This window comes from Ptychodera flava, chromosome 8 (assembly GCF_041260155.1).
Source record: "Ptychodera flava strain L36383 chromosome 8, AS_Pfla_20210202, whole genome shotgun sequence".
Classification (NCBI taxonomy): Eukaryota; Metazoa; Hemichordata; class Enteropneusta; family Ptychoderidae; genus Ptychodera; species Ptychodera flava.
Genome location: NC_091935.1, coordinates 11,147,890 through 11,213,862, shown reverse-complemented (window position 1 = coordinate 11,213,862; position 65,973 = coordinate 11,147,890). Strand labels below are relative to the sequence as shown.

The window sequence follows — 65,973 nt, the reverse complement described above, 5'->3', positions numbered from 1 at the left end:
TGTGGTATTTATTCTCAGTTATTTCAATTCTAAACATCTGTAATACGGCTTAGAATAAAAAACTCGAACACCTCACATGAAAAACATGTTGCATTTACAGTGTACTGCCAGGATAATATTATGCAGAAAGGCTTTGTATGACAATCCACCCGTGTTATACAATTATTGACGTTGATATAGTCAAGGTCGTTTTGTTTACTGACTTAGTATTGTCCCCTAAGAAGACACTGTAAAACATGGAAACTTACCTGTGTAACCGATGAAGACGTTCCCGTTTACTTTTTTGTAGGCGAAACATTTGTAACTCGTAGATTGACTGAAATGACATGAATAATGTATGATCGTGGATTAGCGAGAAGACCACTTATAAAGTACAAAGTTATCTACCCTGTTACACGTGAACTCAAATTTCCGAGCAGACGAAACCTGAGGGCGTCCTCATAACATGGAATTACCACCATGCTCATACTGGCCAAATGAATTTCGCATACACTGAAAAGCCTTGAAAATCTGAAACATTACGAGCCTTTCGAAAACAGTCGAACCGCTTCCGCTGTCCAATGACGCGACTTTTCCTTGTCAAAAATCTCGGATCGAAACCAACGTCAATCTGTTAGTGCTTCATGTAACTGTGCAGTTTGAGTTGCTATCAAAAGTAATGTTTGTACTCACTCATCATTCACCGTCTTAAGAATGTAGGTGGCGTTTTCGGGGGCCGACTTGAAGCAAACGTATGTCTTTCGATCTTCCCCAGATGTCTCGGTGTAGTTCTCAGAGTTCAAGTCAAGTTTCCCATCGTTGTCAGAATTGTCGATACTATACAGCCAACTGCCGGCGATATCGTCCGGGAAACTGCAATTTTGTGTATCTAAGACAAAACATAGAAACACACTTTATCATATCGATAGACTTTGCAATTCCACACATTCAAAACATTGGTTGAGGTTTCTGATAAGAAACTTTGAGTGATACATGGATTACTTTAAATTGAATGGCACCTTGGAAGATAAAAACAAATTTTGTATTGCATATACAACGATGGAATATTTTCACAGAAAACATCCATGGCCCAAGCTCAGTTAGTTCCTTGGTCATAGCAATATTCACACATACAATATTATGAAAAAAATCGTGTTCTCCGTAGCACAGTACATTTTACCTGGCCCCAAGAGATAATCAGTGATGTTACGCGGTATTTGGCTGCATTCTTTTAAGGCTTGAGTTTGTGAAATTTCATCCAAGGTCAGATCTTGGACAAAACCAATGATACACAAAAGAGAAGACGGCGACTTTGTATTCTGACGAAGCTTCCGATATACATTACAATTAAAAACTCAAAAATATAAAATACGATTACAATTACAAAGTAATTACGTTCATCTCTAAAATATTAAAATGCGGAAAATTGTTTTGCTTTTTTCTTTTGCGAACACTGTAAATCATAACAGTCAAATGTCCAGTGGGTTGTAAGCACTATGTGCTGGTTCGATAAATTGTGTGCAGTATAAAATTAATCAGAGACAATGAAGGGTATCGCCAGTCATACGGAAAGCGTTGTCATCATTAGCCGAACAAATTTCAGCAGAATAGGTGGGATACATGTGTTACACAGCCGGTATTTCTAGAATAAAAGTAGTCCTAGAATAAAAGAGTCTGTCCGTATTTCTCCTCACGGGTATAGCATGTGTGATTTTTGTTGGAACTTGGTGTCGTGATCTATCGCATGATGGTGTCATCCGCTCTCTCTCACCCAAGTAAAAAGTTTATATTATCACAGTGGAAGAGCCTATTAACTAAGTCAGCCTCTGGCCGAGCTGACTTTATTACCGGGATGGGCTGTCAGCGACGTTACTGGTCGCCGCACTACAACGTTGAACGTGAAAGTTATGCTTCGTCGGTACGTCTGTTCCGGGCATTATGAGATGCCATCCAAATGGACTTCAAAAAGACTATGAATCAAATGTTGTATTGTAATGAATTGATGAAAACCACACTGGTAACCAGACAATGGGGAAAGGCGACATTTGTAGTGCATCGCCATAACGAACTGAATTTTATGCGTCCATTATTCTCAAAGCTATCATTCACGATTGGAAAAGATTAGAGGCAGACAAAGACAGATTTAAGTTTCATTCAAGCAAAGAGAATGGAACGTTTAACTTGAACTTATTCTTGCCAAATTGAACAAGAAGGAATCAGATTAATTTGATACCATATTCTTCTCAGTCCTATTATAGATATTCATTATGCTACCCTGGAGAAGAACAATAGGGGGCGCTCGCCGTGGAATACACTTCGCTATACCATCAGTGTCAACCTCTCAAGGTACCGCAACTTTCATCCTTATCAATCATTTTGCTAACATTTAGCTGTGTTAATCAATGTCATACAAATGTCCGTCGATTCATGGCACTTGTAAAAGTTTAAGAAACTACAGTTTCAGACAAAAATTTGCATCGGAAAGTTCCGTCTGCATGAAGACGTGACATGGCGGTGAATGCCACCCATCAGCGGAGTGAAGACCGCGCTCCATTTGTTGCAGCGATGTTGATTAAAGTTAAAACGACGAATCTCTAGGGTCAACTCTGTCACTCGCAGTAACCTTTATGAACGAGTATGACTGTTATAATTCGATGTTAGCGACTTATGAAAACTGATAGGAAACACGTGTAGAGCTGTTTGTATTGACAGCTGACAGAATCGATGTTCTCCGACTTAGAAAAATACATCACATGGCGTAAGACATACGAGAGCTTGAACTGAATGCTAAGTATTTGGCAATTTGAAGATTTCTGGTGATGTAATTTTTTTTTGACAAAACTGCAAATCATCCCATCCCACAAAGCGACCACGTAATGACGATTCTCCTGCCTTCCGAATGCTGCGTTGCATTCATTCAACATGTTTGTAGAATTGTCGAAAAGGCCGAAATGATAGTTATCAAATAGTCTTAACAGCTATTTTGAATATTGGAATACCAGAAACGAAAATGCATTGATAATTGTAGGCAAGCATCAATGGTTGTCTACGTAAAGATAATGAACAGGCAGGCAGACAGACAGACAGACGGACAGATAGATAGATAGATAGATAGATAGATAGATAGATAGATAGATAGATAGATAGATAGATAGATAGATAGATAGATAGATAGATAGATAGTTAGGTAGGTAGATAGGTAGGTAGGTAGGTAGGTAGATAGATAGACAGACAGACAGACACACAGATAGACAGACAGACAGACAGACAGACAGACAGACAGACAGACAGACAGACAGACAGACAGACAGATAGATAGATAGATAGATAGATAGATAGATAGATAGATAGATAGATAGATAGATAGATAGATAGATAGATAGATAGATAGATAGATAGATAGATAAGTAAATTAATTAATTAATTAATTAATTTAAGGATAGCTGAATGTAGAAAAGAACTGTTTTTTGAAAGCAGACCTGTCAATATTTTTCCGTCTTCAAAATATTTACCTGTCGTTTAAATTTCTATCCCTATCGACTATACCAGTAGATAGGTAACGATTGGATTCATCTCGGCGTTCGTAACATAAAGGAAACGACGCACGATTTCTTTATGAATCAATCGATGTAAACCTTTGACAGAGGTTACATGGATGTTATGTTGATATGGGTGATTCATTGCAAATTTTGTTTTCCGGAGATTCACTGTGAATCTCGAAATGACAACCTTAATATTTCACCGAACATCAATCAAAATGAGGAGTTTTTGCCTGAGTGGCAAGAACACGCATTTCACATATACCGACTAAGCCATCGAGTTCTAACCTTTCCGGCGTACTTGTCCCGGGGATAAAACGAGATTAGCGCAGCAGAAACGAGATGCAGTCTCCCTCACGTTTGTAAAAAGTCCGTTCACAAATACCACCATTAACGATCAGAGGCCGATAACACGTCGCGAGGCAAAAGAAAATTAGCATTAAAAGGAAATTCAAAAACGAATTTCCGACTGTAGATTTATAACGTTCATTGAGACTAAAAAGCATTACGTATTATTACTTTAGACCCATGACTCTTCTGCTCTATGTACCTACTCTTGTTAGAGAATACTCCACTTCATATCAAAAGACTCCGTGTGCCTGTACCTAACAGCATACATTATTATAGAATTTCAAAGGTTGCCACTCCGTATAATTGAAGGATATTTAATATAGAGGCAGTGATATCAATGGTATTTCGAGTTTGACATGACAGCCAAAGAATATACTGAAATAAAGGGCTGGTATACGGTGGGCCAGAGTTCAAACGTCTCGTCTAATGTGTGCTGCTCGAATTTACGCGCTTTGATAAGAGTTCCTGTGAAACCACTGCGTCGTGCGCTATGCAAATATATTGTAGGTCAAGGAGGTATGCTTCACTGACAAAGAAATCAGCTCGTAGACATGTGTTGTGTGATATTGAAAGTGTCGAACACAACTTGAAAATATTATTCAGCATACACTGTGTTCCTTTATTTCAACAGTTGAATCGAGAAACTACTGCAAATCGGCAGTTCACTTCCTATTGACCGTAAATCCTGACAACTACCAAATCTTGCCGTATTTGCCCGGGCTATATACTATCAGGAAATTCCAACGAAATATAGGTTGTGGCTATGCCAGGGTGGTCATTGGTTCATTCGATTTAACACGGCGACAACATCTGTCTTAAAGGGATACCGTCGTCGGAACTACGCTCAAAGGTCGTATGGGACCCATACGACCGATGTAAACACTGTATCTAAAGTACAATGGTGATTGATGACAGTTAAAACATGTCTCTCTTAATCTACATCGTATAATTTAAATGTTGCAGCTATGTTGATGAGGGGCATCTAGATATCGTGCACGAAATACATTGTTTACTCGCACAGGCGCAACTCCGACGACAGTTTCTCTTTAAACGAACCCCAAACACGACACCTGATGGAATGTGAAATTGAGGACTTACAATCTGAGGTCTAATATGATACAAAAACACGTTTTTTCTTCTTTCGGGCTAATTTTGAATGCAATTTATTTTCTCATACGCCACTCACTTCTGTAAAATATGTACATTTCACGGGACTACATCATTAATTATTTAAGATACTACTAGAAATGTACAATAGCTTTTTACAGCAGGTCAACCAGGGGACAAATTATACGTTTGATCGTCGGTACGACGAAGGATAATACACTGCACATATTCCCAGTCGTTGCATTTTCAAAGCAATTTATTTTCTCATACGACACTCCTGTAAAATATTTAAATTTTACAGGACCACATTAATTATTTAAGAAACTACTATGTACATTAGCTTCTTACATCAGGTCAATCATGGGGACATGTTATACGTTTTAATTTGATCATCAGAGGATATATGCACTGCACATATTCCCAGTCGTTGAATTTTCAAGCCCAGACACTTTAGAGACATTCCATATATTGTATCGAGTTCACAATATCAAAGAAAAATCTAAGTGTATGAAGTAGCACTTCCTTCGACACGTTTTAATTGAGCGTTCTCTGAAGGAAAGTTTTTTGCAGGAAGTCACCACGGTCACTCAACATTGTTCTCAAGCACGTCAGTTTTTCTTTGTGGCCGTCACGCAATCTCTGTATTTGAAGTAAAGAACCGGCAGCGTTTTGAGAACGAAATCAATTTAGAGACGTGGCAATCTTGACAACTGTCGTTATCGAATATCCTTTAATAGGGGATCCGTGTTCTCAGGCTGGCCTATAGCTTGTTTGTTTGAATAGAAAATACTACACAAATATTTTAGACTAGTGACTTTATTTGTGCAATTTTGGCTTCTTTTTTAACCGGTAAAAATTGGCCGTTTGGTGTTAAGTTTCAAATGGCGGAATAATTAGACAGGCCTTTATCAAAATTATGACCATGTTACGCAGAAAGCATGACCAAAATATTAAGAGGTAAATTCGCTATCTTCAGTCACCACGTATCGGTCAGCATCTTGAAATATCCTGACAGATTGACCAACAATATATATCTATGCGTACAGACATAAACAGTCTAGGAAAACGATCACGAAACATCTGGTACATACCCAGAAGTGTATGCTTATGAGCCGACGGCTAACACAGCGACATAAGTAAAGACAGATCGGGGCGATTCACACTCATCACAAACTGATGTTATTTCAAACTTGATTGATTGAAGAAGCTGAAGAGTTCAATTTTCCTTGACAAGAATATGAAGAAACTGTCAGAAAGCAACCGACGTTGTTCCTTCGTAACATGAGATACAATCATCTGTTTCCATTGATCACGTGGTCAACGGATCATTCACTTGTATTATTTAATATTTATTTAAGCCAATCAAGTGCTTGTTCCATGGCAGAATTGTCACTGACGCATAAGTGTTAAATGTTCTTTCGAAATGATGTTTGATTTAATTGAAACACGATTGACTTTTGCCCCAGACGTGTATTTATGCAAGGCATCTCGTTAAAGTATAAATTATCACAGATGATGTATTAAGTATTTCTTCAAAGCTTATGAATGATGTAGATTGTTTAAATTTACCGATACATAATATCCCGATATAGCTTGATCTGCTCGTCTGTCCACGGGTAAAGACATATTTATTAGGGTTAAATTGTCACGATTGATCTCCTATAATTAATATTGATGATATGCAAAACGGTAATTAATAATGCAAAATATAGAAATGAATTTCGTATGCATTTAGAATTAAAGCTTTAAGTCTATGAATAGTATAACTGGGTTCGGGGGAGGAATCGAATTTCCATTCTGCTTCTCCGTCTTAGATAGGTGAATGCTGCATGACTGCAGATGTTAGTGCATTGCTCTCACTGTGTCCAGACGAATGTGACATACACTGCACTCGTATACTCTGAGACACAAGCTCATAAAAGGGGATCGTCGGCTCAGCTGCTATCATTTCATCACAACCATCGAATGGGGATTTGATCAGCCCTACCTGAAAACAGCGAATTCAACGCCCCATCAAAGCGAATTATCGCATTGAACGTTGATGTAATGGGCTGTTTCAGTCCCAACACTCGTCATAGAACCCCTTGAGCACTAACAGCGAGGTTCGAAGCAGTTTAGAATTGCTACCTGCCCACACTCCATATGCTCTCAAAATAGATATCTTTCAAAAGACGTCACATCAGAATCTCCATCGCGAAAATCCTTCGACGTTCGCATCGATTTGAAACCTGAGTGTCACTTGTTGTTCGATTATCATGTCTTTTGCTTTACACCCCTTGGACATACTGTCAGTTGTCGTTTGCCCATGGATTATAACCCTTGTATGACCTTTCTTGGTAAGTCTGATCATAATGCATATGATTGGATACGGGTTATCACAGTGTGTAGTTACTATCGAACACGCACAGCCATGGCGACCACAGCATAACATAATCAAAAACGCCATTACAATATTGGGTGATCATTATGCTTTTTATGTATGAAATTCCTAAGAAGTCTGGATGAAACGTAATAAACACGGTGTCCACCTTTGCATCGTTGTAATAATTGTAGATAATTCATAAATTTTTTGAGGTATGAGAAAAAAACAACAAGAAGAGCAAAAAGACAGTCATGTTCTTTTTTACTTCATGATCGGTTAGACAACCAAAAGCAGCACCGCGGCTGTTCTTATTCACTTTAGCAAAGCGGTGTAAAGCGATGTAATGTTACCCATTCCGGCATATTGACCAAAGCAGTGTCTAAGAAGAATTTTTGTTGCTATCTGCAGGATTTGACACTTCCATTAATTGATGCTGTCAAGAGGTAGAATAAAAAGTATACAAGGCCAAAATGCATCTTGATTTAATCGACGTAGGGAGCAAGATATTATGTTTTGGCTGTCGGATAAAACGAAATAATGAAGGTTTGTATTTCTGATCCGTCAGATCCGTTGCTTTCCTTTTGAAATCCATCCATATCACTAAAAATCATTGATTTCTCGGGTGCGGCTGGCATCTTTTGACTTTCATGCACATTTGCCGTCGACAGAGCTTTTCATGAACCGCAACAACCGCATAGTGGGAAATCGGTATCGATTATTGACACACCAATAAGAGACGAGCCTTCTTTCTGCAATGTTGTGGTCGCCCGTGTCCTACTTTTTCGATCGATATAGACGGTATTGCTGCCTTTTCATCAAAGTTGAATACTCATATACGAGAAAAAAAGGAATGAAAGACAATTCTGGGAAATAGCGCTGCTGAGCGTGTATCCTAAGACTGGTGAATTTGCAAATCAATTGAACTGAGAATGGTGATTCTGGTCATCTCGTTTTGTCTCCTCGTTTCATGGAAAATGTTCTGAGTGGATTTCGAAGTATACAGCGTTCGAACTTTCACGCTAAAGCGCCAGTTTCCTTGTAAACTGTATCAGTTTAATAATTGAAAATGCAATTGCAGCCGTTAATGGGTGACTTGCATACATTTTTAATGAAAGTTAGACTGAATCGAAATGGTCGTACTCACAGCTTACTTGAGTCCACGCCAATACGATGATGATGGTAGCTACAGCAGACTTCATAATGTTGACACAAGGCGTTCACCTGTTCACACCGATACAAGAGATAAAGGCAGGGAAAAAACTGAAGAGGCACGGAGCTCTCAGGGTTCTTCCTGGCTCTACTGTGACACCCTTTGCAGTGCGGTGACGTATTTCTATATTGCGATGAGAAACACGCTCTACTGCTCGTGCCTCCTTCAGCTGGTTTGGGTCGGTGCATTCTTGACATGGGTAGGATGGATGGAGTCGATGATGGGCCTAGAGCACACACGCAGAATTTGGAAAGCTGAATAACGTTTTCTGCCTTTGCGCAAAATTAATTCTTACAGCACTTTCTCTTCGTGAACATACATACAAGAAGAGTCAATTTATCGAAACTACGATAACCAGGAGGAAAAATTAGTTCTCATATGAACATATCGCCAGCTTCATTCGGAGAGAAAATGTATTGTCAAGTCCCTGAAACTACATTTTGAATTACTTCGAAAAGGCGGAGTTTATCCAAACTATGCAAACACTACAAATGTCTGCCATACTATACCTTCGCGTCGTTTTTTTGGAATACAAGATGCATCGGGTTTCCGAAGTGTCCTGTTCAAGAAAATACTTGCAGAAGCTAACACGACGAATGGCGGCCATTTTGAATTTCAACCTTTGAACAATCACCAACTGGGAACCAAATATAATATAACAAGTGTAACTATAGCAACTACATAGTCATCACTATGCGACCAGCTAAAAGCGGAGTCTGTTCCTGTACCACGTGGTGAAATAATATGATCAACCATGACTTATCATTGACTTTTTGTGATATATCTTCATTTTGAGAATGCGCGCTCCTTGCAATTAAACAATTAGCGTCCATTTATATGGCCGGTTACATTTGCATTAAAGGCGTGAACGAAAGTCCACAGATATACACCATAATATATAAGCACAACGGGGCGCGGTTTTAGATACGAGTAGAGTTAAACACGGAGTTAAAGTCGATAGAATCGATACCTCCACACAACAATAGGTTTTAATTCTTGGAACAACCAGGCAACCAAACTTAAGCTCGTTATTTTATCTGCTGACTCTGTTCATGAAATGCGAACGAAAATTCAAGCGAGAGTCCCAAAGGCTAAGGAACTGTGAAACTGTGCGAAATTTTATGCACGGGTCTCACGTTCTCGGCTAATGAAAAGTGAAACCTCTGAGCGTATCCACCTGCCAAAGGCAAACTGGAGTTTAATCAACACTTCTGGGAATAAACTGTACACACTTTGTGTCAAAATACATCAGCTCCTTGCTTTCAAACTGGCGTGCCAGCGTTTACAATGTCATGTCTGGCGTACGCACGAATGGATTGGAATTTTGATTTCATAGTCGATAGGCACTCCTTGCTCTGGTCAATGTCTAATGTCGGAAAGGCTGCAGTTCTTTTAATTTGCCGCCACAGAATTTCACGGTAATATGCCACACCTTGAAGATGTCACGAAATTGAGCGCCAAGGATGAAAGATTACAAAAACTCTGGCATTATTGTCACGTGATATATAGTTTTACATCGGTAACATTTTTAAATTTATGTCTATAAGGATAGACAATTTTGAGGCGGATGGGATGTCAAACAAATTATTTTCCGGAAAAAAAACATTCAAATACTACAAGGTTTATATATTTCATGTTTATGTGTTTGACACATGCAGAATGCTCTCCAAATTAATTATGTTTCTCGTATATGGCAAGCTACGTTTTTTGTTTCAGATTATGCTTTTTTCATGTAGAAATATCAGAGTCAGTTGAAGAGAAGCTAACTTCCCTGTCCATGCCTGTCAGTCTGTCTGTGTGTGCATTTTGTCTGCCTGTGTCTCTCTCCATATATGAATGCATAAACATTTATAAGAAATAGAACTATATAAATAAGATATATATATATATATATATATATATATATATATATATATATATATATATATATATATATATATATCATATATGTGCAGATATCTTGTATGTACAAGACAGTGCATATCTATATCTTAAAAAGGGCACACACACACAGATATATATATTCTTGTCACTTGTTATTTTATCTGCTGACACTGTTCATGTTATCATTTTCAATATTTTCCAAAAATCTTCTCAGGAAATATTTTGTATCATCCGTACTTCTAAGCGCTGGCTTGAAATAAGGCGGTGATTTCTGATCAACACTTCTTGGGAGCCGGGAAAATCGGACAGTATTTATTTAAATCCCCAAAATAGTAATCTTGGTGAACAAGTGATGACAATGGTACCCCTAACAATTCAAGTTATATGTCCTTCTTGCATCTCGTCCATTCTTCTTATCGCTCGTTCTTTTATCTGCTGACCAAGTTCATGTTAACATTGTTCTAGTTGGTCTTCAAAAACTGTACACTGACATAATCATGTAACTTGAAGACATATACAAGTATGTACTTCTTAAATCAATATATATATATATATATATATATATATATATATATATATATATATATATATATATATATATATATTAATTATTATTATCATTATATATAATATATATGCACTTTTGACAGTTTCGGCGGCTTATTCGCACCAAGACCGAAGGGCAAGGAATTTTATTTAGTTTTCGACGCAGCTATTATTTCAAATATGTCAAATCACAGAGAAACATGGACAGAGTCGCAACGGGTATTGTTTAAGGCGTGAAGCGGTTACGTAACCCATCCATGTTCGCCTCGCCTCAGGTTGCTCTCGCCTCTCTTTTCCGAAGAGTGTTGACCATGCATACTTCGGTAATTTTCGGATTTTCGCTGACTGTTAAGCGAAAGTATGTTCGGCAAAGTTTGTGTTGTTGTTTTCGTGTGATGGTGAGCAGAAATTGACGGGCTGGCGAAAACGGGAGTGTTTTGAGCTTCAGGAAAGTGAGTTTTACCGTTTTAAAAAATTTCCTCTCATATTTTTATGAATATATAATGAGTGTGTTTGAACCAAATTTGAAAGTCTTTTATCGATACTGTCTGGTTTTACTCAATGGTTTACGGTCAGTCATACCGTCTTTTACACGTGCGTCAAGGAAGGACATGTTTATGAAACTGCTGGCGTGTTATGTTTTGATTGTCGTGAAATAGTGTTTCTGGCCTGAGAGCTCACAAAGTAACTATGGTTGCTACGCGACTGGAAGTACGATGCCATCTCGTCGTATTTTTCGCATTATCTCTTGCAATTATCAACCACAAACAAAACCTCCAAAAAGTTTAACACCTTTGAAGCTCATTTTAATATGAAAAGCCAATAGTCTACCGAGACGACCATGGAACAAAAGGCATGCCGCGTTTCCAGTCTGTTTATACTATTTGTCTGTGGTCAAATATAGCACAAGCTGCCATCACTCATAGCTTCTTTAACGATACACCTTTCGTCGATTCTTTTTCTCATCTTTATACAGCTAAATGGACTCCTGTAAATGATATGGTCGCCATGACTACAGAAGGAATAATCGTGATCTTCTTTCAAAGCGCTTCACAGCAAACTTCGTTGAATCTGACAGATATGAGAAAGCAGACTGAACGATCTAATGACTGTGCCCAAGGGTTTGCTTCTTTTTTCGTAGGAGATCGACAGAAGATGAATAGAATAGTAAAATATTACAAAGATGAAACTTTGCTTGTTTGACTTCAGACGCTTTACCGATATACTCCCAACTGATTAATTGTTTATTTGATCGTCTATCTCGGTATCATTGAGATAAAATTTCACAGAGATGGATGATGCCCATCAAGGAACGTCGGGCTAATGTCCTCGTCGATGGGCACGCTCCCTGGAATACGTGATTGGCTTTTTATTGTCGGCAAGATTTCAGAGATGACGTACATGTATTCAACGAATTAATATCGACAATTATCATCAGAAATCACTGGAGTCTACGCAAGCGGATGTCACAGCCAAAGATTAAAACGTCTCCGCTACATAATTTTTGAGTTCCGCACCCGTCAGGGTAAAACCATTCAGTTGTCGCGGTAATTGAAGCTAGCACTATTTGCCGTTCGTCTGATATTCCTGCCAAGTCGTTACGTAGTACGGATTTTCTCAAATAATATAAATTCATGGCAACGCCCGACCGTTTCACGGCCTTTCAGTCTTTCTGCGCATAATCAACGGCAATCTGTTGATCACTGTACGCTTCGTTGTTGACGAGAATTTGCACTTACGTTAACCGCCATTCGTGCGAGCATGCGCACAGCCGCACTTTCAGCATTAACAATTCCTCTCTCTCTCCTCAGGGGTTATTTTCTAAAGTTGCAAATTTTTCCATTTGGTAAATATGTTATAAGTTTAAATGTTCAAGAATGAAGGAGCTTTGCACATAAACGCCTAAAATATATATGTAGACAAATATGCAAAGCTTGATTTTCATCGATAGGTTTAACTTTAACCGACAAACAAGTCTAATTTAGTGGTCTCCATAACAACGGAGAGGTAGCAAGCTCGTTCACTAATGATCCAACCGTAGCATTACAGAGTTGAAGAACAGTCCTGATATCCAGCTTGAGTTTGCTGAAACCTAATGATTATGCATCAGCGCTTGAACTTGTGATGTAAATTTAAGGTCTAAGTGATCTCTAATAACTTTTGACCAATTAGACAAATCCGTAACATTTTGAACTTTCACATGGAACAGACTGCACTGAGGACAACTTGATAATGATATGTGCGATATCAAACTTCGATGGCACTTGAAATATTGCATTCTTTGTTATGGGTCTACTGATCATGTTGTAAAGGAGGAGCTACGTATATAGTTGGAGCGTACGTGTCAAATTTTCACTAACTTTGTAAATAGCAGTGGACGTACAGTGTTGAGGGTAATAAGATACTCTGAATCGGCCATTGTTGTCAATCTACGAGTATTGACAGCCAAGGAAGACCGATCACAGTGCTTAACTTTCCATCGCTTCTTAAAACTATGGCTTCGGCGCTGGGATTATCGAGACCCGGAAATTTAATGACCCGCACTGTGCCATTAATTCCAGGTATGTTTCAGGGATGATTGCCCCGGCATACTGATCAGAACAGTCTGGACTTGTCTAGTACTGCTAATTTAAACGACGCTGCCGCTAGCTAGTCGTCGCGACATCCAGCTTGTCAGCATACGTCACGCAAGAAACCAAATTTTGTAATAGTGTATATTTAGTGTTATATGTTTAGTTTGCACTGTTATATCTATTGCTAAGATTGATTGCGTCACTTTATTTCTATTAATACCAGGTGAGTAGAGCAAGTATGTCAAGCAAACTATGTTATTTTGAATATGTCATTCTCAAAATGCCCGCACTCACCAAATCGTGTCGTCTTATTTGAGTCATATGAAAGTACGATAACTAAAGCGATGCTTACAACCTACTTTTTTTCCTGTCGGCATGTTGAGCAAATAAATGTATATTTGTTTTGCCATATTTATCATCATTTTTCTTGGAATCACTTTTTGACAACTTGACGATAATGTGTGTACTTGGGGCCACAGAGAGTGAACGAATTTTCCCTCACATTCGTAACGTCTGCGTTTGCCAAGTCTGATTGTTGGAAACGTCAGGAAAATTCGGTCGCAAATTATCATGATTATTAAACTTACCCCGGTCCCTTGACACAAGTAAGTGATCTTGTCTTGTTTTAACATTACTCAGTGAATGCATTTGTTTGAAAAAATATTTAATGTTTGTTTCTGTCTCATGAAATATACTTACAATGACTTGACATTCAAAATGACTGAGAAAATTATGTCATTTGTATAAAGTCGGACATCACCTCACTCGTCTAGTTGTCTCGGCGAGAAAATCCCAGAGGCAATACTCCATGGGACTTGTCTTGTTTAATGTATGGTGATTCAATATTAACATCTTTATCACCTTTGGTATGTAAGTCACGGCTATGATTCTCTTCGATTTCTAGAGATCTCCCAAAGCTACAAATAAACTTCTGTATTTGATTGTCGAGTCGCGAGCATACACTTTGCGAATACTGATGAAAATATTCTTAAACAAAAATTGCGCAACGGTTGGGGCCTACAACTCGAGTTTTTGCACTAAACCGTCATGATTTACTTAATCAAACTTGTTTACAGATCTGCAAAAGTTCAATCGTGCACAGAAACGTTATTACACTCACTTTGAGTACATACATTGAATTTGCTCAGGTCGACTGCTACACAGTACAGTTTACATATATATATAATGATGTGACGTCAATAGACCTGTACAATCCAAAGGCTGGCACCCTAACGTGACTGCCATTCAAATAACCGTTTAATAATCTCAAATATTATAGTTGCTTAGTAACCTAGACTTATAGATAACAAGTCAAATACACGCCTATTCGACTAAACTATGACAATTTTCAAGCAAATTTACCGCCTATCATTGTATTCAAACACAGATCATGCGAAATACGTGATTAGTTACTTTATAGAGCCATGCGCATAATTCTCTGACTGTCGATCCGTTCTTCTGTCTGTCTATAAGTCTGTCTGTCTGTCTTTCTTTCTGTCTGTCTGTCTATCTGTCTGTCTGTCTGGCTAATTCCACCTGAAGGATTCTCAACCAAAACAAATGGAGCCAGTGTCATCTAGCCATTGATTCATAAAATATACTCAACAGATAACGCTATATTTTGATTGTGAAGATTCGTGAACATGTGAGCATACTACCAAAGCTTTCATCTCAAAGCACGAAAATATATCTTACCCTCGCCTGTCTCTGCTTAAAGCAAGCTGTGCATATAAAATTTTATTTTTGAACAGAGGATTTACCGAGAAATCTGGGATTCAAGGTATCCAAGATAATTATTATGGTTCGTGCTGGCAGGATTACATTGCAAGCTTTCTGCGAAATGAAACGGAAAATAATATCATAGCGAGGCACGCGTTTCAATGGAAATTAATTTGTGATAATCATGCAGGACACGCCCGCATAATTTGGGATTCATACTGGGCACTTAGTGTATTCACCCTGGTGACCAATATTATGGGGCCTCTTTTAGAATTTGAAGTTCTATTCTAAACAATCATTTCTAAAGCCTTTTTTGGAAGATGCTAAGACTGATTCAATAGAATGATTCTAAATCAGGAGAGTGCATGCAATACATCTTGGTCACATAGATCAAAATAGATGACAGTTTGAGACTTTTTCAAGGTGACTTCAATTGTTTCCACAGGCATTCTTATCACTGTGTTAATCATATCATAATCATACAAAATTGAATTAAGGTAATGCACGTATCCCATTGTCTTATAAAACATTGTTATAAAATAAAACATCATTGTAAGGAAAATGCACGCAGAACAAGGTACAGGCTAAGATATGAAGGTAGACAAATATTTTTAACGGCATAAACTACAGTAACACGTGAACGAAATAAAAATAAATTTTGATCACATGAAGTTTGTGAACAAGGCGATTGCTACTGTGCGTTAAATTCGTATTGTGGTGTCTTCGTTTGAGTCTTTAACATAGCGGTTTGTATGACATACATTTACTGTAACTTGACCCAACTCCAATCGTTGCGGAGATGGAAGCCATTTTGGGTAATTTACTGCCCGGGTATCGCATAACATTGGCGCATATCACGGGCTTTGCAACAGTCAACGACTGTTGCATCACTTTCTGATTCCAATATCTAAATATGTACCAAAGCACACCTGATGGCCAGGTGATTTGACATGGAGAGATACGGGAGAAGTATTTACAATCAGAGTTCTACTCATTAGATCTCATTGTCTTCGAAACAAGGAGAATGGAATAATTTTTATACTGTTTCAGGAAATATCAAATGCACTCAGAAAGTAGGCCGCAACGTATTGTAACATGCAGGTCACCACGCCCAGTTTATATGGTAATGTCGACTCACTCTGGGTTTTTCTTCATCAAATGAATTGACACAAGAATGTCATCTAATGTTTTAACAGGTACCCTACACTTGAGTATGATCTTCAAAACACGTTGGGAATGTGTCAAGTACAAGTGGTTCACATTAATTTCCATAAATTCCCTTGTCGGCACATTCGCACTCGGTTTATTCCCTAAAGGCAGACGTCGGTGTCGACAACCAAGACTGTTATTAAAATGCAATATCAGTCACTTATCAATGAAGATGTTAAGAATGATATTGATGTTTTATTATTCGACTTTTCAAATCATTTTGCAACAATGAGTGACTTTTGTGAATAGTTCCAGATATTATTATATCTAAATTATGAATGAGGCTCGCAAGGCGATGAATTAAAGAAAATATTGCTTTATGTATTATATATTTCTTGTCATTCGGTAGAGCAATGCTTTTGCAAATCATTTTAAAAGATGCAATTAGAAATTGTTCTACCTCAATCATTAAATGATTAATCCCATGCCGTGTATGATTTATAAAAACTCGAATAAAATGAGAAATTAATTCCTTTTTTCGCTTTACGACATTGTTCATACGACACGCATGAATTAGAATGACGTCACTCAAATGATGTGCATCTCTCCAATATGATAAAATTTTGATCTATATACATGTTATACATATATACAAAAAAATTGATGTCAGAAAACGTTTTCAAAGCAGTAGTTTCAGTTACTCGAGGACTACTGCTTTTAAAGAGTACATGTATCTTAACAACATAACATATGAACATTTCCATTACAATAGGTCCCCAACTTCCTGGCGTTTTGAAATATTTTCATTTAAAGAATTTACACAGGTTTTATTTTGAGATTTTTAATGTTTTTAAATATTTATTGACACCCATCAGTGACGGTGTTCATCGGTCGAAAATGACTGAGAGTCATGACGTCACTTCAGGGGCGAATTATTTTTTAAGTGAACTTTTCGCACAAAGTAATGATCGTTCCCTCTGTGAAACCTACGCAGTGTCAATGAGATATTGAACGATGTCGACTGACCCCTTTCTTTTGTTGATAATATTCCCATAATATTTATGCACTTGAGTAAATTGCATGCTTTAGTTTCCTCGCCTTTGCATTATTCAGTCATTTGTATTCTCGGTTGTCATGGTAACATATGCTATAATGACACTGTAATTGTGCAGCTTTTTCCATCGTAGCAACGCGTAATATGCTTCTCGACTATCATAACACTGACTCATCTTACTCATCTAACGTTAATTTCCATGTCGTACAGTCGCTCTTATGCACGTCGACGTCTCTATGATATTTATATGATTATGATGACACATTTTTCAAACGACACAGTCATCTCAGCAGTTCATTTATACAAACCGAGCAAGGCAAATAGTCAACCCTTACGATCTTGAATCTCTCTCGAGATCATTGTGAAGAGCAAACTAAATGTCGACGCAAAGTGCTGTTATGTACCATCTGCCGTGTTGTGTTAGTCACTTGCAAGTGCGAATGGGCAGCATAAGGGCTCAATAAGAACGATGAGCTGTTAGGTGCACGCAAGAGTGGGAAGTTATTGATTGATAGCTACCATCTGATTATTCATAGACTGGAAGAATAATTCAAGTAGCTTATTGAAATTTGAACAAGTATACCGAACAACGCCGATCTAACGACAGTGGCTTGGCAGCTTGTTCCTTGTTACCCATGCGTTCATTGATTCTGTGTTGAGATCAGCCGATTCTATATATACAGCTAATATTAAAAGAACTGCGAAGTATAGATGCAGGTCGTGCATGATTTTGTGGTGCTCAATTACCTGGTGCATGTTTTTGGGGTATTGATTCTGTCGGTTTTATAATGAAGCGTATGATTCCGAAGAAACCTAAGGATGGTTACCTAAGTTTGCTTTTGGGGGAAACTCAAATATAAAACGAAGTACGCGAGAACGCCTACTATTATTGATAAATACTTTTACATTGTGACGAAGGCTATTAAGCATGGATAGGGAGGTATTTAATTGTTACTTGCCAGCTGTACGGAGGTCTTACGGTTGAAAATTTCTCAGAACACAGCCATGCACTCGAAACAATAACGCGAAGCTCAAATTCGGAACATTTGCGACAAAATATAAGGATGTAAGTCACCCAGTCTCCGTGTTTCAGTGTTTCATTTGATCACATCCCTTGCCTTCAAAATCCATTATATTAAAAACCCTTCACTGGGATACTATGCACTTCACAGAACGTGGCATCAAGAGCTATGTACTACCGAGATCGGAGCTGAAAAGCAAAAACTACATTTCAAAGTTGACGAGAGTTGGAAGCATTCAAGGCCGGGAGGCACTTACCATGAACCGTATTCATTGCTTTACAAAATGATTCAGTGAATTGTTGCGATTTGCGTGTTTATAATGATGGCGACTGGAAGGACATGTTAGTGACAACAATGAAATTTTGCATGTGTTCAACCAGCACACGTGACCGATATTCCCATTTCTGTGCGAATGACGGGAAATCGGCCGAGAAAAAATAATTTCTTTACCCTTGAGTGAAGAAAACGAACACTAATTGGAGAAGTTTCATCGATCTACCCTCAGAGAAATCACTGATTATCTTCTAAAACGCTTTAGATATCAGATTTCCAATGTAGACTCAACGTTTCTGTTTGGTTGAAAGGCAAATTGCCAGTTACAAAGGGAAACTGAATCCGACTTATTTATTTCAAAGGCACGAGGAGCACTTGCTTAAACCTCGCTTTGCTTCTGTAGTTACATTGGTGAACGCATTTTTGTCGGTCATTTTGGAGTTTGAGTGGAAGCATTTGATACATTTGGGAGGCGCCATGGAATCGGGCCGAAAGCAAACGTTTTCGGGCATTGTGAAGGCAATTGTGTTTTTCAAAATTATACGCGCAATCAGGTCTTCTTTTTGGCGGATTTTAGCAAAACAAAACAATGTGCATAAACAAACAGTGTAAACAAACACATCATCGTACTAAATTAATCGTTTTACCATTTAACATGTATCGCTTTTAATGACTGAAATATAACTATTTGTCACACTATGTATTCATTCGTTTGATAGCGCAGTACACAGCATGAAGTAGGCATTCGCCAATGCTTGCGATGCTTTGCAAGAAAATCAGTTTTTTGAGAGTACTTTCAACCACTGTATGATTTTCCTTTGTAACAGTTCAATAATCGAGTCATAGTTTGTAAAACATTTTTGTACCCTTATTTGATATTCTGCTTACTCTTAAAGTATTGGTTTTTTTCTAGCAGTATTTATTTTTGTAAAACACCGCAGATGAAAAGACAAACCATAAATACCTATAGGGGCTCTCGGTGTGTCATCAGTGTTACAAGTAAGCCTTTCCGGCCATATGCCCTTCCCCATATGCAAAGAAATTGCGAACTTTCTCCTCAATATATGTTTTCTTTCAAATACTGTATAGGTAAATTGATTAAGTCGATAAAAATTCCATCGAAAACAAAGGACACGTTCAGAGTCAACTTATCAGGTTATGTGGATACAGTGACTGAAAACTTTGGTACTTGCTTATAAATGCTGGCACGGGCTACTGATCGAAAAACTACCGAGGCCGTTATTGTGCCGGCTAAAATTTAATCAAAAGCATCACAGCAATTGTAAATTTATGGTAGTCTCCCTAAGAGCATTTCCTGATTCAGAGGTGGATAATTTTTCTACATTTGGCTTGCAACAATTTTTCGAAAATCCTCCAGCCCCTCCCCCTAGGACATCAAATGATGCACCCTGAACAACGAACTTTTACGTTTTTCTAGAGGGAATAGATTAGAATGAGAATGGAAACCTAACTGACAGAATTCAAAATTAACAAGCAAACGACCTTGAATTAGACTCAAAATACTGCCTATTAGCCAATTCCACTGACCAAAAGTATTCCAAAAAGAAGCTTGTTTTAACCCTACTCTGATCACAGTTTGATTTTGTGTGTGTGAAAAAGACTTTACTCCAGTGATGCCATCGGCATGACGGAGTAACAAAAGACAATTGTCCAGGACCGCCTCTTGGCCTTGCATAAATTTGTGATGAAAAAAATGTTGACAGGCCGTCACACTATATTCGAATCTCCCGCCTCTGAGTCACTTATCAGCCTCGTTCCAGGCTAACTGCCAGGGCGTCAACTGCGCCAAGGGCCACCCCAACCGTTTACACACACGGTTTGGGCACGGTTTAAAATTTGTGTCGACTCTGAGGCCCCCCCCCCTCAAACCTGACATAAGTAAGGGCAGCCAAGGGGTGATACAGCGTGTTCATATTGTTTTTTTAAGGGAGATATAAGCGATACCTCCATGGTTTGAAGGGTCGCATCAGCGGCAACCCCAAACTCTGTAGAAACGTAGTAAATATCGAGCAACTCAAGGCCTACCCATGTAATAGCAACAAGTGGAGAATCGATTATAAGGGAAAACTCATATTATTTTTCAGCAGAAGATCAGAGTCGATGCTCATATTTCCCCTTAGTCGAATTTCAAATAATTGGAAGCAAAGAAATAGCGGGTCGTATAGAAAAATCATTCAAAGATGATAATGCTAATAGCCAGATTTGAAGATAATGAAAAAAAAGCAGAGAGACTGGGGCGGTCTTCATCATTTTCTTCACTTAAAGGTGTATTTTTGTGTGTATGGAATCTATGGAAACGCCGCAAAGGTTACACTTACTAGTAAAGCCGGATTACTTCTCAGAAATGTTGTTCCTGCCCATGGCAGTCAGACTTCAGCACACTATGAGAAGAGAATTACATATTCTTAAAAGTGACTTGTCATTGGTCGGTTCAATGAAAATCAACGTAAAAACGGTCTCAGGCGTAATTATTTAATTCATCAGTATTCAGGCAATTAGGCCAGAAAGAAAAAACAAATTGTTCATCGGAATTGCCACTTCTACTTTGCCCGATTTGGATTTTTTTTTTATTTCGGCAAATTCATACTTCTGCATTGCAAATACTTTAGTACCGCCGCTGGCGGCGCCCTACACTTCGTCGGATTTTCGTGGGCATGTGGGATTCTAAAGGAGACGGTTGTGCAAACATCGACTGTATATGTAATTCCCTATGTTATTGAATTCAATAACCAGTATCAGTGTATCTTGTCTGAGATATTTCTGGTTATAGTAAAAGGGGAAAAGATTATTTTGCCTTGTCTGCATCCCGGCAAAAAAGTTTGAGGGACCGCGGTTACGCCCCTTTTTTTTAAAAAATTCGCTCGACGCTCGGAACTTTGGTCCAAAAAATCCGATGAACAAGATTTTTTTCCACTGGCCTTATCTGGTAGTTACTATACATTTAATGCGAGCATATCATCCATATGGAGTTGTATGTTTACGCACCGACGGGAAGGCGCGAATCATTCGCGCTCACTGATATCACTGCTGCCAATCAGAAAAGTCGATAGTTAATCTCACCTCATCACCGCGTTAGCCTAATCGGAAAATATTGAAATGAAATGCAAACTATCCATTCATCGTCGAATGAGGGCGATGGCTGTTCCCGATGTATTGTAGGTGTTTCTGAACCGCACAATACGATAAACGATACGATAGAATAAATAATTTATATAGCGCCTAGTATCCATTAGCAATGTTCACTAGCGCTTTACACTACAGGTAAGCTCTCTCGAAGAAATGAGATCTGAAGGCTCGGATGTCGGGAGCTGATCAAATATGAGCTGGCAGTTTGTTCTACATGCATTGTCGGTACTGTTTTAGCGATACAGCATTCGTTCAGAACCGACTGTCGCGCCGAGACGATTGTCGAGGATAATCTTGTGAATGCACGATATGGCAGTAAAAACATCAAATGTTGAGTAAGACATAGTGACGATATGTTAGACGCTGTCCGTATGGTTGAAGTCATACGTATGTCTTTGTTAACTGTGAGTCTTGCTATAAAGGTTAATAAGCCTTACAACGTATCTTCATTCAAAGGAAAGACCTTAGTTTGATTTAACAATAAAGCTTCCATTAACTATTTTGCACTGTTTAATATTTTGTTTACCGGCCGTTTGATCTTGCTTGCTTGGCTTAGAAAGTACAATGCAGAGACTGTATTCAGAATGTACACTGATGGGCGGATAGCTTTTTTTCTCACCGTCATCCCATCGGTTCACACAGATATTGCAATACACACGTTCCTAGGCGTCTCTTTTCAGTTTGTTGGCAACCTAATTTGCATGGTAACTTTGGTCTGAGTAGCAGAACTCCCAGTGTTGGTGACTGTATTTGAACATAATTTCACTGTTAGTATTGTCAATGAGGGGAATGAAGATGACAAAGTCAGTATCGGGAGGACTGAACGGCACACACACGACACGTGTGTTTGAATGCGAACATGTGTCGACAGAGAAACGATGATGGTGATATTCTGTCTATGTTTACTTTGATGTCGCGTCAACATAATTTGGCCGTGAAGATTTCGTTCGAAATCAAGATGTTTAAAAGATTATTATTGTTTTGAATGACTTGCAAAATTTACCATAGTTCCCGGATGCAATTAACCGAGAACTACTCAAGCCTTGGTCTAACCAATAGGATTCGCTCGCTGGCTCCGTTTAAGGGACTGGACATAAATTACAGGGGGGGGTGGGCCGGTGTTTTCGAAAAACCGCTGCGTAAAAAATAGTGACCCTTCAAAAGTTCATGCACAAAAATTAGTGACCCTCCCCCTTATCCGTGCATGAAAATAAGTGACCCTCCCCTGTTACTCAATACCCCCCCAATAAAACCCGCAATGTGTTAAAGACCCCCTTCTGACTTGCTATACTTTTTAAGTCGCCCTCCCGAAAGGAAGGCAAAATGTGGCCGATATAACGCGTTGTCCAAGAAATATCAAATCATATGTGTGTGATAATTCATGTAAATGTACTTTGCTTGAAGTGGCAGGTAAAAAGTGCATGCCCGTACAAAAAATGTAATTTTTAGATTTTATCGATAATGTTGATTCACTATACATGTAGTCGACTATAAGAAATTAAAACTACGAACGTGTATTTTCCAGTATAAAACTGGCTATATCTGTTCACATACAGATGTTTAATAACTGATATAGATATACTTGATTAGCATGGGTTGTTTACAAGTGCACATGTGAACAAGATATTTGATTTTGGAATTTCTGTCAAAATGTTGATCCACTATACATGGGAGTCTATGACAAAACTATACATGGGAGTCTATGACAACACTGTCAAAAAATTTTCAGAATTAAAAATTTGCACTATTTGTGCATATATGGACCCTCAATAATTGACATAATTGTGCTTGAATAGAAGAGGGTGGTAAAATGTGCATCTGTGTACAATAACTTTGTTTTTGGAATTTCGCATAAAATGTTGATCCACTATACATGGGAGTCTATGACAAAACTGTAAAAAAAAATTTCAGAATTAAAAATATGCACTATTTGTGTATATATGACCCTGAATAATTGACATAATTGTGCTTGATTAGAAGAGGGTGGTAACACGTGCATCTGTGTACAATAACTTTGTTTTTGGAATTTCGCATGAAAAGTGGATCCATTATACATTGTAGTCTATGAAGAAACTATGAATAATTTTTTTTAAATACCAAACTTGGCAAATCTGTGTATTTATGTATGCTTGATTATTGATATTTATGTTCTTGATTAGACTAGAGTGGTTACAAGTCCATGTGTGTGTAAGAAATTTGATTTTGGAATTTCACCGAAATGTTGATTCACTATACATGGCAGTCTATGGTGAAACCCTATGAATAATTTTTTTCCAATACAAAAATAGGTAAATCTGTGCATTTATGTACACTGAATTATTGGTACTAATGTTCATGATAGACTAGAGTGGTTTCAAGTCAATGGTTGTGCAAGAAATTTGATTTTGGCATATCACTTAAATGTCGATTCACTATACATGGCAGTCTATGATGAAACTATGAATAATTTTTTTCCAATAAAAAAATAGGAAAATCTGAGCATTTATGTACACTTGATTATTGGTATTAATGTTCATGATTAGACTAGAGTAGTTTCAAGTCAATGGGTGTGCAAGAAATTTGATTTTGGAATTTCACTGAAATGTCCATTCACTATACATGGCAGTCTATGATGAAACTATGAATAATTTTTTTCCAATACAAAACTTGGTAAACCTGTGCATTTATGTACACCTAATTATTAGTATTAATATTCATGATTAGACTAGAGTGGTTTCAAGTCAATGGTTGTGCAAGAAATTTGATTTTGGAATTTCACCAAAATGTTGATTCACTATACATTGTAGGCTATGAGGATACTACAAATAACTCATAGGTTATCTGATCCTAAATTGTTATTCAAAAGTTGTTCGACCTGAAGCTTCCAGTTGTTATTGATGACACTGTGCACTATTCTGAACAGTTTGTATTCTGTCAATGTCCTCAAAAAATTAAAAAATGTACGTTTGACATGAACGTTTGACACCGACCTATACCCAATGTATTGTCAATGGGAGAATGATGTCAAATAAGTAATCTCCCAAATTGTTATTGAAAGAGTTATTATAGGGGACAGTTATGCACAATAGTGTTGAATAAGTAGAAATCATGACAACTTAAATCAATGTGGCTGCTTGGATCATCAATACATTGTTTATTATACTGAAATTTGCGCCCGAAGGGCGCGCCGAAAATGGTAATGGCAGAAAATGAAAGTGCCAGGAGGTATTTTTTCTTTTTTCAGTATTCCATAACGTGCACATGCAATTTCAGCTTTGATGCATGAAAAAAGGTGACCCTCCCCCATAGGCTTGCACAAAATTTTATGACCCTTCAAAAATGCTTGCGCGAAAAATGGCGACCCACCCCCAAAAACACCGGCCCACCCCCCCCTGTAATTTGTGTCCAGTCCCTAAGAAAACATGAACACGTGTTCAAAGGCATTGTGATCTCATGAGAAATTTGGTTGTACAACTTGGTGCAGAAGTCGTGCGGTGGATGGCAAGTCCATTGTTCTCCAACAAGATGTTTACCATACCATCTTCCATTGAGAGAATCCCGTTTACATTTCAACAAAGGAAATCCAACAGCCCACCCACGATAGAAGAAGATCCACAAAGCCTGAAAGTGCCATCAATGAAATATCTTAAAGACACTGAACAGCGCCCTCAGTAGTCGATCACACAATCTATACCCACACGGTTTTAGGGGCAACATCAAAAGTTCAACATAATAAATCTAACTTAATTGCTTAAGTTTGGCCTCAGACCCCCCCCCCCACCCCACCCCCCTTCTAACTTGACTGACCTAAAATTGAAAAACATTGCGGACTCATACCCTGTACTAATTCTTTCAAACGACGTACCAATGTACCATTGAATTAAATAAAAATTGAAAACCATTATAAAGTAACAAAAATACGGGTGACTGGATCGGTTTTAGCGTACAAAAAACAGCCTTGAAATCGTAAAATTTGCCGAAAAGACGTTAAATCGTTTTTGACTGCACAGAAATTAATTTTGCCAAAAACCTCCCACCCCCAAACTTAAGCAATTAAGTTTTTTTTCAAACATATAGATGCAGCCAATATTTTAGAAGTTGATGTTAAGCGGCGATAATGCATGACAATATTCCGTAAACATTTATTTTTGATTAAACTGTCTAAATTAAATTTGATGTGAGCAACGCAAGGCATCAGATAAGTTCATGTCTCTTGTTCAATAATAATTTTATCTTCGCGTCGAACGATAAATACTACGGAAGCTGTGACGTAAGATAATCAACATAAAGATCAGAAAGATTAAAAATTAGTGGGAAGTTTTACACCTGTCACCGTGACATCTCAACAACAAAACCTGAAGGGAAATATGCCTATTGTCATTACGTAAGCAGTATTGCCGTTTTATTATAAAGGCGAGACCGTTCACGGTTGTTTACAAACACTCATCCTCACAATGAAGACCCTGCCAGTGATCTCGTCAGCCGCTGTAGTGCTTTTCCTACTTCAGGTTTCAGTAGAAGGTAAGTCCTGTATTATTTTACAAATGCACATGGAATGGCATAATCATAGTTTACCATACTTATTCACACCCATCGCTCGATTTGAAGTTCGTGAGTATAGACTGCTTCGCCTTTTCAATATTTCTCTGCTTCTTCAGAAACTATAGTTGTTTTGTGCTCTTTGCGATACAGGTAAATCTGTATGTTACGATGAATTGGGCTGTTTCACGACCGACCCACCTTTCTACGACCTCCCGTACCGCCCCCTCACATACCTGCCCGAAGACCCGTCGGAGATCGACACAACTTTCACCCTGTACACAAACAGCAATCCGACGACCGGGCATGTGATCAGCGCCTACGATAAGACAACGGTAGAGTCGTCGCCATTCGACCCCTCCGGGCCGACAATAGTGATTGCACACGGTTACTTGGAATACGGAGACACTACGTGGATGCACCACACGAAATTAGAATTTCTCAAAAAGAAGGACTGCAATGTCGTCTTGACCAACTGGAGGAAGGGCGCCGTGGCTGGATACACCGTTTCCACTGCTAACACACAGGTCGTTGGCGCCGAAATCGCACTGTTGTTAACGAAAATGCAGGTAAGTCTCATCACCATATAGGCTGTCAGTGTTTGTCTCCGTCACATGTTTCTGTCTACATCTGTCTCATCCTGTCAATCTTAATGGTTTCTGCCTGACTGCCTATTTGTCTCCCTGTCGCTTTATGTATGTCTGTATGTCTATCTTTGTCTGTATCCATGCCTGTATTCATCCATCCATCCATCCATCCATCCATCCATCCATCCATCCATCCATCCATCTATCTATCTATCTATCTATCTATCTATCTATCTATCTATCTATCTATCTATCTATCTATCTATCTGTCTGTCTGTCTGTCTGTCTGTCACCGTGTCTCCTTTCATTTCTGTGACACTTGTCATTCCCGAGCTTCTATTCAGGTTGTTGACCATCTACTTTTGACAGTCTCCGTAAAGCATCGGCGCTAACGTTTATGAAACCAACTGTTTTTTTGTCGTTCCGTTATCGATGCTTGCAGTTTCAACAATCTTCAATTTTAGTATACATTCTTACTATCGCAATCAAAATAGTTAATTCAAAGATTAAAATTTTCACAGATATCATATACTTGTATTCATTTTATCCTACATTATCCTACATTAGATGGTCAAAATTAGCAAAATAATACTATACATATTAATACATCATCGTCATCACTACTCACTCACCAAATTTACACTTTCTCGCTAAAAGCCGTTTCTCCTGCCTTTTACTCACATTTGTTCGTCCCCTTTCACTGTTTGCAGGAGTGGGCTTCTCTGAAATTGGCCGACGTTCATCTGATCGGATTCAGTCTCGGTGCCCACATCGCTGGCTATGCAGGAGAAAGACTCAACAAAGTCGGAAGAATCACAGGTGTGTATGTGTACGTTCGGACTAACGACAGGCAATTATATACTCAAACCGTGAATACCATCCTTCACTCCAACCTTACTTGGTTTCATGGTCGTTCACACGCTTCAAACATATGCATTCCAACTACAGCAACTGCGTTCACAACAATACTATTAAGGTTGATCGCGCCTCGGGACAGATATTCGGACCCTCACTTACATTCTTTTTGATCTACCACTTGTGGGGGCTCATTTTGAAGCTCTTCACGAAAGAAAAACTTTCACTGGCTTAATTTTTCGAAAATAGAAAATTTTATTTTTCCTCCATGGAGTTAACACATGGATGGCGGCCATTTTGAATTTCAAATATCGGTAAATCTTGGGTAATTTATTTCTCTAGTGCCAAAATTTTGCACAGTGACCCCCGATTTTCATTCTTGATTTTGAAAGAGATTGGTTGAAAGGTTCCTTAAAGAAAGTTTGAGCAAAATCCATCGTCGTAAACCACATGCCTCTTCACGGCAACAGTTTAGCGCTACCCGTTGATTTTTGCGTAGGTCAGAACAGCGGAAATTATGCTCTGGCTCGCGAGAATGGCAAAAGTCTAAGTGTTTCACTTTCGAGGCGCATACTGCCTTAAAAATTTGAATCGAGTGCAATCTGGCAATGTCAGTGTGATCAACTCAGAGATTTTGGATAATTGGGTAGTTCACTGGTCTTCATTGTTCAAGTCTATATTTCTATGGACTATAATCTGGATTAAGTCTACTCCGTATGGGAATGTTCTAAGCCACTTTATGCCTTTAAAATTTAGAATACTCAGTAATTAAGATTTCTATGAGGTGGCCGAGGTTTTTCCTGGCAAAAAATTAAATAACATGTGTTATCATGTGTAACCATGACGACAGAAAGAAATCGTCGATTCCGATCATATCCCAGACAATGTAACAAAACAAACCCTACTCTGCGGGCAATTATTGAAATTTGTGGGTCGAGAGTGGTATTACGTTCAGAATTAAATTTTGCCAGGAAGATACGATATGTAACTTTGAGAATGTACAATCGCACCGATCAATCTATCCGAATGGTTAATGAAGTAAAAAAATGACTGGCTTTCTTTTATGTCGATACATTATCTCCTGATTATGTCTTCAATCATGATATCCGATAATGTCTGCAGAAAGGGAAAGCATGTTCTTGTAAAAGGTTCAATACCTGTCATAAAGAACGTTAGTTCATCCTGCGCTTGGATGTATGCTCACTTGAGTTTATATACTTGTATACGCATTGCTGTCGAATTATACCGTGACGGTGTAAAACGACAGCGTATATTTAAAATGTTTGAATGTACGTACAGCGTGCAAAATCAGACGATGCAATATGGTTTTGCAAATCGATGATACTTTCCTCTTTGTACAGTTAGATGTCGTTAATTTGTGTCTGTGCACAAACGTGCTAGAGGTTAGATTAGCATTGGATGTATATCGGCCCAGTGTGTGTGCTTGGACTTACGCAACGCAATCCATATGGAATATGTGCGCCTGATAACAACTTTTGAATCAGAATTCCATGCATTGATCCAAATAAGGGCACCGGGCCAGGGCAGGACACGTGGAACGATGCAGAGGTGTGAGGGCGCCCCTTACCATAGCTTTACAAAAGCACGTGAATCTAGCTATATGATAATGACTGATCTATCGTGTTCATGTGAGGTGAAATAGGGTTTGCCAAGTCTGCTCTCTCATAGAAGTGTGAACTTTGCGAAGAACTACCTAAACTGAATAAGAAACAGAAATAAATTTCAGCAAAGGCTGTACCCGACATACAATTTTATCATCAAAGCTGTTTTAGTTTTGACGCTCCATGGGGCCACAAGGCGTTATTAGTCATAGCAAGAGTGGAAAAAATAATAAATTTATATTTATGAATATTGTTGATAAAAATTTAACCATTTTATCATTATTTTATACTTACAAAAAGTACCCTACTGCACTTGAATCCTGAATGGTGATTAGTATTTATGCAGAAGTCACGCAGTTGTAGTACAGACCCTCAGCTGTAGCATTATTTGTCTGTAGTTCATGTAGCAGCACAGTTATGTATGATTTCATGGTCTTACACGATATTACATTATTTGCACAGGTCTCGATCCAGCAGAACCGTACTTCAAAGATACACATCCAATCGTGCGTCTAGATACAAGAGATGCCACCTTTGTAGATATCATCCATACCGACGCCGAATCACTGGCCAGCTTTGGTAGGTCACAGGTCACGGTACTACCAATGCACAGAAATTAAAGACACTAAAGGGGAACAGTATATTATTATTATTATTATTATTAAGAACTTTTTGAAATGCTCTACACACACTTCTCAGCACATTGTACATAACAGAATAAAAGGTAAAATGATGAAAGTACAACAGTATAATTCGAACGGTTTTACATTTCCAACTCCATGGCAAATGGGTACAAGTCCTCGCATGATAGAGATCTAGTTGGTTTATATTTGCAGGATTTGGCATGCGTGAACCGATTGGCCACGTAGATTTCTTCCCCAATGGCGGTCATATTCAACCCGGTTGTGATCAGGACGTTGTAGATCGCGTTGATTTCGATGATGGACTTTACGAAGGTGAGTGTGCCGGGTCTCCTTCTCTAGTCAATTCCGCTCAAAATTTTCACCTTAATCGTGGCAAAACATGCTTGCATGGACCCCCCCCCCCGTCCTTGATATCAGTGGGGTAGTGCAGGATACATATAGGTGATTTTCATGAAACAATCGTGACGGATAATAAACAATTCATTAGAGTATCATACATGTTGTTATTGAAAATTTATTATTGCGTGCACATGCGTTGTGCGCACTATGTGACGAGACAGAATGTGTAACATTGTTACTACTTTATAATTGTTTCATTTTACCACATATCTCTTATTCGTTAGAAGTATGGGGGAATACGTACGCAACTTACCTTAAGCCTATATATCTTACCCAAAAACGAATAGTACGTACTCTTACAAACTCCAACAGATTTGAGCATACACAACCATTGTTTCATGAGTTGGAAATTCTTGATGTCTTTAAGCAATATACTTATCAAACTGTACTTTTTGTTTATGATAATATAAGTGGGAATTTTCCTTCAGACATTCCTTGTTACTTTTTAAGCATTCAACATCTGTATCCTACTCGGTCGAAAGACAAGGGAAATCTTCTCATCCCTAAATATACCACTAATATAGGACAGTGTTCAATGAAATACTCTGGTGTTACACTCTGGAACCAAATCCCAGAAAGTATAAGATCTTTGAGATCTAAGTCAAAAGTTAAAAGAGACCTGAAAACGTCATCTCTTGTTTATCTGACAGGTTTTCTTCTCTTTATGTATATTTTCTACGACAAAGTTTTATAATTTATGTACTTACATTGACATAGAATTTATTTCAAATATCGAGGATAGGTCACAATGTTCAACATGACGCCCTATGGCAAAATGATAGATTCAGCAATTGTGAATGGTAGGGGGCTGGACTCGATTAGTATGTTATACTATTTTCTAGTCCCTACCCAATTTACTAATCCTTAATGTGTCTGTATTTTTCTTTTTCTTTTCTGTTCTATTGGGAAATAAAATATCCTTATCCTTATCCTTATCCTTATCCTGAGGTAAAATCCAAAAGGTCTTTTGCTTTGTATTTTGACTGGAAAGGTTCCCCCTTTGCCTCTTATCTCTCGGCAGCCAGCGTTTCCTCCATAACACGTATAATCCTGAGCGTTACAATGAGATAATATGATAAACATCATACATGAAGACATTAATTATATCATACCAGTATATTGATGCTGCAAATACAGCGATCTGATTGGTCGAGACGGGAAAAGAACCGTGGTACAACGGCTGGCATACGCGCGAGATCTCAGCTTGAGCAAAAATCCATTTTTGACGTTTCACGCCAAAATTTCAATATACTGTTATGATATAATAGCAATAAATCACACCAAGTGACGGTATACCACTCGATTTTGACCATTTCACTTCATATATGCACTCATTATCGCTCGTGCATACATGTCGCGAACTTGTCAAAATCTCGTGGTATACCGTCGCTCGATACATATACCAACATTGAACTTCACTACAGGTGGCAAGTACTTCGTAGCCTGCAATCACTTTAGAGCGACCGAGTTTTTCAACATCAGTATAAACTTTGATCCCGTATGGTTGAAGGGTGTGCCGTGTGCCGACGAAGACACGTTTAACGCCGGCGATTGCCTGGAATGTGGCTGGAGGTATGGTTGCAACTACATGGGTTACCACTCAACTCTGAACAAACCCTCTTCCGGTGTAGAACTGGTCACCTACTTCCTCGACACCAGGCCGGATTATCCATATTACGGTATGATATCAACGATGTGTCACATTTACGGTGACATGCACCTCGAACGTTAACGACTTAAACTTTTGCTGAAACTTTCCTCAGTGAAACTGAACAATTCAAGAATAAAAATTGGAGGTCACCGTGCAAAGTTTGGTACTTGTGAAACAACTTACCTATAACATCTGCTGATATTTTTGTCGCAGCAACAGACCCTAAAGAAAAACTTGAACACTAGGGTCTATGATTGAGTAGCCGCCTTCTCACTGTTAACTCTATGGGGAAAAATAAAATTTTCGATTTTCGAAAACTAAGATAGTGAAATTTGTTCTTACTCAAGAGCGTTAAAATGAATCCAAACAAGTGGAAAAGAATTGTACATATTTGAGAATCCTAATATTTGTCCCGGAGGCGCATTATACCTTTAGTATTGATTTGACATCTGTCACATGATGTGGAAATTTAGATAAGCACAATGTTGAGAAAATATCCTCAGTAAGCTTACTTTTCTTCATCCTAAATAATATTTATATGATTACGAAATTTTACTGTCTTCTTATTGATATTTCGTTCAAACCATTATCTACGCGATCGTCTGCCAAAGAATCTTGCTTAAATTTCGCGACTGTCTGCTGAAGTTTATATTCTTTTAATTTACTGTGTGTCACTATTTACAATACCCACAGATTTTTGGCAAGTCTAACTTGCTTTTGTCATCCCTGTTACTTGCATTGATTTGTGTGACTGGAAGGCACGTCAACCAGTTAATTCACCATGCTTTGTTTGTTCCTATTACGTCCACACAGCTAACCAATATCGTGTTCAACTCGTACTCGGTGACGATAGAAGAGCGGAAGACCAACCTGCGTGGTTATACTTGACACTAGAGGGCGATAAAGACATCAGCGTGGAACTGCAACTCAACGAGTATGTCATTTAAAAAATATCTCCACTTGTCATTATAACTTAATTATAACAGAATGTTTCAATCCTTAAAATATGTTCACATGAACATTCACAAAAGGTCTATCCTGTACCGCCACTCTCAATAATGTCATCGCGCAGAGGGCACTGATAAGCAACCCTAGCTCTCGACTCACATGGTTTATATCATAAATTTCATGTGGTGATAAACTTAGATGAACCTTCCGTTATGAATTCTGGAAAGAGAAAGAAACTGTATCTTCGAAACCGGATAAAATTAATTCAAATTACATAAAAATAAAAGTAACGGAACTTCAATCTTTATGAAAATAGCGTTTGCACTATTGTGATGGTCGAATTCGCACACATACAATTGTGTTTTTTTCCCTTTATTTTTTGGTTGTATATTTGTCTTTGTAGGGAGCTTGACAAAGTGAAGCACTCTAGCACATACACATTTATGATAGTTACAAAGGATGTCGGTGACCTGACCAAGGCTTACTTCCGCTGGGTGCATGATCCAAGCCTCTTGAAACCTGGTGAATGGGATCTGTTGAAGGATCCTAAACTGTACATCGACCAGATTATCGTGGATGGTGTCGACGATGTAAACCAGTAAGTAAAAATCGAAACCGTACCGATATATTTAAAACTCACGAATGAATTTGAGGAGTACCTCTAGCGTTGAGTTGTTCACATCATAGCTCACTGTATGGGCATTTAGGGCCCGGCCTATGCCGAAATACTTGTTTGAACATACCAGTAGAGTCTGGGAAGTACAATTGCGCCAAATGTAGACAACACACAACTGCGGATAACACTTGACACAGCTGTCTACGGCGTTTCCAATGCACTGGCTGTGTCATCCGTACGCGTTCAGAGACTTTTCCACATCGACCTAAAGGAATCCGTCAGTGATTTTCAAGTATTGCAAAACAGAAAGAAAGCTCAACCCTGACAAACGTGATTTTATTAACAATATTTTTATTTCGTGACTATCTATATATCCTGCATAGATGATAAATGCTTTCACCGCCTGTGCAAGTGTGTTGTAGATGTGTATTTGATTTTGCTTATAAATAACACTGAGTTCGTAGCACATGGACTTCGACCATGCTTTCATAAAATAATTCATGTGAGCCTACATGCTATTAAACTGAGTTTGTAGTGCTGTGTTATAGAAATTATCACTGCCATGATCAAACTTTCTTGAACTTTTCAGAATCATGTAAATTCCAAATACCGTTATTGAACACATTACTGATTGTCATTTTTTTTGGTGGATGGGTCCAGCGATTTTACGAGGAATCAACACACTTTATCAATTTTCAATTATCGTCAAAGACAAGTGCAATGCCATGTTGAATAATACTGCTAATCTAACTCCCTTTGTGACGCACTGGCACCGTTATTGCCGTCTGCCGCACATTGCATGTCTCTATGTATTGCATGTTTGAAGGTATTTTCTGAAAAAAAAAAATTGTGAAATCGACCAAATCTGGATCGGTCGGGCCCGTAGAATATATTTTTTCCCGCCTAAAGGATGTATTTCTGATTAGGCCAAGGTAGCTGGATTTTATGCCCCCTGTATACTTTGATTAAATTCGTTTCTTTTGTTTTTATCACAGGTACTATTTCTGTGGTAAGAATAACGAAGTCATCGCTGAGGAGACGGCGGTTTTCGATGCAGCATCTTCATGCTAATTTTCATATGGTGAAAAGTTCTGTTCGGGGAAGCCGGACCAGCATTCGGCGGGGATCCACCTTCAAAACAGAAATAATTCATGGAGAGCCTTCATTTTAATACGTAGGCCTATACCCATACAGATACCTTCAAATTAAAAACGTTGGTTATTCAGAATTAAAAAGATTGTTAGAAAATAGTCAGTTGCTGTGTTAATTTCTGTGAAACTCGAAAATAACCGCCGATCCCATTACTGTGCGAAGTCGAGCGGTCGTGAGTGGCTGGCACTCGCAACTAAACAGTCAGAACATGACAGTACAGTAGCCCTCATAACGAGCCTACCACTGTAACACAAGTACATGAGAATTAAATCTACCGTATTTTAGAGTGGAGTCCGGGTGAAATCTTGTGTATTGGATGATTACACCTTCTAAAAAACTCATACATTCAACGAACAATTTGATTTTAAGCACACAGTAAGTTCTTCTTTATAATACAAGTTTTATGAGCATTGAATTTGACGAATGAAGTAAGTGCGCCTCGTTAGCGCAGTAGGCAGCGCGTCAGTCTCATAATCTGAAGGTCGTGAGTTCGATCCTCACACGGGGCACTTATATTTTACTTCACTTTTTTATTTGTGAAGCGAGACATATGTTGTGTTGGCGGGTAGGACAAATTGCAAGATAATTGATTAATCACTCGTCAAATTTATTTTCGCGTACGTATTAAGAAATGAACGTCACATGAGCTCGTTTGAGTTGAGAAGAGATTTAAATTTTTGAATAAGCTTAAGTCTCAGTAGGCCCTAAGTCACATTTATATCGTCGATTTTTGATGTGTTACATCATCCATGTCGCTCTATACGTTGTTTTGGAAAACACCACGAAGAGTCTAAAATCTTGCACTGTATATGTAAGCTTAAAGTCTTTTTCCAATCGTACACCGCCTACCGAAATGTGGGGATGGGAAGTCTGTGCAGCATTGTAGGGCTGTTCGCGATTGCTCCGATAGCCACTTTGGTAAAGTTGAAGCAGGCGCTTTGTATTTCCTGTTGACGAATTTCATATTTAGTTTTTGTAAATGTCTAAAGACAATTGGAGATCTATTTATTCCCTCCCAGACTGCCAATGTTCGCACCCCATATCCAACCAGGTCAACAAATCTGAGGATCACACAGACTGTCATATAGAACGTAGCCTGGACCCCAGTGAGTCTCCCAGTTTGGCCTTCGTGGAGTGTGGACGGAGACCAAAAGCGGAGACTGGGGTCCAGGCTATATAGTATAGAACGGGGAAGAAGACTTTATTTGAGTGCCGGGACAAACCACATGTACGGACGACCATATATTTGTATTTTGAAGTTTCTTTAAAGGGCCATGAGCTGTTACTTGTGGCAAGTTTTCGCTTCTGTATATCAACTACCGTGTCTGACCCTAATTTGTTTGTCATGCTGAAATTTTGAGTGTCCTTTTTGTCAACACAGCTTGTATGTGTATAGTGATCATTGTTTATTGTTTGCAAATGAATTCTAGTCCGGACTTGGATACAATTTTAACAATGACAATGGAGATTGTACTTATATAGGTTGCGTTGATATGCTAAATACTTGGCATTAAATTACAGTTTAGGGATTCAATGCAGAAAGTGTAGGGAAACCTCAAAAAAAAAAAAAAAAAAATTCTGAAAAAATAGTCAAAAGATACAGCTTATAGAGCTTTTTAATTCCTCAAGGCTACTTCTAGACTACATGTGATGTGCTAAAATACGTACTGTTAAGCCTAGCACACACTATGAGTTGCCACATGATATGCAACTTGCCTATCTGCCATTTAATATTCCACTTGTTAATATTACACGTGTTCCTTACTTTTTACAAATACGGCCTACACACTTGTCGCACATGATTGTGAGTGCCAGGTCAACATTTAATTACCCCGGTGTTTGGAGTTTGGACCAAGCTGAGTTTCCCTTTTGCTGAGAGGGTGGGAACAAGGTCACTGCCTAGTAGTCTGGGACCGGGGCAGTCAACCAACCAATTTCAAGAAATTTCAAATAAAGGTATTTTCAGTGTTTTTAAGTGTAAATAAATTTCACAGAATTTGGGACAAAAAAAAAATTGGCGGGTAAAGTAAAAGTTGTTCACATGCAACTGCCCTCTCTCTGCGATTTTATCAAGCTTCCCACTAAGGGGCCGCCATTATTTATGGCCTTGGGGTCGGAGGAATGTGCGGGGTGGGTCACTCAAAAATTTGAAAACTTAAAGGGGGGGGATCACTCAAATTGTTGAGAGGAAGAAGGGGGGTTACTCAATTTTCTGTGCAAAATGAATTGAAACATCTCTCAGATTGCACCATTCCACATATCAATTTCTCAAAACTTTCGATGCGAGAGGGGGGAGATCCCCCCCTCATGCTCTCCCCTCGGGGTATATTCTAACAGTTTACCGGTACTAGTAAAAGACAATTTGAAAACAAATCTCAAATTGCACTCCACTGCACCATTGCATACATCAATTTCTAAACTTTTTCAAAGGGCAAAACTTAACTGTTGTGAATTCATCCTTTATTATCAGAGACTTCAGTTCAATAACCATTTTTACATTTAACCATACTGTATTCAGGCTTTTCATTAGAAGCTGGCAGCTGGAGAAATGACACAAGAAGGTCATAGATTTCATTCCTGCATATTCATTCATTGGTGTTCAGTTACTGGCAAACTGAGAACTGTTTTATACAAAATATTGTCATTGTTTGGTTCATGAATATTGTTACTCAAACACTGATCATGCAAAAAATGTAATAAAATATCAGTGTTCAATGTAATTTTCAAACAATTTTACCGAGTGCAAAATAAATTGAAACATCTTTCAGATTGCACCTTTACACACATCAATTTCTCAAAATTTTCGATACGAGAGGGGGGGAACACCTCTCGTGCTCTCCCCCTGGGGTGCTCTAACAGTTTACTTGATAAAAAATAAGAAAAAAACACCTCTCAGATTGCACCAGACAATACCATTGCAAACTTTAATTTTTTTAAATTTTCCACCCAAGATAGGGGACAGCCCCTCTGACACTTTCCACCTCAGCTTTTCGCGTGTTCTCCCACTGTACTTTCAAATTCTGCCAAGTCAGATATCCTAGTGAAAATCCTGTCATGATACCTTTCCAAGTTTAACAATACTACAAGGTTGGATAATGGTTATAGCGTGAGCTTTGATATCTGTATTATGTTGTCACTTTTGAATTTCATTTAGTTGGTTTCACCTTTTTCAACCATCATGAAATAACCGATGATAATCTAGAAAGGTACATCAGGATTTGAAAGGTCTTACCATTGCTGTATTTACATAAATTTTACAAATACATGTATCTGTATTAACTTTACTAAGGGGTGGGGGACAGTCGAAATTTCTGAGTTAGAGAGGGGATTACTCAAATTAATCAATGGTAGGGGGTACTCGAAATTTTGGAGTTTCTGATGAAATTTCTCCGACCTCTACGCCGCAAATAATGATAGCTCCCTAAATTTTTCCCCTCTCCCCTCGCCACCACAAAAACTCCCCTCAACAGAAGTTCCCCTGTCCCTTCATCAGCATATGAGGTGTCCTCCCTAATAAATTTTGCTATCTTCAGGTTTGTATTATATACTTTTGACCCAAGTTTAAGTGTTGTTCAAACCACAGTCTCTCCATCCACGGAGGGACAGCGTTCAAACCAAGCGCAAACCTGTCAAATCCCCCTGTAGGCTCCTACCCCAAAAAACTTTCACACTCAAAATTTCTCCAGCCGCCCAGTATTTGTGAATACAGCCTAACGTAAAAAGGCGAATCAAGTAGTCTCAAAATGTATGAAAATATTGTTTATAGCCACTGACCTCAGAGAACCGTGTGCGGGTGCGCGTCAAGGTCAATGACCGACTTGACGTCTTGCACAAAGTAGAGAATGTTATGTGTGAGACAGTGGTCTGCTAGCTCTATCAAAGGGCCATAAGGCGTTATCACTAATGGCAAGTAAAAAGACAATAAATTTATTATTATGAACACAGTTGACAAAAAATCAATACTTCTGTCATTATTGTACACTTCCAAAAGTATCCTACTGTACCCGAATCTTGAATGATGATCATTTTTCATGCCAAATTTACGTATTTGTAGTACAGGGCTAGTTATTAATAACTTTATGATTACTAATACTCTTGATACAAAAAAAACCAATATTTCTGTCATTGTAATCTTCCAAAAGTACCCTACACCACGCGAATCCTAACTGATGATCAGCATTTACTAATATGCCAATTCACGCAGTTGTAGCACAGATTATGTTATTAACAATTGTATGGTTATGAATTTTTATTGTTCATAAAATATAATAAAGCTGTCATGACTGAAATCCTGAATTATGATCAGTATTTATGCCAAATTCGACCATGCAGTTGTCGTAGAAACCTTCAGAAATACAACCAATGTAATTTCAGCTGTAGCATTGCACAGCAAACTTAAGGCGCGGTCATGGTCACACTGGCATGTGCAGTAGCTTACTCCCTCGGCAGTCCCTCTGAACAGTAAGAACGTTCTTTTGAATAAATACTGAACATCATGCATTCAGGGTTCTTGTGCGGTAAGGCACTTTTTGTAAGTATAAGATAAAGATAGAAATATTAAATTTTTAACAACAACATTCACAATCATAAATTTATTCATATATTTTACTATTGCTATGACTGATATGACGCCTCACGGCCCTGTGGCTCCGCGTGACACGGTACCGGTTATATTACATAGGCCTAGCGTCTCCAACACAACGCTCTAGCTAGTGGTTTGAAAGGGAGAAAAATCAAAAGCGTTTACAAGTCGGAGCATTAGGAATTGACCAAATGAATTCTATTAACAGACAGGCGAGGAAATTGTGTGGCTATCAGTAGGAGAAAACGCTGTTGAGCAAACAGATTTTCCCGAATGACGTGTTCTATTTGTGTACGAAGAGACATTTACCGCCATATTGACAACTTTGACGAACATAGGGGCTACAGCGCATGAGCTTACTGGGCCAGGCGCTAGCTAGTGTGTGCTTTAGCTGGAACAAAACGCCAACTCATTGTGATTTGCATACTGTACTTGTGTCTGTGCTCACTTCGACCGCGCTTGCAAGAGAAACCACCGCAACCATGAGTGTTACAGATGTCGAAACGAAGGTAAGATTAACGCTCAGAGGGTCTCTGAGACCCGTTTCTGTTCAGTGATTGAGAAGATTGTCTTAACACGTTACAGCAGTAATAATGAGTCGTACAAGCATAGGAACGAGTAAACTCGATTGAGAGTGACGACGACGTACCCCAGGTCATGCCATACGCAAGAAGCACACCACTTTACCACACCCTCAAGTGCACCATCCCGTGATGCCCAATCATGGATGCGTTACGAGCGGGTGGCAAATAAGTCTTACACTCGGAAATGTTTTCGTGTTCTTTAGTGTGTAGCTTTAACTGTAATCTTAAAGTGTAGATTGATTCATCAGTGCAGTTACAGTTTCTTCTGCAGATTTCCTGAAGCTGAGTAGTTTACATAACAATCAAAGGAAACATTCACTGATTCGCTGTATTTTTCTTCATTGAATGATGTCACAGTGTGGTATCTCCGGTAAGAACCGCGTTTTTTCATCATGGCTACTCGTTGTTCATACATGATTGCATGCAGAGGTTCATAGATAAGGGATACCTTTTGTCTTTGTCAATATACAAGGTATATGAACCCAGGACCCTGTGGAAACGATGCAGACCCTCTACCAAGAGTTAAACCATGTTGCCTAGCAACTGAGGTTGCAGATGAAAAGTATTCCAAGATGGATGCATGAGTGTCACGCCATGAAATCCCCAGACACGTTTTATTCTCTTAAACTTTTCTTCATTTGACTCACACAAGCAAACACATGATAAGTGCCTGTACCTTAGGAGTTCAATATAAATGGACATGCAAACACTTTAATAACCATATTCTTTGGGTCAACTGGTGTACACTCAGGTGCTGCAAACTGGGTCATAGACACGCATCATTTGTACGAACTCTGCATTTGGTAAACAAGTATGCTGGTCGGGTACAGAGCCAGTCTTCAGTAACTTGTGTATTGCAATATATTGTTTACAGTATGTGCTCAGGCATACATGTACGGGTTGTTAGGGGTTGTTACAAATGGCCCAAATCTTGTTATGCTGATACATAACACAGAAGCGCCATTAAAAAATAATTTTATAATCAATGTTAGAATTTGCTGACTTGAACCAAAATGCTGCTTGTATTTCACAAGCGCACTAATATAGATATAGATAGATATAGAATTCTCAGCACCACGCATCTGTGTCCCTGATATACAACATGAACTTTAAAATAGGGGGGGCCGTGATTTCACTGCCCTTGTGAGTTACTGATATCATACAGAAATATTCAGCAGATACAGCCCATGGTTGAGACATATCACTTACGCTTGTGGTACAACATTATTTAGTTCCCATGTGTTCTAAAACAACCTGAAGAGACAAAATTTTCATGTTTAACTCATTTATGTTTTTGCAAGAGTTTGTTTTTTACACAAAATTGTGCTGAGGGCATAAAATATTAGGTCTGTTTTTCATCGTTGCATGACTTGTTCATTGTCTTGCTTGATGTGTGCAACAAAGCCCTTGCCATTGCATTCACAAAAAAACAGCTATCACAACCTACGGTAATTGCTTTGTAAAAATGTATCAGCTCCCTTCCCTTCATACCCATAAAATGTCGTAAAGAAAGAGAGGTTATTTTTCAGTCAGTGGAAAAAATCAATATGTGTTGTGGTTACAACTTTTATCATATCATAATGATCAGAGAACCGGAAGGAAATAAGAAACCTGCAACAGTATTGCCAAATGTCAATAACCAGAAACACATCCTTTTCTTCACATCGCCTGAGTTAATGGCAGCCAGGATTCCACTCGCTTCCGGCATGTCAATATATCTGGAACACATAAACACTGGAACACATAAATACTTAAGCGATGTTTTATTTAGTGCATACTAACAATGAGGTAATTGAATTATTTACATATGCTGACATATTGAGTGATCAGATCCATAATGAATGATGCTGCAATTGTTCTACTGTTGGTGGCAAACTGAATAGCTTCTGGCGTGAAATGAGTGTTAATAAAACCAAACCAGGTGATGACAATTTTTATCACTTGACAGCCCTGGCAACAGCATCTCTGGGAAATTTCCATTTTACTTCTTCTGCTCTAACATACATGTATTATATAAATCAATTTCTCGGTCCACCTCCTAGTTATGGTGAATTAACTACCCTATATTTATATTCTTGTAAATGAGCTTTCTTTTCTTTAAACTCGCTTTGTGATACAAGACTTCAAAACCATCATGGGAATATGGTTCATCCATATACACTGTACCGTATTTATCCACTTATCGGCGTTAAACATTTTGAAATTGTTGTGAGTGACACTCTCATGAGTGATTATACATTTTCTGGTTGCATGCGTAGTTCTCTTAATTTTTGTAATTTTTTGGTGGCCTTAAAAAAGGCAATTTTTTATGTGTTCGACTTGAGATAAATTTGATGTCGTATTTTGAACAGCATATGTTGCATTTTTGTGTTTCTTTTTCCTAACAATGAATCCCAAAATGTTTTTACGTGTCATGTTGAGGTCCTGGTTAACACCCACCCCCAATATTAAAAATAACAACATGCTCCAGACCCTGGGCACATATGCAGATAAATATGGTATATGGATTTTAGGGACTGTGAGAACTGTCCACTGTTGCAAATAACATTCAATTTTTATGTGCTTAGCTTGAAAAATGATATCAGCTTACGAGTAATCTTCTTGAGTTCTACAAATTAGTACAAGGTAATGAGACTGTCAGTCGTGTTCAATCCTTCAACCTTTACCTTGCTGAATTATCAGCAGAAATCTATCAGTCAATTTGGCAATTGGGTCATCACTATTGATAGCAGACCACAGAGCAGAAGCAGGCCTTTATATAGCTATCAATTAATTATCCCTTGCATTTTCTTCTTTCATATGGGAATGTTCCCCAATCAGCTATTCTGAATTTTACTATACACAGTCAATGAAAACATGATTGTATTGATGGCTATTTGACATTTCTGTATTTTGAATGTGTGCACTGAACCAATATAAGCTTGCTGTAACACTCATTGTAGGCCGTCACTGTGTTTGCATTGAGTCAGTTTTTGACCATTTCTTCCATCACACATTCCTTTTTGAACGTTTTCTTTATTCAAGGCCCTGCCCATTGCAGACCTCACATACATGTACACTGTACTTGTCCATACTCAGCAATTTGCATATCAGACAGCTAACATCTGTTCAGTGCATGTATTGCTGTACATGGCTTTTCTACAATGTTGTGCATTGTCAAAACAGTAAAACATGACATTAATAGGTAGCATCCTTTTTAAGTGAATTTAGCTGAAGTCTGTAAATTTGCTAATCTACGATGATACTAATTCAGAGTTTTCCCTATATTTACCATGGTTTGGATATCATTTTAGCTAAATTGAAAATCAGCTGATTGCAGTGAAAATCCGAAAACACTTAAAGTATGCAGCTTATTCAGTGTATTTTATAGCATATTGTACATTGTAACTGTAACGTGTACACGTCACAGACATTATCTGTTAATGTTATACAGAAATTAGTTGGATTGCTGTTGAACTGGATCATGATGTAGATGTATAAATGGATTTACTATTCAAAGAGTTCAACGTTTATCAGTACAATGGCACAATGCTATTGATAGGTAGCCAGATATGTGGGGAAGTTCACAGATGTATCTCCCTTCATAAATGAGCTAATTTTAATTGAAAAAAACAGCCACACTGACCATTAGTTACGAAAAGAAGTACTGATATCAAACTGTATATGTATATAGCCACCTTCAAATACATGTAAATGCATATTATGGCCGATTTGAGAACTCTGGTTTACTTGAATTCAGCAGTGCTTCATATAGCAGCAGATCTCTGATTTTGGCCGGCAGTCATGTGCCAAGAACCTGACCTGGCTTTCGTCAGGGGCTGTAATGGAGTTTCCATCCATGTATTGTACAAGCATTCTCTTGTACATAAGCACAGTCATATAGGACACAACAGAAACTATTCAATACACACCGGTCTATTCTTCGAAATCTTTAGAAAATGTCACCAGACAATAGAAAGGATAGAAAATAATGGACAAACATGATTTATACCTCCAGTTATTATAATCGATTTTGCATTAACTGCAATTAAATTAATCTTCCATTGCAACTTAGAAATGCATTAAGATAAAAGATGTCTTAATAATAAAGGAAAAAGAAAATGCAATGATGAGTTAAATAGACTGATGCTTAGGATTGAGATTTTTACTGTCATGGAAACCAAATGTCCATTTAAAATATTTCTTGTACCGATAGAAATATCTGGATAATTACTTGAATGTATATATGTATGTCATGAGGTTTAATATTCAAGGATCTGTTCACGTTGCAGCCAAAGTGTGGCTGTGTTGTGTGTTGATACTTTTAAACTGCCCTGCCTCAGTAACTCGTGATAATGTGCATACTGAAAATGCTTTTAATGTGTGGAGCGATTTGCAACGAGTATAAACACTTGAAAAAGTGTTAACTCCATTAATGGAAGGCTTAGTAAGCATCAATATTTTTTGTACATTAAAAATATTGACTTTATTCTCCTGATGATGTGAGTTGTGCAGGTGTCATTGTGTTTACAATTATGATTAAGTCATTCCATGTTGCTTGGCTATTCAAGGTGATTTATTTTAGGAGGCGGTTATGAAATACTGGTGCATGATAAATAAATTGGGGTTGCATAAGCTGATATTCAGGTGCAAAATATGTTGCAATGTAGTAGAAAGAAAACCCTGCAAAATTCAATAACTTTGTTCATTTACAAACTCTTTTCATAAGATCTACCAAAATGGCCTTTTGAAAAGCATCACAGACAGGAATACCCATAACATGTTTCTTTTGTACATGTAGGGTATGATCTGCAGTACAACACTCGTAGTTTCACTATTCTCTGCAATGCTGTTTCTGCCTTGCCTGTGAGATATGAATCACACTCATCAAAGCTGGGCAGTTGAGAATTAAAGTTGTCAATAAATTTACAAAATAACTGAACACATTCTGTTCGCAAAGGAATGTAGCAACTTACGCATGAATATTGTGAGGTCCATGTGATGTGCATCATGTGTTATACACCTATGGTATGTACATGTATGTGACATGTAATGATGTACATCTATTGTTTGCATCTGCTTCCAGTAATTACATTACAGATTAATGTACAGAAATAAATGTAAGTAAAAAGAGGTAATATCTTAAATTCAAACCACAAATTATCTTTGCAGACATTATCCTAATCATTCTCACCTCCCTACAATTAATTTTTGGCATAAATTTATCGGTACACATGATATTTGAGGTACAAAAATAATAATTATCATTATAATAATTATTCTGTAAAGAGCTTATATTGATATATAGAGTCAAAATAATAAAACTCTAATAATAAGTCAAAATGGTAAAACAGATAACAAAGTCAGGTTTGTCACAAATTGCAGACGCCCGTGACCCAGCATCAGCAATACATAATGCAAGATTACAGATGATTTCAGGAACATTATCTCCAGTTTTAAAAAAGACATATGCATGTAAAATGCATAGTAATTTGCATAAAAGGTATAGAAATCCATGATCAGAAACTAATTCTCCTAATGGAGCAGTATACTGGAATGCATTCAAAAGTGGCGGTCAAAGAACCAATTCCCCCGGGTACACCAGTATCACTGGAATAGAAAGAAGACTCGGCAGACACTGACTGTGAAATGAAAGATACCAACGGAGGAGAGAACCAGCAAGACTGAAAGTTACCCGTACTGTATATGGAGTATGGTGCCATATTGTTGGATTGCTGAATATTCCCCTTAATAGCCAGATTGCTTAGAGATAGGTTAGCAATATAAATACATGTACAGGGCTGTAGGAAAAAGCCAGCAGCCGGGCAAAAATAACCAGCTGTCGGCTAGCAAAATTTGCCAGCTGTGAAAATTTTGTTTTCGTAAATATCAGAACATTTTGTACAAACTTTATGTGCTCATACAATTACATGACTTGTAACTGCGTGTACTTTTATTTTTGCCACCTGTAACCAAAATTTTCTACATCCTTGTAAATAGCCTGCTTTTAGCACTTCTTCAATCTTGGCTATTCAAGCTACATGTATTCTGAATTTCCTCAGGATGTAGTTAGCTGCCTTGAAGTAGCTATTAGCTAATTTAACCACTCTGTATTATAGCACTTACATGTATAAGCTGATTTTAGCTAGCTGTAACCTGGATACCAGCTAACCAGTGATGACTTCTGAGAAGGCCTGCCTAGTCAGCTATTGACGCTATTAGCCATTTTAACTAGCTTTTAGCTAGCTACATTGACCAGCTAACCAGTGGTAACTACTGAGAAGGCCTGGCTAGTCAGCTATTGACAGTATAGCCGTTTTAGCTACAGCTACATGTATCAACTAGATATAAAGCTGCAACAGAACTTGAACATATTTCAGATATGAAATTTCAGGAAGAAGTCAAGTTTTAAAACGGTCATTTGCAAAGGTGATAATAACTACATGATCAACATCCTTCTTTCGTGCATATTTATGGACCTCAGATTGCTCTTCTGATCTTTATGTTAGCAGATATGCATAATTAATAGCTCCCTCTGCCTTACCAATATGTGCATGCTTTCAGTATTTTTCTATTGCTTTTCTGTTCATAATATGAAAAAAAGCTCTGCACAAGTGGAAAGAAAACCTTGATTTGAGTTGTTAACATAGCTAGCAGTGAAGTATAAACTACCTACATATCCAAACATATTTTCCACAATGCCATGATAATATGGTCAGGGAAGTATTAAATTCTGCTCAATCACTCCACAATTTACTCAGGTCATTTAAAGTGCCCTCATTTAGACATAGTTTATATTTCTACAGTACATATGTAACTTTAAATTTGGTTACGTTTATCCATTAGACCTATGGTACAACCAAGACCACCCTCACTGTACATGTACAAGGCATACCTTAATTCACATAATGACGACGTTAATTTCTACTCACAAAATTCAAACAGTTTGTGTTAAAATAAACAGAGAGATGCAATTAGTTGAATGCTAGTGATGTTATTCAAAAAGTTCATTCACTCTCTTTACTTAAACAGTCTGGCGTTTGTCTACATGGCGTACTTGTCTCTTTTGTATGCCCACAGGGCCATCCAATGAATATTACTCTATTCATTCTGGACACTCTTTTTGTTTCTGAATCAACTAAATGTAACTAAATTGCTTTCTCGTTCTTTGACTTAAAAAGCTATGGAAGAAGTATACATATAAGTATGTTCCAAAGATTTCTGAAAAAAATCTTACCATGTACACCTTCTCTAAGTGATGTTCATGTAGAAAACTGTCAAAAGTATGCAACATTATGTACATTGGAATAACATACAACAATTATATGATTTTGTTTTCTCAGAAAATGCATTTACTTCTTGCGGGAGAAGTTGACTGATGCTGACATCACTAATTTCCTGACTTTGTTTTCTGCTTTCTTCAGGAAGAGTTTGATGCCGCTCTGAAGGCAGCTGGTGACAAGCTTGTAGTGGTTGATTTCTCAGCAGCTTGGTGTGGGCCATGCAAAACCATCTCTCCTAAATTCAAGGTAGGTTACTGGTAGAGCCACGGCCTACCGGTACACACACACAGTCAAAGTGCTAGACCAGCTATAGTACATGTATGTGCCTCGAAACTTAGTTTTAAACTTTTACTCAAAACTTACATGTACTCAATGAACCTTTCAATCATTCATGGAAACATTTCACCATTCTCTGTCATTATAAGGAATAGAAATCAGAGATCATCACGCACATTTTGGTTTTTAGAGACTCAAATTTCACAAAATTTACTGATATTTTAAATTCAAAATGGCTGCTTATTGATAAGTCTATGGGGAAAACTGCATTTTTGATTTTCAAAAAGACAATATGGAAAATCTTTCTTTGCTCTATAAGCTTCAAAACAAGTCCACAAAGTAGCAGACAGGCAAAAGTATTGTAGAAATTAAAGAGTCTGGGAGAAACTGACCATAAGGCGAGGTCCACATTAACATGGTCATAGTAATGTGTGAATTCCGTTTAGGCTGGAATTGTAATACCCCACATGTCAGTGCACTGGTTCTATGGATGAAACGTACTTGTATCCATACAGTGTTGGGCTATCATCGGCTGTACAGCCATTTCTGACTGTTTTGTATGTCAAAGGTCTCGTACCATAACACTGTCCTTGTATTTGGCACAAAGACTTTTATTCTGTTCTGTTCTGATACTTATCACAGGTACAATGTACATCTTTTTTCAGCCAAAATGTAAGAGCTGTACACACTTATGTCATGTGTATTATCTTCATCAAACTTACAATTTTTCAAACAGACTTAATACATTGAAAATGTCAGCGGTGCAATGTGAAATGTCAGGGGTGCAATATTTAGTGTGACTTAAAGTGTGACTTATTGTCATGTTGTATAGTACTAGCAAGATGACAATAATTACTAGAACAGTACATGTTTACAGAATATTTTGTTCTCTCCAAGCAACACGTTTTGTTTTCATAAAGCTTTTTGAAACAAAGTGTGGTATTTTATTTCAGGCTATGGCGAGCGAATTCCCCAACATTGTGTTCCTGAAAGTTGATGTGGATGAAAATGCTGTGAGTATCTTGTTTTGAGTGCTTGTTAATATGCGTGGTATAAATTTCATGAAGGAATGAGATAACAACCCATGTCAGTATTCTTGCTAAGGTTTGGGAACATTGGTAAATGATTTCGGAACCCATGTAACATTTCTGCTGTCCCTAAATCTGATTGCATTGATATACCAAAATGAACCCCAGTAGAATGACTGGGGAACCCTGGTAACATGTACATGTAGCTGCTTACCGCACTTAGCAAAAAAAACACTGCACATGCTGGCATATACTAACAGTCACTTGTACTTCAGCAAGTATTAAATGTTTGCATGCAAGTCTCTGGCTAACACTGATGTAATAATATGGTCTTCTTTATGGTGCATTTAATTAAGAAATTACAGTTGACATTAAAAGAAAAAATAATTAACGTTAACATTATTGGCCCTTTAAATATCATAACATTTAACATTTTTGTTCTATGGTTGATACAAATATGCCAAGCTGAAAAAAGAAATTACACAGGATATTCATACATATGGAGACAGTAAAAGGATAGACATAAATACACACACTGTTATACATATGTACATAAATTATGTACACAACAATTTTACATAGACACTTGCCATACAAACACACATAAATTCACAGTACTACCGGTATATACACACATGATGTGCATATACATGTACAGATACATATTAGATAGATAGATAGATAGATAGATAGATAGATACATGTAGATAGATAGATAGATAGATAGATACATACATACATGTACATACATACATACATACATACATACATACTTACATACATACATACATACATACATACATACATACATACATACATGTACGTACATACATACATACATGTACATACATACATATATACATACCTACACACATACTTCAAGTGCAAAGTAATAACATCTGTTGGTGCATCTTGCAATCCTCAGAAAGACTAGCTTTTTTGCTCTTCATGTGAATGGCTTGGTCAATAACATGCAGTTCATAATGTTCTGCTTTAACATTGAGCACTATAATTTCCTATGAAGACATCTAGCACTGCATGCTTTGGTAACAAATATAAATATATAATATATATTCTGGTATTGATGGAGACAAACTGACCATGACCATACATACATGTAATGCGCAGCAGAAAGATTTTCAAAAAACACATTTGCCCTGAATTTTTCAGGCGGTTAAAAGTTGCTAGGATTACACTGGTAACGCTGTAGTGATAAACAATTACAAGTTTTAAGAAATTTAAATTCACTTGTTAGGTCAGACAGTCCTATAATCCATAATATACAGAGAATGATATTTCCAATCATTACTGAGTAGTTGGTGGTGAGGAGATAATAAGATGCACTGGTACGGTAATAATGCATTGATGAGGTCCATTGTATTATATAGCCATGTTGTCTATTATTTTTTCAGATTTTTTCTGATTTGAGTGTACAGACAATAGCGCTGATCGCAAATGACGTCACTGTTCTCTCTCATTAATATGCATAAACAAATATTTGTCCGCATTTTCTGCATAAACGACGGAAAATAAAACCTGCGAGTGTTAGAATGGCTATTTAGCGTCTCACTTATTCGTATGAATTGATGACTTAGACTACAAGCTGCAACAACAGCCGCGCATACAACGACAAAGTTTGTCCGAATTTCAGCATATTTGTCCGAAAGTTGCGCGCGTGCAGCTATATTTAGTAACAAACCCGAAATCACGATCAACGCTATTTGAATGTACCTGTATATCACCAGTATATTTTATACAATGTGAATGCACATATTGTACTGTTGATCTGGTAATACTGATTTAAAAGACAAGAGAAATTAATTCAGAAATGAAAATATTTTGGATAATTGTATCGCCAGATGTACAGTATGGGTCAGTCCACATATCGGAGATATTTAGATGTTAATGTGATTATTTTTTCTCTGAACAGGAAACTGCTGAGTCCTGTGGAATAAGCTGTATGCCAACATTCCATTTCTACAAGAATGGTGCCAAGGTGAGTAAAGTGGTGACCTTTGACCTTAAGGTAATATGCACCTCGAAAGTGAAAGACTTAAACTTTTGCTCTAACTTTCCTCAAGGAATCTTTCAATCATTCTCTTTCAAAATCAAGAATAAAAATGGGGGGTCACCGTGCAAATTTTGGTACTAGAGAAACAAATAACCCAAGATTTACCGATATTAGAAATTCAAAATGGCCGCCATCCCTGTGTTAACTCTATGGCGAAAAATAAAAATTTTCGAATTTCAAAAAACTACACCGGTGAAAAGTTTTCTTTCACCAAGAGCTTAAAAATGAACCCCCACATGTGGTATATCAGAAGAGAACTGTAAAAGTTTGAGAGTCCGAATGTCTGTCCCCGAGGCGCGTTCTACCTTAATGTGACCTTCCAGCATTTTGAAGCAGAATTTTTTTTACTAATATATTCATCTCCTTTGAATGATGGAAATACCAGTGACTCTCCATATTTTATGAGAAAAAGATTTGTTGTTATATATATTGCATTTTTACAATGAATATCATCAGTTACTGGTACATGTACATGTGTGTAGCGGTATACGGACAGTTGCTACGACTGTGAGAAAATAAACAACATACATCTTGAGTCTTGAAGAAACCATTTGGTCATCAATCACCACATCCACAATGCCAATTACTTCTGGACTTACTGTTCTTATATATTGTTCTTAGCCTTGCCATTATTTTCTTGTCCCTTTTTCAGGTAAATGAATTTTCGGGTGCAAACGCCGACAAACTTCGAGAGCTTTTGGTATCGGGCGGCAAGTAATGAAAGGAGATAGTTTACCTGTCAGTACAACTCGGTTATCAAGATCAAAATGTAATAGGCACTGGATTAATGTCTAAATGATGTCACACATTCATTTATTCAGTGGTAGAGTAATTGGAATTTTTAATTATGAAGTTAGGTAGCCCTATTGGTAGTTCAGACCCCTCAGAAGCTCAGCTATAGTGAGACCTTCGATTGCCCTTACATTATGCACTTAGTACTCTCAGTTTGTGATTATTTATTCAAGACATGATCATATGAGCAGCAGTTTTAGAATGCAATAGTTTCAATTTGATACAGCTTGTAGTTTGTAGGTGTTTAAAAATTAGGTAATATGATTGTGCATTGGTTCAACTCTTATCACAGGCATTTAAAAATTTTGTCACTGCTTAGCAGAGCACTTGGTTTAGTCACATATCCTTTTTGTCGCAGTCATGCTCTTCAGCAATATCACTCCTGTAAAATTGAAGTACACATAAACATAGGTGTACATGTGATGCACTCTGCATAGACTGTTCAATGTAGATAGTATTCTGTCAAGATTACAGTTCAGAGTTGGCAGTTTTCATTGGACAGTTGATCTTGTCTGCACTGAACTCTGCCTAAACAGGAGAAAATACGACAGAAACCAGTTTTCCTTTTCGCTGTCTCTGACAGTCCTGAATTCAAAATTCAGCAATTTACAAAGACGAATCTGTCCTCACTGCGGACACGTTTTACAGCCTTTACACTCACTGTCATACCCTTTATGTGAATGTAGACTCTCTGTCAATGAAGTTGTGTAAGACATGTTTTTAACTTGTGCATTTGTGCAGTCAAGGGCATTTGCAATCTGCTTGCACCCGTGCATGACACATTTCTCACAACTCAAGCAAGATTTACACATCACGATGTGTTTGTCTGTTATTTTACTGGAGAAAAGAAATATAAACTAAGGCACTTTGATATCATACACTCCTCAGTAATGGTGTTTTATCAGTAGACAAATTTGAACTGCAAATATACTGCATCTGTGACATTTCACTAACATGGACATTGCAATCTGATTGGTTGGCAGAATTTCTATGCCAGCCCATCAGAATTGTTCATTTGTTCTATTGGTCATCTTAATCAATGGCATTAAACATAACTTTTGACATACATATTGTACAGCATGGCATATCTTTATGTGGTTTTCTCTATACACATCTAATAACATCAGCATACAGCACTGATACATAATATTGACCGTGAAAGTGAAAATTTTAAATGGCACCCTAGCCCATGAAACTTCTCTCTCCTGGTACAGGATTGCAAGTGCATGAAGTGAAAAAGGGGCAAAGCTGCTGTTTTTTTGAGCTTTTTTCATGAACTTTGTTTTAAATATGAAAACTTGTCAGTGTTGTTTGACTTCTTGAAACATGCTGGAATACTGGTCAACTGAAACAACATCAGTGAAACATATAAGGGGCTTTACTGTAAATCAAGTTCAGTGTACAGTTCACGTCATGAGTGGCTGTTACATGTCGTTGACCTCATGCAAGCTTTTGTAGTGAGATCTTGATCTGTGGTCCTTTCATGTGGATAAGGATAGTGGCTTGTGTTTTTATGTCACAGAAAACCAAACTGGAATGGGTGCAGTTCATTTTGTCGTGAGGTCACAAACTAAATCATGGGCATTCATCAAAAGAGTATGTTTGAAGTTGTGTGTTACCATCGTTTGGTATACGCCGAGTAACTTTACGCTAGTAATCCATGTATTTTGGTATCACAATGTCCAGAATGAGTGACTTTGTCCCGTTCATGGTGAAGAGAAGTAAATAAAGTCAGAAGTTGCTGAAGTTTGAAATTCAAAATGGATATAACTTTTTGTGTCAGCGCCTGTCAGAGATTGAAATGTTAAGTGAAACAAGATTTGAAAATTGAATTTTTTGAATGGGTTTCAAAGTGAAAACGCACATTACAACTCCACAATCTACTATCTATTCTCAAAATGTACATCTGATAGAGCTTCTGTAAGATGTCTCGGGACCTCTTTATCTCTAACCAAAAGTCAATTTTCTGTCCTCATTTAGCTAATTGTTTGAGACTGTGGTGATGTAACTTTACAAATCAGAGATGACACATGGTCTTGTCTTAACAGTAACATTTTATTTGGAAATTAAAACATGCACATTTCAGAATTCCAGAAATATCCACGGAAAATTCAACAAATATTTGAGTACGATTAATGAATTGAAGACCAATTTTGATGATTTCACGTGCTGCCATGAGCTGCTCATGATATGTAATATGTCATTTCAGAAATACAAATATATGTAAATGAGATGCAGATAAAATTGAATATTGACCCTGTTATATTTTCCTGTGTCTGGCAGGACCTCATTCGTGTGTCTATTCACAATAGGATGAAATTTATAAATCTCAAAATGCTTTCTGTACTCTGCATCCCTTGAAAGATATTCCTCTCTGAAACACATAACTTGTGCATTTGTCACTTTTTTCAAAAGTGACGTGTTCATTTTAATAAAGGACCTTGTCAAGTATGCTACCACAGAAGTACTCAGCAGGCTGTACCATTATTTTTAGGGGTGGCCAACAGTTGTGAGGGGCTGAAAGCATGTGATAATGGAAGGGTGGGACAAGCAGTAGTGCGCTTGTGGTAGCAGTTGCTCTTTTTTAGAGGATTGAAAAAAGTCATAGGACAGTTTGTTTCTTTCCAATGACTCCAAGAATACCAATATTGCTGAAGGCAAAGTGACCAGTGACCATCTATTGAAGAATTTGCCATATTTATTTCTGAAGATGTGAAAGACATATTCACTCAACGCAAATTTTATTGTCTTGCAATGTCTTTTGCCGTTCGGCACCCACTTCACACATTCTACAACAACCTTTTAGTCAAGCAGAGCCCCATTTTGCCAGGAATAATACCTATTCATTTTGGTACCATTCTTTACACATTCTATTACAGCAGCACTTGTTAGTGTAGTTGAACTCAGTCGAGTAATGCCACGGTACATAGTTAAACTTAGGCAAACGCATCTGTACAGTGTGCATGAACACAAGACTCGAAAAAACCCTGTCCCATGTAGGATTATTGAACTAGAGCATATGCAAATAGTCTAACGGCTATATTCAGGCCCTCACACCTTTCGGGCACCCCTAAAAATAATGGTACAGTCCACTAGGTACTTACGGGGCAGTGTACTTGACAAGGTCCCATAAAGCATATTTTAAAGCAGTGACAAAACAAGAAGTTGGAAATTCACCTGCGCTTGCTAGGAAAATTAAAATCGTCAGATGCACAACTACGGGGCCATTCAAAACATGCCTTGTTTTTTTATGCTATTATGCAAATGATTCTCACTACGAACTTCCAAAATGAGTCTGATCCCTTTCATATGCACCTGACAGTGTGCAATTCTAAAGCCTTGTGGTGCCACATGTTAATCAATGACACCTGGGACCGCGTTCAGGTTCTCACACTTGGGATAGTACTTGTATCTTCAGTTCTTCCTGGAGAACAGGATGGAAGTTTTAAATATAACTGATTATACTGCAAGGACAGCAATTGCCAGGTGTACTGGCAGAGAGAAAATATGTTTTTGTTTTGCAGCCATCCTGTTTAAAAAGGTTTATAAATGAAAAATATGACCATTTTATGAACAGACCAAGAAAATAGTCACCTAGGCTTGACCGTGTGATTCATGCACAGAAAAGCATCACATCCAGCAAGATTTCAAGTCTCCAGATTGCAGGGTAAAAGAAAGAGATTGTCGTCACATCCATTCATGCTTTCTTTGGCAAAGTAAGCAGGTAGTAGCGTAGTAGTGCTGCATTGGCTCCGGAGAATTCTTCAACCTGCCATTTGGAGAGAAAAGCGATGTGTTTATTGCAACCATGATGCAAATTGTTGAGTTAAAAGAGAAATCTGCCCAGCCAGACTGTAAATGGATATTTCTCACGTACAGATCATTGTTGTTTGCCTTTTTTCTTTCATAAACATGAAGTCTGGTGGCCACATTAATTTTATGGATGCATGATGAACCAATGCACTCTATTTTGACTCAATCCTATTCATGTCAAATGTGAAGATGAAATTGGCCTTCACCTGTTACACATTGACTTCCACAATTGACTCTTACAAAAATGAAGGATAAACTAACAAGGATGCATGTGCGCCAATCCAAACATTTTAGTGAGTTATCAGGAGGTACAGGAGGAATATTTATCAAGGCACACGTACATACAATATCAATCCAATGTGTTCACTAGGCTGTAATCTTTGGAGTCACAATACCTCAATGAGTAGGTCTTGTAGAGAAAATGCATTTATTCTCAACATTTATATTATCTTGAATACAAACAAACGATACACATTCGTTCACCTTAGATACCTTACATGTGTCAAAGATATCACTAGAGTCGATTAGAAAACAAATCTGACAAAAACAAAAACGGCCAGAGCAATGACAATCTTGAAACCTCAAGAAAAGATCATCTCTGCATTCTATCATACAGTCCCACCATTCTCCAACAACAAACAACCAGGAGTGGAAGTGGTATGGATCAAAAGCAATTTATCTTCCAATCTGGACAACAACTTCAATATATTCTTCTTTGGGTCCATCATTCTCTCTTCAACAAGACTCAATAACCTTGTACTTCACTGGCCCTCGATCATCCTACCTTTTCTCCATTTCTGTAGAATTGGAATGTTGGCATACTTTGTATTCTGCAATGATGTGCAGTTTCCTGGAATAAAAAAGGGGGAAAAACTGAGTACATGGCACCATCCAACAAAATGGATGAATCGTGCTAGAATGACCGTCACTCATTGTGCTATTGCAAATTAAAGGATATAAAGAGGAACGCTTATTTGAAACTGTTCTTGAGTGTGTGTGTGTGACATGAAAATTTCATGAAGCAGATATGAGTTATGATTAGATTATTAAGCAACTTAGAATATGAAAACGTCATATCTTACCAAATTCTCGTTCACGTCAACCCTCAGGAATACCACGCTGGTAAATTCAGATGCCATGGCCTACAATGTAAATCATTCATTCATGCTTGCAATACTGATTGCCCTGTAACAAGTGTGACAAGGTGGTAAGCACGCACTGATGGAACAATATCGCAGGTTACAAAGTTCATCAAGAGTAAGCAATTAAGTTATTGGATTATTGTTTTGTCACTTCTATATCTAGCAAAATGTTGTATTCAAACAGGTCTCTCATTAAGAAATCTTTTTTCATGGCATTACATTTTGACCTAAACTCTGCAGCTGTGACAGTGAGATCGGGTTAGGCCAAAAAAACAAAACAAAAACAAAACAGAAAAGAAATGTTTCTGGTGAGCGCGCGCGTCACTTGAACAACAGCGCGTCACCCTTTTTTTTCTGTTTGTGGCCGGCGGCCGTGGCTGACACCAAACCAAAATGGCTGAAGAAAAAGAGAAAATTCTTTGGGGGGCATGATTAGTGACTGCATGAACAATATATATGTGACTATATTGATAAAACTATAAAACTGACCCTCCTCCCTCCCTTGAGGGAAAAAAAATAAAAATAAAAAATAAAATGCGCGTCACCGCACCATTTTTTAAAGAAAGACCTGACCAGAAACATTTCTTTTTTTTTTTTGGCCTTACCTTCACGACAGAAACAATCACAGCGGTACTCATACACAGACTGTCTTACCTAATACTACGCCCTCTACCGTTGGAACTGGATTTCTAATACACCATTAATTACATGATCAGTGACATTCGTTTTTGAAATCAATCGAGTAGAAACGCCCACCTTGATTTTACCGTATACACCTTTCGGTGCTGAAACCCAATCCTTGCCAATTCAGAACATTTTATTTTGTTTCCTCTATGGTAGGCAGGTATTTTGCTGCACTATTCTGTCTCGAAGTGATAAAATTCATCACACCGTCACGACATCGGATTTCAAAAAGCAATTAAAATGTTTTCCCTCGCAAAAAATTATAGTATGTGACTGAACATCATAATTATACCAGTCTTCACAGTACAGGATGTTCGTAGGATCACGTAGCAGGTATATATGACAAGTTTCATGGAGTAATGTTGCTGCGGTTCCGTAGCCCTACCACTCCCTTTGCTGGTTGTGTTGGGGGAGTGGGGCCAACCAGCAAAGGGATGGTAGGGCTGAACCGCAGCAAGGAGTAATGCTGGTTTGACTTACCTCATATATTGGGCCTATATATCTGCATGGGCCACACCAGGAAGCCGTAAAATCGACTACCACAAGACTATCACCAGCTGCCTTCAAAGCACTCTCGAAATATTCCTTCGTAATTTAAATAATAGTGAAGCGTTAATTTATATCCACATCAACCAACTAAAATCAGATACAGAGATGGCGAGTTCCGCCCTTGCTTCTTTGCCGTTCTCGTTTGATGATAGTCGCAGCCCGATAACACTGAGCAAAGAACAAGCAAAGGGTGGCAACGTCGCCATCGCTACATCTGACCACAGTCCCTCCACCATCCTGTAATCTAATGTTAATCATATTGTATCCCCTCATCAAAGAGCTATAAAATCCCGGAAAGGACTATTGAGAATACACACATCAAAATTTTAGAAACTGGCTGAAAATATCGAATTTTAAACAGAGACAAATGCTGTATATGTACGGAACGAATGACGCGTCTTGCCGGATGCCACAAAGCATTGGAGAGACCGATCACGTGGAGGGACAGTGGACCGATAAAATAAAGGAAATCACTCGCACGCACAGGTAAATAATTTATCATAGTCAAGGTCACCCATAGTGTGATCGTGTGTGTCCCAGTAAAGGCGTAATGAATTTGAAAGACGTTTGATAATGATAATGATGATTTTAAGTTAATGCTTTCTGACGACGTAAACCCTGACAACACACCGAATCAATTTTTTGCGTCAGCGATTCTTTATGCTAATCATCAGGCTACCTAAGCGTTAATAATGCGAATGGGATTGCCCCTTGGGGTTACGCATAGTGTCGACCGAGAGCTTTGGGATAGGGTATTCCGTGTTTGACCAGACATCGACATTCTAACCGTGAAAGACGTACGTATTTTCACTGTACAGCGTTGTTTGTCATCTACAGTTGGGTTAAGACCGATTTTTAAAAATGTTCTGCCCTCATGCTGTCACCAGAGCAGTATTCATAACCACAGTTACTCTGAGCATTTACATCATGCTCTGACCATAGACCCTAGGTAAACAGTCTACAGCCGAGTCTATGCTCAAACCCACAACAAGGAACAGTTGTCACACTTCTGCGACGCCGTTTATTAACCTGATTACCCCAATTTCCTGTAAACAAGCCGTGGCTCACCATTGACAACAGTGGGTTTCGACCAAACAATGGTGGTGACGGAGTACTCTCGATTGTATTGATTAATGTAACCTTATATGTAAATATGACCTTTAGAAACGCTTTATAATAAATGAACGGGGGGAGGGGGGGGGGGTACTCCCAGGATTTTTAACCGGGCATAGCCGCGTAGTTGACAACATCTGCAGGTTCATATTAAAATAATCCATTTTAGGGGAATTTTTATTGACTACTTTTGGGATTTTTTCATTTTCTATGTTTTTGACCCATTTTTAGGGATTTTTTGTGATAGAAGTGACCCTTCGGGCGGCACATACCCGTACACCTATATATGAGTGTAACCCCTGGCCCCCACTTACAACTTATGACGTAATCCGGGTAAATTAAATGAGAAAAAAAAGCCACTATGAAAGTGTTTGTGTTTGATCATTTACTCAGTTCAGACACAGTCCCTCTGGTTGTTATACATGTATATTGACGAGGGCAACCGAACACTCCATTAAAATGTGCTCCTGTATCGCACGGATCGTAATAGATATGTGTGACCTTTTATCAAAGGACTACGTAATCAATTTGGTAAATAAATATTCCAGACCGACCCTCACGTACACCAATTTGTATCAATAAAGAACGAGATTTGCAACATTCGGCAGAATACGTAAAAGACGAAAGAAAATATGACTTTTACAACGGAAAGGCCTATTTACTTTCTTGTGCCGGTAACATTTTAAAGACGCTGTTTTCGTTGGATCATTGTATATGCAGTGATAACACCGTGCTTACACAACTATATTTATGTAGTGTGTACCGAATGCAATATATATTAAAGTGCCATGATGGTTGCGATGCTTTATCGCCAAGGTTTGTTCACAGTGAAACGCGGAGACAGCACACTCACAAGGTGTTGAGAGTGTAATCCCTTGACCTTACTCGCGTGACTGGTAGCGGGTCATCGGGGCGAGTCACAACCGCTTGCTCCGTGACGTGACGTTGCACAGGCAAGCGGGTATTCAGAGAGAGTAGAGCCATGGCCATAGGCATTCGTAAAAGAAAATACGGTCGGTACCATTCAGGGAAATGACACTCTGTGGTCGATAAAATCTATCCGTACAATACATGTAATTACGATGGGAATGCATGCAATCATTTGCGTTTTGGAGGGATTCTTTTAAAAGACAAATCACTGCAACGGCCTTGTCACTCAACGGTCAGAATGATGTAACTTGAAGCAGGACAATATTCGCCCCAGCTCAGAAGACACAACAAATTTCCACAGTTTTGGGGACAAAACCTCCCAGATACTAACATTTTTGAAAACACCATCTCTTACCTTCGTTTCAATATCTTTTACTGACATGGCTGCGGTGAGCTTGGTTGTTCGTAGCAGTGAGAAATTGTTCAGGAGAACAAAGACAACAGAGCGGAAGAGAAAAATCACACGGGGACCAAGAAAGAATAAGATACCAATGCCAGTCAACGGCGTCTTTGTATACTCTTTGGATTACCGTACCCTCTAGGTAAATGAAAATATTCTTATAAACACAACATTTCAAGAAAGTTTGCTTTCCAGGCTTTCTGCTTGATTAATTTTCTCATTTCTTCGACAGGCGGCTGTCAACGAAATGAATTGTGCGTCATACAAATGTCTTATAATATAATTATTAATCACAAAAAGTAGTGATTAAGGTTTAAAATGATAACATATGTACGATCCCACACACTCCTGATACCTTCTGAAGCAAGCCGTAGCTTCTTCAGAAATCTTTTTCTTGACAATTATCATGATGCTATGACACAATTACAGAAGTAGTCATATAGGACCACACACCTTTTAATTAAAAACGTTATGCTGCATTACCTATGCTGGTAAATAACTGGGAAGAAGCCTTTTGTGAATTCAAGGAAATCACCCACCGTGTGCTTGGCCTTACATCCTTAGGTACCCTTACCACAATACTATGATTTGTTTGAGATATAAAACTATTATAGTCTTATTCCTGAGCCTAACGTACTTCTTGATTTCTTTTGCTGATTTGGCCATTTTGACGACGTAATCCATAACAATATTCAAAGATTTTAATTGTATTTTGTCATGTGACCAAACTCATTCCTATCTCCTGATGTACAAAACGTCTTGGAAATGTGACATGGTAAAGGCCATCATAGAACTGAAATGCAGGACAAGTGACGTTCAATACCATAAGAACAACACAATTACGTAGATTACGAAACAGCCCGGGAAGTTTGTTTTTCATTACCAACCTAGGGGATCCTAACATGCACTACTGGCACAGTCTTACCTGTCAGGGTCAGGTGTGTCCAAACCCCCAACATCACTCTGATCACTGTCGAATGATTGCTGGTTACCATAAGGTCATGACCTCGATGCAAATTATCTATATGCATTTTGTTAAAGCTTAAGATGTACAAAACAGCTATAGTTTGATTGTTGATGTAAGTATGGAATATTTCTTGTGTGAAAACAAGTCTGTATCACGCATCAGCGTCATTGCTCCTTCCAGACTGAATTTTGGCACGGTCCAACGACACACGTCGCAGTCGGTGTAACACTTTCTGATTTTTCCAGATGACTTTCCAAACAACAACAACAACAACAAAAACAACAACAACAACAACAACAAATGAAAATAATTAAGATGACAACAACAATAATAACATTAATAATAAAGAGTCCATTTCTTTTCGTTTGCATTTTGATTTGAAATCATTATTACTATTCTTCAATTGAAAATACTACTGTGTGGCTACTCACCTTCCCAGCAGAAAGCCAAGACATGGCATGTATACTGATCTTTGTGTGAAATCATTTTTAATTTCTTAATGGCTGTTTCTTATAATTATTCAAAGTAGAACTACATATGGCGCACCTTCGAATTTTTGCCCAATTAATGGACCTAGTGTCGACGTCCCCGCGAACTAATCGTGGAGACACGATTGCGACACAATTACTGAACCAGTGCATATCTTACAACACAAGTAGGTTGCACTGTATTTGGCCCTTCGAGTCGTAGGACGTGAAGTTATTGAACTGATCCAGAAACTGGGACGTTTTGAAGAAAATAAATGACAGCATCAAAATATTTGATCGTGTTGAAAAGATACCCCAGAGAGTCACTTAATATTTGTACATGCAGATGATTAAATCAGCGTTTTTGTAAGGTGGCAACAAGTATGCAAACTTAACGGTCAATGAATCGAAATTTTGGAAGTATGGAGGACCACAAAAGATTTTACAATTAGGGGAAAAACATGCAAAACAAATGACTCCTTTGAACACTCGTCAAGCTTGGTTTGAAACTCGTACCAACGCGCGAAAGGGAAGATAAGGTGAACATCGTGGGCGTTTGGCTAGTGCAAGGGCTGATCGGTTCAGATGTGAGAACCCACGTTGTTGTGTTCTTGAGCACTGCACTCTACTAGGTTCTCCCCCACGCTAGATTGATGAGTTATGTTCAACGCTTGGGCTGCGTGTGTGCATTGTGTAATGTGCAGTGTATATATGAAATACACTGGAAATAGATGGAAACATAAGCAAACATTACATATTTTGGTAAATCTTATCTTAATATGAAAGCAGAAGGATAAAAATAAGTAAAGAAGTGAATACGAACGGAGAAAATCTTTATGTTGATGTGCATACACTGCCACTATTCTCCTCTGCTTTCAGACGCTGAAATTGTCGTATAACAGATTGCTCGCCAACATTCTGCTCTGAAACTGTGCTAGCTTCCTGTGTCCTGCTAAAATACTACAGGTGATGGTTTTAACCATAGGGAGCTCTTCTTCCTTGTTTATGAGTGTCTGTCTATGTTTGTTTGTTTGTGTGTGGGTAAGTGTTTGTTATTGTTTATTCAGCGAAAAGCTGTTTTGTTTATATTTGTCAATAAAGAGCAGTTTATTTATTTATTTATTTATTATTTATTTATTTGTTTATATGTATTTCCGATGATTAGGGTTAGGGTTAGGGTTAGGCTTAAGTTAGGGTTAGGGTTAGTCACTCCCTCTATATTACCAGTCTGGTAATACAGAGGGAATGACTAACCCTAACCCTAACTTAAGCCTAAGCCTAAGCCTAACCCTAGCCATCGGAATACATATAAACAAACAAACAAACAAACAAATAAATAAATAAACTGCTCTTTATGACAAATATAAATAAAAAAGCTTTTCGCTATTATTTTATTAAAATAAATAAACAAACACAAACACTTACACACAAACAAACACAGACAGACACACATAAACAGTAAGAAGAGCTCCCTGTGTTTAACTGCAAATATTTTTACTCCACAGCAATGTTTTAAGATACCGGAGGAGTGCACGAGGAATGGGTTATATTTATTTGTGCCACTCCTCTGTCATCTGGCAATAATTGGTCACTGAACGAAAACGATGGGATAGTTAGTCAGACAGTCAGACCATGGTTAGACTATTAGCCTTTCAGTCGAAATACAATAATCCAAAGAAAATGCAATCGTGCCAATTAGAAGTCTTCAGTAGCGCCTTGGCATCAAACCAGACTGGCGATTCCACAAACTGGAAGCTCTTTTTTGCCGGCCGTGAACTTTATCCCGACAAAGAAAACTGACCTATGTCATTCAATGCGACATTGATCGTCGTGTAAGCCATTTTTCGAAACTCTGACTTCATTAAAGTTGACAATCAGAACATGACGAATATGAAGGCAGATACAAGGCACCAGACAAGAAAGAGTCATCCAGCATTCTGTACATGCAGTTGCAAAACGTTTTGCACAACATATCTTACAGTCAAGTCGAACACTCAAAAAAGATCGATGATACACTGTGTGCCATATAATGGTCCTTTTAATTCATCATTAGTTGGAAACAGCATACACAGGACTACTTCTGTTTATATATGAAAGAAGGTATACTTCTTGAAATTAAGGATCTTTTCCAGTTATGGTCAGTGTAATTACTGAATTTAATGGAACTACTCCAAAAGACGACAAGATAGGTATAATTATCCGCTTAGAAAATTAACTAAAATCAATGTTTTGGTCACAATTTTCTCAGCTTTTCGGGTTCTTTTTCACGCTTGTTACAAACTTCAGCTGCGTATATACTGATTAGACAAAATCTGTAGAACTTTTACACATGCTTACATAGCAGATAGTCAGTAAAAATCTAAATTTCAAGCACTAGTTAAATTCAGAATGAAATCAACATTCAAACCATTGGTCATTGCTGCAGTGGAAAATATATATGCCATTTCAAAATTGCTAAAACACCATTTTTACGGGTCAATATGTCAGCGATCGAAAGAAATACTAATCGCGATCATAACGACAGTTGATCGGCGCAAATTCTGTCACGACCGACCTCCAGACATGACCTCTACATATTCTGTATTTTACTGTCCAATTCGTTCTTCCAGTCTTCAGACAAAAACGCTTCCTCATTTACCTGTGTAAAAAATCGTTGAATGATAACGAATTACAGTCTCTGCTAATACATGTTATTCTCAAAAAGCGAGAAATCAAGTTTCACAACGAGCAGATTCCTTTCATTTGATATTTCACCTGCGATCAAAAGATTCAGGAGCGTGATATTTTTTCATCTTGCGGTGGAGTCTGTTTTGAGACTGTTGAAAGTCAAGTGTAAGAATATAGATATGCTTTCACATTCATAAGACGACTGATATATAAAGCAAAACTAAACCTTGTCAAATGCCACTGTCTGCATTTACCTTTTCAGTTTTCTTGAAGAATATGAATGTTGGAAGCTGTTTGATTTTATACTTTTTAGCGATCATCTAAAAGAGAAAGAACAGGTCGTTAATGAGATTATCGATCGCGAAGTGAAACAAAAATCAGAAAAGACAGGAGACGTAGCCTAATGTGAGCGGGAACATAAACACAAGGGAAAATTACATTTTATTAAAGGTGCACTTTCTTAAGCAATTGTATATTACAAACACATTGCATATGCCATATTAAAGTTGAACGGTCAAAATTAGGGAGCATTCGTGTTTTTTTTTGTGTTTTTTTTTGGGGGGGGGTTGGTGGAACTTGAGCGACAAATGAAATGTAAAAAGCGACCCCTCCAAATCAAATTTCTAAAATTTGACCCCCCCTCAATTCATCAATTGTAAAATGTGACCCCCCCCCCCCAGAATAATCATCAGATTTGATTCATTAACCTTTCGCACCCTATGGCCCTGGACTGAAAATTTCAGCCTTTCAAAAGTGTTTGCAAGAAAAAGAGTTACGCACCCCAATTTTCATGCACAAAAAACAGCGACCCTCCTCCAGATGTCACAGTCCGTATCAATAATATCTTAATTGAATTATAATTTTCCATTTGACCTTTGAACTTTCAAAGAATCCATTTGGAACTTTACAAATAATCACTGGTTGAAATTCCAATATCATATTTGTTTTTCCGATCTTCTCTTAAAAATATGATATTCTCGTCACGTACATTTACATCAATTATTTTTTAAAGCACAGATTTCAATAGCTAGTTTTGTATTGTAAAAAAATATTTAAAGTTTCCTCACATACCACAATGTATAGAGAATCAACATTTTTGGTGAAATTCCAAAATCAATTTTTTTGCACAAACTTGAAATTTTAATCGCCCTAATCTAATCAAGTACACTAATATTAATAATCAAGAGTACATAAATACACAGATTTACCTAGCTTTGTATTGGAAAAAAAACATTCATAGTTTCCTCATAGACAAGATAGTAAATTAACAATTCGGTGAAATTCCAAAATCAAATTTCTTGCTCACACAAGCCCGGTAACTACCCTAGTCTGATCAAGTACATTAATATCAATAATCAAGAGTCTATAAATACACAGATTTAGCTAGTTTTGTATTTAAAAGAAATTATTCATAGCTTCTCATAGACTACTCATAGATTATGTATGGAGGACCAAGCAACATTTCGGTGAAATTCCAAGTCAATTTTTTTCCATAACTCCATACAAACCTTTGTAAAATTTGACCCCCCTTCAATCATTGATTGTAAAATTTGACCCCCCTAAAAAAAAACGGTTTTGTAAAAGTCACCCTCCCCCTGATTTTCACTGACCCCCACCCCTGTAAAAAACTAATGCTCCCTTTGGCATGATAGAAGCATCAAAGGTTTCGACGTGCGTTGTCGCAGCAATACAACTCACGAAGCAATGTTTTCTTTATTAGCAGATGACATTTTGCTCAA

At 37.9% G+C, this 65,973-nt stretch overlaps 4 protein-coding genes and 1 non-coding gene across 5 annotated transcripts in view; 3 read left to right on the top strand and 2 right to left on the bottom strand.

Annotated features, from left to right (window-relative positions):
* The window catches only part of LOC139138484 (uncharacterized), a 13,141-nt gene extending 4,428 nt beyond the window's left edge, over positions 1 to 8,713 (bottom strand). The window contains exons 1-3 of the mRNA XM_070706876.1: positions 8,483 to 8,713; positions 673 to 868; positions 249 to 316 (exon numbers count right to left, since the gene is read on the bottom strand). Coding sequence (XP_070562977.1) covers positions 249 to 316; positions 673 to 868; positions 8,483 to 8,537 — 319 coding nt within the window. The 5' untranslated portion in view covers positions 8,538 to 8,713. The remainder of the gene's footprint in view (positions 1 to 248; positions 317 to 672; positions 869 to 8,482) is intronic.
* A 17,574-nt stretch (positions 8,714 to 26,287) lies between these two features.
* On the top strand, positions 26,288 to 35,005 carry LOC139138471 (pancreatic lipase-related protein 2-like). The gene is made up of 9 exons (XM_070706857.1): positions 26,288 to 26,415; positions 26,587 to 27,002; positions 27,731 to 27,839; positions 29,960 to 30,076; positions 30,334 to 30,453; positions 31,965 to 32,219; positions 33,005 to 33,125; positions 33,543 to 33,737; positions 34,751 to 35,005. The coding sequence occupies exons 1-9, from the start codon at positions 26,349 to 26,351 to the stop codon at positions 34,824 to 34,826; spliced, it is 1,476 nt and encodes a 491-aa protein (XP_070562958.1). The 5' UTR covers positions 26,288 to 26,348; the 3' UTR covers positions 34,827 to 35,005.
* A 338-nt stretch (positions 35,006 to 35,343) lies between these two features.
* On the top strand, positions 35,344 to 35,416 carry Trnam-cau (transfer RNA methionine (anticodon CAU)). Its single transcript has one exon. It is a non-coding gene; the product is annotated as a tRNA-Met (tRNA).
* Positions 35,417 to 39,570: 4,154 nt separating this feature from the next.
* LOC139138486 (thioredoxin-like) lies at positions 39,571 to 52,727 on the top strand. The gene is made up of 5 exons (XM_070706878.1): positions 39,571 to 39,998; positions 47,477 to 47,581; positions 48,565 to 48,624; positions 50,570 to 50,635; positions 51,363 to 52,727. The coding sequence occupies exons 1-5, from the start codon at positions 39,840 to 39,842 to the stop codon at positions 51,426 to 51,428; spliced, it is 456 nt and encodes a 151-aa protein (XP_070562979.1). The 5' UTR covers positions 39,571 to 39,839; the 3' UTR covers positions 51,429 to 52,727.
* An 809-nt stretch (positions 52,728 to 53,536) lies between these two features.
* Positions 53,537 to 60,249, bottom strand: LOC139138485 (thioredoxin-like). The gene is made up of 5 exons (XM_070706877.1): positions 60,089 to 60,249; positions 57,622 to 57,726; positions 56,398 to 56,457; positions 56,100 to 56,165; positions 53,537 to 55,271 (listed from the first exon to the last, which is right to left on the bottom strand). Exons 1-5 carry the CDS (start codon positions 60,113 to 60,115, stop codon positions 55,200 to 55,202), a joined length of 330 nt encoding a protein of 109 aa, XP_070562978.1. The 5' UTR covers positions 60,116 to 60,249; the 3' UTR covers positions 53,537 to 55,199.
* Between the last annotated feature and the right edge of the window lie 5,724 nt (positions 60,250 to 65,973).

What these genes read in the sequence shown, in the direction of transcription:
- LOC139138486 (XM_070706878.1), top strand. Translation starts at nt 39,840, where the DNA reads ATGAGCTTACTGGGCCAGGCGCTAGCTAGTGTGTGCTTTAGCTGGAAC. An exon ending in TTACAGATGTCGAAACGAAG is followed by an intron (nt 39,999 to 47,476) that starts GTAAGATTAACG and finishes TGCTTTCTTCAG; the next exon opens with GAAGAGTTTGATGCCGCTCT. An exon ending in TTGATGTGGATGAAAATGCT is followed by an intron (nt 48,625 to 50,569) that starts GTGAGTATCTTG and finishes TTCTCTGAACAG; the next exon opens with GAAACTGCTGAGTCCTGTGG.
- LOC139138471 (XM_070706857.1), top strand. Translation starts at nt 26,349, where the DNA reads ATGAAGACCCTGCCAGTGATCTCGTCAGCCGCTGTAGTGCTTTTCCTA. An exon ending in CGAATCACTGGCCAGCTTTG is followed by an intron (nt 30,077 to 30,333) that starts GTAGGTCACAGG and finishes TTATATTTGCAG; the next exon opens with GATTTGGCATGCGTGAACCG. An exon ending in GCCGGATTATCCATATTACG is followed by an intron (nt 32,220 to 33,004) that starts GTATGATATCAA and finishes ACGTCCACACAG; the next exon opens with CTAACCAATATCGTGTTCAA.
- LOC139138485 (XM_070706877.1), bottom strand. Translation starts at nt 60,115, where the DNA reads ATGTCAGTAAAAGATATTGAAACGAAG. An exon ending in TAAAAGATATTGAAACGAAG is followed by an intron (nt 57,727 to 60,088) that starts GTAAGAGATGGT and finishes TAAATTACGAAG; the next exon opens with GAATATTTCGAGAGTGCTTT. An exon ending in ATATAGGCCCAATATATGAG is followed by an intron (nt 56,458 to 57,621) that starts GTAAGTCAAACC and finishes TTTACATTGTAG; the next exon opens with GCCATGGCATCTGAATTTAC.